The 72,089-nt window shown below is 35.3% G+C and overlaps 3 protein-coding genes and 2 non-coding genes across 7 annotated transcripts; 2 read left to right on the top strand and 3 right to left on the bottom strand.

Annotated features, from left to right (window-relative positions):
• Positions 1 to 9,884: 9,884 nt before the first annotated feature.
• LOC149691528 (uncharacterized) lies at positions 9,885 to 10,963 on the bottom strand. Its single transcript, XM_089869514.1, has 5 exons — positions 10,911 to 10,963; positions 10,664 to 10,849; positions 10,540 to 10,602; positions 10,219 to 10,482; positions 9,885 to 10,161 (listed from the first exon to the last, which is right to left on the bottom strand). The coding sequence occupies exons 1-5, from the start codon at positions 10,961 to 10,963 to the stop codon at positions 9,885 to 9,887; spliced, it is 843 nt and encodes a 280-aa protein (XP_089725640.1).
• A 25,276-nt stretch (positions 10,964 to 36,239) lies between these two features.
• Positions 36,240 to 36,312, bottom strand: TRNAV-CAC (transfer RNA valine (anticodon CAC)). The gene has a single exon. It is a non-coding gene; the product is annotated as a tRNA-Val (tRNA).
• A 65-nt stretch (positions 36,313 to 36,377) lies between these two features.
• TRNAV-CAC (transfer RNA valine (anticodon CAC)) lies at positions 36,378 to 36,450 on the bottom strand. The gene has a single exon. It is a non-coding gene; the product is annotated as a tRNA-Val (tRNA).
• An 11,302-nt stretch (positions 36,451 to 47,752) lies between these two features.
• LOC149691531 (uncharacterized) lies at positions 47,753 to 49,569 on the top strand. Of its 2 annotated transcripts, none has more exons than XM_089869524.1 (7): positions 47,753 to 48,120; positions 48,348 to 48,585; positions 48,646 to 48,819; positions 48,887 to 48,955; positions 49,022 to 49,131; positions 49,206 to 49,370; positions 49,450 to 49,569. In XM_089869524.1, exons 1-6 carry the CDS (start codon positions 48,049 to 48,051, stop codon positions 49,335 to 49,337), a joined length of 795 nt encoding a protein of 264 aa, XP_089725650.1. In that variant the 5' UTR covers positions 47,753 to 48,048; the 3' UTR covers positions 49,338 to 49,370; positions 49,450 to 49,569. The 2 variants fall into 2 exon arrangements, with proteins under 2 accessions (XP_089725650.1, XP_089725652.1); XM_089869526.1 differs by having other exon boundaries at positions 48,646 to 48,816.
• Positions 49,570 to 55,964: 6,395 nt separating this feature from the next.
• On the top strand, positions 55,965 to 57,781 carry LOC149691532 (uncharacterized). 2 transcript variants are annotated; one of them, XM_089869527.1, is made up of 7 exons: positions 55,965 to 56,332; positions 56,560 to 56,797; positions 56,858 to 57,031; positions 57,099 to 57,167; positions 57,234 to 57,343; positions 57,418 to 57,582; positions 57,662 to 57,781. In XM_089869527.1, exons 1-6 carry the CDS (start codon positions 56,261 to 56,263, stop codon positions 57,547 to 57,549), a joined length of 795 nt encoding a protein of 264 aa, XP_089725653.1. In that variant the 5' UTR covers positions 55,965 to 56,260; the 3' UTR covers positions 57,550 to 57,582; positions 57,662 to 57,781. The 2 variants fall into 2 exon arrangements, with proteins under 2 accessions (XP_089725653.1, XP_089725654.1); XM_089869528.1 differs by having other exon boundaries at positions 56,858 to 57,028.
• Positions 57,782 to 72,089: the final 14,308 nt, after the last annotated feature.

Raw genomic sequence — 72,089 nt, forward strand, 5'->3', positions numbered from 1 at the left:
AAACGTTGTTGCTCGCTGATCAAATTTCAGCTCTTTCCGTAAAATTTCAACTTTCTCCAAAAATTTTCAACTTTCTCCGAAAAATTAAACTCTCTCCGAAAAATTTCAACTCTCTCTAAAAAATTTCAACTCTCTAAAAAATTTCAACTCTCTTTAAAAAATTTCAACTCTCTTTAAAAAATTTCAACTCTCTCTAAAAAATTTCAACTCTCTCTAAAAAATTTCAACTCTCTCTAAAAAATTTCAACTCTCTCTAAAAAATTTCAACTCTCTCTAAAAAATTTCAACTCTCTCTAAAAAATTTCAACTCTCTCTAAAAAATTTCAACTCTCTCTAAAACATTTCAACTCTCTCTAAAAAAGTTCAACTCTCTCTAAAAAAGTTCAACTCTCTCTAAAAAATTTCAACTCTCTCTAAAAAATTTCAACTCTCTCTAAAAAATTTCAACTCTCTCTAAAAAATTTCAACTCTCTCTAAAAAATTCAACTCTCTCCGAAAAATTTCAACTTTCTCCGAAAAATTTCAACTTTCTCCGAAAAATTTCAACTTTCTCCGAAAAATTTCAACTCTCTCTCAGTAAATTAATTTTGTCCGGTTTGGCGCCCCATAGTTACATGTCTATAAATGTGGTCAAATTACAGTTTTAAATTGGCAGCTGGATTTTTGCTTTCCCATCACTTTTGTAGACCTGTAACATGTCTATAAATGAGGTAAAATTACAGTTTTAAATTGGCATCTGGATTTCTACTTTTCCATCACATTTGCAGGCCTGTAACATGTCTATAAATGTGGTCAAGTTGCAGTTTTAAACTAGCAGCTGGTATTTCTACTTTTTCATCACTTTTGCAAACCTGTAACATGTCAATAAATATAGTCAAATTGCAGTTGGATTTCTACTTTACCATCACTTTTGCAGATCTGTAACATGTCTATAAGCGCCTTTGAAATTTATGATCTGTGCAACTTGGGCCGAAAGCCTGTAAACTTGGTATGCCATTTTGGAATTTGTGCAACTTAGGTCAAAGACGCGCAAACTTGGTTTGCCGTTTTGGGATTGTTACAAACTAGAGACGAGTCGGACCCCCGATTTAATCGGGCTTTTTCGACCCGACCCGACCCGAACCCGTTTCGAGTCGGGTAGGGCAAAATTAATTTACAATTTTTCCGGGTCGGGTCGGGTAGGGTTTTCATGTCCTAAAATTAAAATCGGGCCGGATCGGGTCGGGTTGACTTTCTATTGGGTCGGGCTCGGGTCGGGTTTTTATTATCTTCAAAATTATAGGGCAGGGTCGGGTCGGGCTTTTTATTAGACCCGCGGTCCCACCCGACACTTGAAGGTTGGAAAAAATCCCACTCAAAAAGTCTCAAATCTCACAAGTTTTGGGCGGAACAGTGGGAGGAGGGCGCTACGCGCTAGGTGCACGGTGCTAGGCTGCCAGCTTCATAGAGCGCGTCGATAACCGAATGGAAAATTTCCGCAGTTTACCAGAGAAAGCCTAAAGCCGTAAACTCAGTGCGCGCACTTCGCCCAAGTTCGCCGTGACAGCGCCAAGGCTTGCCACTTTAATTAATATGGAAGGCACTACGGATGACAGTAACAATGCCGATAGTTCTGGTATTGACAAAAAAGGTAATTTCATTTTCAACTTTCGCCCAGTATACAGAAATTTTATTCTTTGTGTTATTGAGCTTACCGAATCGAACTTAAATTCTACTTTCAAACAAATATGTTAAGATTGTTGTTATCCTATTTACTATTACGAAGTTAACGAACCCAAAAAGTATTATCTGTCTTATATGTATATGTATTTTAAAATTTGATTTAAATCGTATTTAAATATGTTAATAACTTATAAAAATTATTTATAGAAAATTTCAGCAAAAGCGTTATAGAAGGACTAATTATCCAAAATAGTGGTAGGATAAAATTTCAAAGCAACTCGTCTTCTCGTAAAACGTCATCTATATGGAAGACGTTTGATGTGGTGTTTGTAGACGATAATGAACAACCCTTTGTTCAATGTCAGAAATGTAAAAGCATAATTTCATATCAAGCAAAAACCGGAACATCTAGTTTAAACCGCCACCAAAAAAATTATTGCTGGGCTGTCAAATCTCAGTCTCAACCAATTTCTTCGAAAACTTCTAACCAAAAGTGCCCAAACCAACCATCTGTAGCTAGTTGTTTTTCTAAAAAAGTACCACCGGGAGAAGTTCTGTCCTTAAACAATAGTATTTTAGTTGGTCTAGCGAAGGATTTGCGGCCCTTGGCGTCAGTTGAGGGTGATGGTTTCAAACACATTAGCCAAGCGCTAATTGATTTCGGAGCGAAACACGGTCATCAAAAGGTTTCAGATGTAATATACCACAGGACTACTTTAAAGAAACAGATTCTTCCATCTTTAGTATCGACAAAACAGCAAGAACTAATAGCCGATTTAAGTCTCGCACCCCAATCACCTGTATTTACTTTTACCACAGACATGTGGTCTGACAGATTTAAACAGAGAAGTTTCATTTCTCTTTCTATACATTACATCGACTCTAATTGGAAACTAGTATGTAGAATGCTTGCTGTAGACGAATTTGAGTTTGAAAAGAAAACAACAGAAAACATACGGGTGCAACTGACCAAAATTCTGCAGATCTATTTCAACCAATTGACTACCGATGTCTTGGAATCATCATGGTTGGTGACGGATGGAGGTTCAAATATGTTGAAATTATTCCAATCAAAGATTCATCTAAACTGTCAGTGCCACAAGTTAAATCTTTTTGTAACGTGGTTGTTACATAATACGGCATTGGACCCAAAGAAAATTAAAAATGTGGATGCACTGGATGGAAAACCTGGTTCCAAAAAGAAGCTTTTTGTTTTGAGGGATAAATGTCCGAAAATAGAGTCCACTCTTCAAGGAGTTAAAGCTATAGTTACCTTTTTCAAAAGATCGGGTTTAAATTCAGAACTGGAATACTCATTGAAACAAGAGGTTCCAACCCGATGGAACAGTGTTCTCATAATGTTGGAGTCATACAGAAAGTCTACCACTCAAATTAAGAAAATTCTTTTGGAAAAAAATCAACTTAACCGGTTGTCCCTAATCGATGACGAAGTATTGGAAATGTTCATTAACTTTTTAAAACCTTTTCGGGATGCAACTGAAACGTTCAGCAAAGAAAGGAAGCCAACCATTCAAGAAGTTGCTCCATGGTGGCATATAATTTATGATCATATCCAAGATAATGAACCGGACTCGTCGGAGTTAAAACTTTTGAAACAACAGGCAAGAGAATGTTATAAAGAGTACTGCTGTTTAGAGCCCTTTCACTACGTTGCCACCCTACTTAACCCTAAGTAAGGATTTCTGGATGCTGTGTTTAAGCATTGTAATCTAACTAATCTTTAGTAAATGGTAATATTTAAACAGGTATCGTAAACTCAAGTTTGTTAACAATGAACGCAAAGAGCAAGCCTACTCGGAATTGAAATCACAATTGGCTATTGAGTACCAACGCCAACGATGTAGTGATAACAGTCAGACTCAGATTCATATGTCAGCAAGGTCTTCCAGAAGTTCCACATCAAGCGTGGCTAGTTGTTACGCAAGTTCTCCCAAAAGCAAAGTTTCCAAGTTAGCCGAATTTGAAGACTCATCAGATGAAGAAGGATTTCAAACAGATACAGAAATGTCATGTGAAGAAAAGGCAGATGCTGAATTTGAGCGGTATATGAAACTGAAACTTAAATCTGATCATGGTGAGAAGTAGACTATCAAGATATACAGTTAACAAGACTAATTTATTAATGCTAAAATTCTTGTTCTTCTAGTAAATTCTTTTTCAATACTTGAGTTTTGGTCTGGCACAAACACCTTGGAGTTCCCCGGATTGAAAGCTATTGCGCAAAGAATACTAGGGATCCCTGCGTCCCAAACTAGTGACGAACGTGTATTTTCCAGCACTGGGTCAACGCTTGGACCACGTCGAACTCAACTGAATGGTTCTACTCTATCCAGCCTTACATTTGTGCATAAAAATTTTTTCACAAAATAAATCCTTAATTGAAAGAATGTTTTTGGCGTCGAGCTTTTTGGTCCGATTCCGATCCGAGCCCGTTCGGGACTTCTTTCGGGTCGGGACGGGGTTTTTAAATTCCATAAAAAATTTGGGTAGATTTGGGTTGTTATCGTTTTCAACTTTAATGAGTTCGGGCCGGACCGAGTTTGATTTTAGTTTTTTTTTCGGGTCGGGCTCATTTTTAAATTTAATAGGGTCGGGTCGGGCCGAATTCATTTTCAAATTTATAGGGTCGGGTCGGGTCGGGCTCATTTACAAATTTAATAGGGTCGGGTCGGGTCGGGCTCATTTTCAAATTTAATAGGGTCGGGCCGGGCCTGGAGTTTGATTTTAATTTTTTTTTTGCGGGTCGGGTCGGGTCGGGTTAAGTTTTTAATTTTAAAGTTGGGACTCGGGCCGGGTCGGGTCGAAAAGAAAGTCGACCCGACTCGTCTCTATTACAAACTTAGATCAAAGAGTGCAAACTTGGTATAAAATTTTGGGATATGTGCAAATTTGGTAAGACTACTACAAACTTGGCAGACCATTTTGCGATATGACCACCTTTGGTCGAAAAATCCCAAACTTGGATGAGTTCTGGTCGGATTTTTCTAACAGTGTGCCTTGCAAATACAAAACCAAATGCCACGTGAAGTTTGGGTTATTAACAAAGCGTAGCCACTGGTTGAGTGCGCGGCGTGACCCATAGCATGGATTGGCAAGCGAGTTGTTTCCAAAACCTTGTGAAATTCAACAAAACTTTGCTGGCTTGCTCCATCGCGCCACTAGGATTACAATGAGCTGGATGCTCGCGAACGCGAATTCTTTCAACGCCGCAGATCGTTCGGCCACACACCAAATCAATAACGAATCGAGAACCACTTCACTCCCAAGAATGAACAAAGGAAAAGGAGATAAAGTTAAGGCTGCTAAACAGGAATAACTAATACTCGTTTCAAGCTTAAGCATTAGTAACAGCAACGTAAAAATTAAATAAACTATATTTATCGTCTGCTAGAGTGAGACATTCCTGGATATGATGTATTTCTAAGCACAAATTTTACTTTCACAAATGTTCCAATTTTTATCTACAGAAATCTCAACGTCAAGATTCACAAAGCCACATTAATTTTGTCCCACTTCTCAAACTATAGAGTAAACGAAGAAAAAAGAGGCATTATCCTTGAAGATTTCACATCAGAAAATACACTATCTAAAAAATGATGTAATTAATTTAGACGAGAACATTAACAAAACTACATTAATTTAGTCCAGGAGTGGCCAATCTTTTCCGTTAAAAAGCCAAATTCGAACTATTTCGCGGGCCACAAGCTTCAAATTTGAAACAAGTTGGAAAACCAAAATAAACCTCTCCAAGTAGAGGCGAGGGCTATCTACCCAATTATGAAGTTTATCTTAAATAATTTAATAAATATAATTATTGTTAATTATCATCAGTTATTAACCTAAATTTTAGTCATGTCGTTTTAAGAAATGTTATTAATAAAATCATTTTAAACATAGATATTTTTAACGTTTGACTTCAAGCGAACGCCTTTTTCAGAAGGACATCGTCACTCGGAGAGTTAATAAAACTGATTCACCTGCGCTACCCGAACAAGTCAATGGAAATTGTGACAATTAAATTCTTTTTGAAAACGTTATATCGATTACGATATTTGACAGTTTTTAAAATTAGACCTAAGAGAATATTAAAAAAATATTAATAAAAAAACTAACACAAAAGGGTACCTATTTACCCTTAAAGCATTATGGATTTAAAGAATACATTTACCTCAATAGTACCAAGAATGCGTACGAGATCTTAGGTAAATCTTCAAATGTTTCTTATAGTATTGTGTATGCTCGATTTTAGGTAACGTTTCAAAAACTGACATAAAGATACGCCTAAAATATACAATAGTGAAAAAAAAAATAGGTGGTTCAAAGTGCATCGGGAAACGCATAAAAAATACTATGCGGTTAGACGAGATCTTTATAAAACTTTATTATATTAGGAATCAACGTCCTGACTGACGGACTGACTGATAATCAACGCCTGGCCCAAACCGCTTGCTCCAGAAGGCTGAAAATTTGCTGGAACGTTACTGATAAGTAGTAGGCGCGTACTAAGAATGATTTTTTCAATCCACCGCCATCTTAGTAAACGGCGCCCAGAAATGTAAAAAATCTTCTCTATGCAACAAAGTTCGCGCGTTTCAACCAATTTCACAAATATTTAGTACAATGGTTTCCTTTAACCTATTTATGGGCAGAATGGTCTTTTGGGTTCTATTTGTTGCCATCTTTTTAAATGGCGGCCAAAAACTTGAAAACTCTTTATGGAAAATGTCCGCATGAAAGTATTAAAAGATGTCCCGACGTGCTGACGGGCAACGCAAAGTGCCTTTGCTCCTAGGGTGCTACAAAAATTTAGCCGGCAGTAAAATATACCCATTTTTTATGTTTTTATGGAAGTTCTTATTCTTATATCCTGACGTGTTATGGGTTTAGAAGGGTGTACCGACCTTCGACTTCTATCAAAAGTAAATAGATATCAAAAACTTAATAGCTTTAAGTCAGTCATACCTTCCCGCCTGCATGCTATGTAAAATGAGTATCGAGTATCACGTGGCTTGCTTGTAACCAATAGGATGTTCGCATGACGTCATAGAAGCGACAAGAGATATTGGAAAGCAGTACAAATTACTGAGCATCATTGGAGTAAATTTAGGGCAATATCAATGGTAGCCGCGCTTAAGTGATGGAAAATGGCGCCGTAGTAGTGCGGGTAATTGCTGAATTATGGTAAATTATACATATTAAAATACTAAAATCTAAAACTGTAATTAGTTTCATAATGCCGCGTAAAAAACGATTTTAGTTTCGCCTTCGGTATCGACCCAGTGCAATTTTTATCTGAAACCTACGAATAATACCGCATACTCTTCCATCATGTTGCAAACAAAAGTTTTCAAACGTCCTTGGCTCTCCCAACATTGTAGTATTGTTTTACGTTCATCTTTTTGTTTCACGAATTCGTCATAATCATATTCCTTATCCATTTTCATTTTACTATTTTATCACATTCATAGGCAATCACATGTAGTCTTCACAAATTTTGTACTAGGCCTAGGCTATATTGTTACAGTCTCACAGCAGACAGCTGATTGAAATTACCTTTAGAACGCATGCGCGTCGATTAAACCTTCAACAACCCGCACTACTTTGTCTGAGCGGCGCAACACTAGATACGTTAGGTACATGTCAAGTGGTTCGCTAGGTGCTACGCCATTTGTGCGCTGCCGCGGAATAGGAGCGGGAATCTCAACTTTCATAACGCGCCCATGCCGGGGAGATATTAACTTCTTGTTTATACTCTATTTACTTCTGATTTTACCCAGAGGGTACGTTCAATAACCCTCTTTGATGACAGCGCTTACTAAGCGATGTCGGATTTTCCCTACTGTACGCTTTTTCTGCGTTTCCGGTTTTGACGTCATGATGCTCAGCGCTTACCCATCAAATAAACCATCTCCTCGAGAATGTTTTCTGATGACGTGACGCAGCGCTTGACTTTTGCAATCTTGACAGATGAAAAGTTGGCTCGGGACTTAAAAAATAAATTAATACAGTAATTGTATTAACTACTTCTACCATTCAAATGGACATAATTTTCTTAAACCATTTCATTATTCGCAAGCTCGTTAATAATCGAAAAGTGCTCTTCGTAAAGTTTTGAGGGCCAGTAAGACGTTTCCCCAACTCCTTTTTTGAAAACTGTGCTAACTTCAAAATGTCGATCCCCTTTCCGTTCAACAACTTTTACCTTTTACGTCAATGTGACGTCTTGAGCCCATCAACCAAACATCAAGAAAACGGCGATTTATATAATTGAGATTTTCGTTACTCCCCCTCTTTGCTTAGCTCAACTATAGACCTTTTAACACTTATGGCCGCGCATGAGCAGCAGTTGCAAGTTTGTTGCCTTGAGTTTTACACTTCAATGGACTTAACGTGTAAAATAAACTAGGCCGCGTCTATTTTGGCCCGGTTTCCGGGCGAAATTAGGCATAGACTATTTTGGCCCGGTTTTCCGTCCTAAATAGCTGGTATTGTTAAGATTGCTATTTTGGCCCGAAAACCGGGCCAAAATAGCTGACGATTGAGGGTCAGCTATTTAGGCCCGGTTTTCGAGCGTCAAATTTTCCAGGCCATAATAGTCGTGGTTCGAGCTACGACTATTTTGGCCCGAAAAACGGGCCTACCTTTTTCCAGGCCTAAATAGACTCGGCCGCGCTAAGGGGAGATATTTTGCTATAAAAAGACCCCGAGTTTTTGTTAGGAAAGTCTTTCGAAAGTAAATGTTTGAAACTGCACTGCTCGTTCCTGAATAAAGTACCCGTGATGCGCTGTGAGTAATACTTTTTTTATAAAAATATGGCTATGTTTCGCGATTTGAAATTACACTTAACAAAAAGCGGTGTAACGGTAACTGTTTGTCCGCGGGGAAGAGACGTAGAACCAACAGTTATAGTTGAAAGTGAAAACTTTATTTTAATACCGTATAAAATATGGCAATTATTGAACAAACATAAATCTGAATTCGCGGCCTCTATGTTGAAATCATCAATTAAATTTTATTGTTGCAAGAACATCTATATTTCTATTACGAGTTACGGTCTTGCCTTTATGTATGACGAAAGCGTTCCAGTGACAATTACACCCGAAGTATTTACGCTTATTATGCAAGACCCTGTAAACGGGTTTATTACTACCCATATTAACTTTATTATTAATCAAAGAATTTTCTTAAAAAATATGTTACTCACCTTTCGAATTCTTTTGGGTCATTATGAAAAAAAACTATTGGATGTTAAACGCGAGAGTAAAACTACCTTACACGCATTTTGCAGCACCTTAAATTTAACCGATCTGTTAAAATCATTCGAAAATAATTTACGTAATCCTCAAAACATTCAATGTGTTTTAAGCATTCAACAAATGATTTCGTACTGTTTAATTGAATTTTAAAAAATCTTTTTAATAACATGTAAAAATACAATAATAATAAAATGATAGATGTTTAGAAAAAGTTAATATTTTTTAGAAAAAAGAGTTAAACATTTAAAGGATAATCGAGATTGTCCGCCAATTCCGTATTAAAATCCTCGGGATGGCCGCGACAAGGATAATACATTTTAGCAGCGGGGATGTAAATACCCACTATCTGATTATAGCGGGGACAGGAATGACTAAAGCAATAGAAGGCCCGTGTAACAGTTCTAGTAATAGCAGACACCTCTCTTCTTTTGCAAATACAGCATGGTACGAATTTCATTGAATACGTTTCGAAGATTCTAAATACATAGCTATTTTTACTTAACTATACTTTTAATGTTAAAATTTAAATATCACTTACCCTGTAGATGCCCTTTCTATCGGTATATTTGGGGTATTTTCGAACGGTACTTGGGTTCTGTAAAAACGAAAAAAGACTCTTAAGAAACTAGAAGCTTAAAACCACCAGTAACTTTTAGCTTACACAATTTTCCACTCCTGAAACTGCGGCTGAGGATTATCTTCTTGGAGACCCATGTTTTTTAAAAGACTTTCTCGGATGAAGCGTTAAAAGAAAATGACAAAGTTTTCCCCAAGATATCTACTATTTTAAAGAATTATTATTGGGCGTTGTCAAGGTTTACTACTTTTTTAAGAAATGTTTGGCACTACGGTTGTTTAAAGAGGGGATTCTTATAGAGTGTTTAAGCTTAATATAAAAAGATAAGAGACAAGTTTCGTTATAATATATATATATATATATATATTTATTGAGAATTAATTTGAGATAATAATTTAGGTAAGCGTCTACGATCAATAAGAAAACAGAAATGAGAATTATTTAAAATATGAACAGGATAATATTTTTGATGATAGGAGAAGCAGATGAGATGTTGGTATAAAGGACAGTCTCGAATAGGACAGAAGTAGAGCTTGTGGAAAGTTGTACGTCGTTCCGGAACGCAGACAGTTTCCCTGATAGTGTAGTGGTTTGGAGTACGGCAATAACAATTAGGGCAGCGAGTAGGAATATCGTAGGTAGAACTATAAAAATAGGTTAAAATTATTTTTTATATAAAATAAGACTCATTTCCAACTTACTTTAAGTCAATTTGTAGATCTTTTTCGTACAGGGGAAGTCGGTATGCTTTATATTTAGAAAGGAAATAGGTGTCTAGGAAAATGTTAATGGGATAGAAATTAGACTGATCCCAGGTAAGGCAGATGATAGTTCGGAAAAGAGGGCAATTAGGAGTAGCGCAAAAGTATAAAATATAGCGGGATTCAATAGTACGAAAAATGACATGAGAATTAAATTCGGCGGAAAAACAACAAGAACACAATGTAGGATAGGGATATTTAAGACTGTAAAAAACATGTATTAGTTTATTAATTTTTAGAAAATAATTTATTTTGCTTTACTTTAAATCAATTTGCATGCATGGGTATTCTTGAATCATTGCGTTGTAAAGTTCTTCGCTTTCGCTGTTTTAAAAAATTTCTTGTTAGGTATCTTACAATTCCTCAAACTTATTTAAAACCTTACGTTTCTTCATCCGAGGATGATTCCGTCGATACAACATCCGGGTCGTCCGCTTCGGCGAACATATCAATACTCGCGAGTAATTCGTTTTTTTCCTCCTCCATCCCATCTGAGATATCATCCTCCTCGTGGATGATGATTGGTTCTACTTCCAATTCATCATCGATATCCCAGAGTTGGGGTAAAGCGCTATATAAAATAGATCCGGTATTAAAAAATAATTTTAACTTGCTAGCTAAAAATAACTTACAAATCCTCAGCCGGTTGAACATCGTTTGAGTCAAGAGATTTTGGTGGGCACATTGTAAAAGTTTTTTGGATTATGATGTAAAGTTTTTGCGTTATGATGTGAAACTTTGAAATCCGTTCGGTTTATATATGAAATTTTCAAGGTTAGTAGTATAACCCCCCCACTTCGTACCTCCGTAGGTGTAGAATGTAGGTGTAGAATGTAGGACAAGGTCACTAAATCAGTGTAAAAGTGTGTCAATGTGTCTATGACCGATGACGTAATGATTGACGTAATCAACGCCCCCCGCCGCCGGGGAAACCCCTCGCGGGAAACCCGCGCGCCGCCCCGCGGGAAAACCGCGAAATTTGAAAACCGCGCGCAAACTCGCGGTGAGTCTGCGCACGCGTACGACGGTCTCTTCTACAACTGTATCTGTGACGTCATTGATAAGAAACGAGGATGGATAGCTTTAAGCGTACAGTGACAAGGGTTAAATCTTCTACAACTGTATCTGTGACGTCATTCAATAAATTGTTATTTCAGTGACATATATTAATGGGTTTAGAATCAAAAGATCTGGTTTTCGGAGGTTTTTCAACGCCTTACGTTTGTATGTGCAATTATCGTGAAGAAGTTGCGTGGGATGTTGACACCATCTACTTGTCACATGACAGATTTTGGTTGTTATGAAAAAAACTGTCTCCATTGAGGAACTCTATTTAGATAATATAGGAGTTAAATGGTATATATTCGTACAAGTTATTCTGATGATGACGTAATTTAATGTAAAGATTTGTATTTTAAAATAGGGATTTTGCCCATAAACTTGCATTGGCTTTGATAAGTAATCCAAAATGTACCTTTTCATACTTTGGACCTATCAAATAACCTAATAGAAGATAAAGGTAATATATTTTCTAATTAGAACTATACTTAATAATTTTTGATCCCGGAAGCTTTGGAACAGATTTTGGCTGTTATGAAAAAACTGTCTCCATTGAGAAACTCTATTTAGATAATACAGGAGTTAAATGGTGTATATTCGTAAAAGTTATTCTTATAATGACATGATTTAATGTAAAGATTTGTATTTTAAAATAAGGATTTTGCTCATAAACATGCATTGGTTTTGATAAGTAATCCAAATGTACCTTGGACCTATCAAATAACCTAATAGAAGATAAAGGTAATATATTTACTAACGAAAAAAGAAATATCAAAGACATATAAATAACAACAATAGCTCTTCATTGTATTTCTTAATGAATTATCCCTTGTCAATTAATTGTAGAGAAAAACAGAAAATAAATGTTACCATTAAACATTGTGGTGAACTTTTTATGAGGATATTATTTCTACATTTTTCATAATAACGCTGAACTGCCTATCTGTACGAGGTTGAATTCAGGGTTCGTACAAACCCGGGAAACTGGGAAAACTAAGACAAATAAATAACTTTCAAAAATTCTTCTTGGCGGTCTAGTGTTAACACGTTTCACTGTGCTTTGGTGTGTTTTATTGTAGTTTTAGAGTGTTTTATTGTGTTTTACTGTGTCTCATTGTACTTTTAGTGTAATTTATTGTATTTTACTGTGTTTTATTGTAGGTTTATTGTACCTTAGTGTATTTTATTGTACTTTTAGTGTATTTTATTGTACTTTTAGTGTATTTTATTATGGTATAGTGTATTTTATTATGGTATAGTGTACTTTTAGTGTGTTTTATTGTACTTTTAGTTTGTTTTATTGTAATTTTAGAGTGTTTTATTGTACTTTTAGTGTGTTTTATTGTACTTTTAGTGCATTTTATTGTGTTTTACTGTATTTTATTGTAGTTTTTTTGTGTTTTACTGTAATTTATTGCACTTTTAGTGTGTTTTATTGTATTTCAGTGTGTTTTGTTATGTTAAAGTGTAGTTTTAGAGTGTTTTATTGTACTTTTAGTGTATTTTACTGTGTTTAACTGTGTTTTATTGTAGTTTTATTGTACCTTAGTGTAGATTTAGAGCGTTTTATTGTACTTTTAGTGTATTTTATTGTGTTTTACTGTGTTTTATTGTAGTTTTATTGTACCTTTAGTGTATTTTATTTTGGGATAGTGTACATTTAGTGTGTTTTATTGTACTTTTAGTGTATTTTATTGTGTTTTACTGTATTTTATTGTAGTTTTATTGTACTTTTAGTGTATTTTATTGTGTTTTACTGTGTTTTATTGTACTTTTAGAGTATTTTATTGTGTTTTACTGTATTTTATTTTGGGATAGTGTACTTTTAGTGTGTTTTATTGTACTTTTAGTGTATTTTATTGTACATTCATTGTACCTTTAGTGTAATTTATTGTGTTTTATTGTACCTTAATGTAGTTTTAGAGTGTTTTATTGTACTTTTAGTGTAGTTTTAGGTTTTCGTGACACCTTAAGCAATATGGTTTTTTGTTGGGGCATGCAAAAACATTTTCTAATTTAAAATAGTCTTTTACAACGTGATTACCGATACACCAATCGGGAATATTGTGCGGTAATTGTGAGGGGCGCGTCATAACATAATTGTACTGTAGAAATGAAAGTTTATAATGTGCTTTAACTTGAGTGTCGAAACATCTTGTGCCGAAAGATAGTTTAAAATGTTTGAATCGAGACACTCACCGGTTGTAGCGAGTGATTCTTCAAGTTCAGTAGCGATATGACTGGGTAAACAACCCGAATAAAGGGCATGCCGAGAAGCGAGTTCATACTCGTATAGTATATTAAAAGTTTCGCGCGACGCTACTTTAGCAAAGGTATACAGAGAAGGTACATTCGATAAAGATATGACTATTGTTATGGCGGGGAGAATTTAATAGTTTTTAGATCTGAATACAGTAACTTATTGCTAGTAGCGAACTTGATTATCCAGCAGATATACTTTTCGTCACGGGGGAACAACCGAATATAACCTCAAGTATCATTGGTTCGCTCGTTAACGTATCTGCCTTTAAACTCGTTGTTCTATGTATCACGAGTTCGAATCCCTTATAGAGAGTCCTTAACAAGCGAACCAAGGTTACTTTTGTAAAGGATATATTTTTATCTCTAATAATAAACAGTTGTTTTCATAAAGCGAAAACAAGGTTGGTTGACGTCAAAGATAATTTGAAATATACGTATGACGTCAAGGTTATCCTTGATAAAAATATATTTTTCTCTCTTATAACAGTTGCTTTTATAAAGCAAAGACAAGGTTGGTTACCGTCAAAGATAATTCGAAATATACGTATATAAAATATGTTTTTCTCTCTTCTAAGTAACAGTTGCTTTTATAAAGTAAAGACAAGGTTAGTTGATGTCAAATATAATTCGATGTATGACGTCAAGGTTAGCCATGATAAAAATTTATTTTGCTCCTTTCGTACTTACAGTTGTTGGTTATAGACTTCGTTCCATAAAATACTATCAAACTAGCTAGGACCCGAGGATTCGTTGTACCTGAAGGTGAATAATATAGCGCCTATACCGTGATAAAAATATATTTTGCTTCGTTATAATTAACAGGTGTTTTAATAAAGCGAAAACAAGGATGGTTGGCGTCAAAGATAATTCGAAATATACGTATGACGTCAAGGTTATAATATATTTTTCTCCGTTATAACTAACAGCTGTTTTTGTAAAACGGAAACAAGATTTTTTTTATATCTATGATAGTTCAAAATGTACTTATTTTAACGTGATACGTCGACCGTTCTAGATATAGTATATAACGCCGCAATTCGTAGCGTACAATTACTTGAGCCAATATCTCTCGACCATAAACTAAATTCTCTCGATGCCTTTAGACATGGTAAGATTTTTTTAATTTCCCACGTTGTTAAAACTGCATATCCAATTGTATCATTATTGTCTTTAGACGGCAAATCAAACGTGGGAAACTATCGAAATTAAATTTAATCAGAGTGAAAATATCGGTGTAAAATTAGTTAAATAAAATAATAAATTATATATAGATATCAGAAGATACGCTTTTAAAAAACCCCTTATATATGGAATATGTATTTCGGTAGATTTGATAGAAGAAGTTAAAAAAAATTTAAGCAAACCATGCGGTACCCTAAAGCAGACCCTATGTTTCCCGGGAATGCTGGAACTGGAAAATTTTAAAGATACGGGTTATTTATTAACAAAATATAGGGGGAAATGCGCGAAAAACAATTAAATTTAAAGTTTGATGAAGTACCGGAAGTTGTCAGTCTTATAGATAATGTTGTAAAGAAAATACCTGTAACTGAGTAAGAAATTTGAAAATGTACGCAATAAAGAATTTTTAAAACGTATTTTTAGAAAATTAATACTTTTTTATTTTAGAACTTGTAGTGTATATTATTTTAGATATTTTAGTTTGTTTCCTAGGTCTACGTCAAGAGTTTTATCTCGAGTCGAGCCTAAGATCAAATAGAAAACATGTCATCATCCGAAGAAGAGCCTTTGGATCTTTCCTATTTTAATCCTAAAAGGTTTTACGAATTATCAAAAGTTAACCAAACTGTCTCTCGAAAGTTCAACTGTTTAGCCTCTGAAAATAAAATTATTTTTAAAGACCTTCATATGATCAAATTGACAGAAGTATATGAACAATTGATAAAAATCTTTCAATCCATTACAGATACAATTTTAGAATCTTCTCAAGGTTACAATAGCGTTAGATTTAGTGTTAGGTCTGACTTACTGGAAAATGCTATAAATTTAAATTTTATGGCCCTAAATGAGTTAACGGCTGAAAGATTAATGACTGCCATTAGTCAAGTAAGTCAAAGCAGGCGAAATTTTTTTCTCGAGGGTGATATCAGACTCGACGCTATATTTTTAAACGTTAATGTACCAATATCAGGTCGTCGATCTGTTAAAAATAGATCGATGATAGCTCTCGACAAATATATTCAGAAAGGAAGGACATTTTTACCCATAATAAACGATGATGAACTATGCGTATCAAAAGCAATCGTTTGCGGGACGATGATTGCTGATTTAACATATTTAAAAAAACAAAAGCTTAGTACTTTGACTTTTGATTTTAATCGTTATAGACGTATACTACTAGGTCATAGACCTTTGCAAAAAGAAGAAGCGTTAAAGCTTCATGGCAAGGCTAATGTGCCTATTGGTCCCGTTAGTTTAGACAAAATTTCAATGTTTCAAAAAGTATTGCAACCCGAGTACCAATTAGTTATTTTCAGTGCTAATGATAATTTCAAAAAGGTTTATCAAGGTGAAATGTTTTCGGAGAAAAATTTTTTTTTATTACAAATAGATCAACACATGCACGTCATCAAAAATTTAGCCACTATGTTTGGGGCCAAGTCGTATTGCAACACGTGTTTAACAACGTTTACTAAATTTAATGACGCAAAAAACACAAAAGTTTTAATCAAAAAACCAAATGTTGGCGTTGTTACTCAGAAACCTTTCACGAAGACCCTCAGCTTGAAATATCTCGCTGTCAAAACTGTAATAGATACTTTAAAGGGCCTGAATGTTTCCAATTGCACATAGAAAATGACACTTGTTTAAAAAATAAACGGTGCTTAAAATGTTGCAAAGAAATTCACGATGACAAACATAAATGTCTTACAACTTGTTCTAGATGTAAAATTGAGCACCCTCCTAAAATGTGTTACGTTCAACCCCTTGATGATACTTTTAAAGAAACTAGATTTTGTTATTTTGACTGTGAAACTATTGATATGAACTCTAAACATACCCCAGTTCTATTAGTTTCGGCCATGCAAATTAATGATACCGAATACGATTATCAAATTTTTAGAGGTTTTGATTGTGTTGATAAGTTTATGAAATATCTGACCCAAACAGAAGATGAGACATCTTATACAAGAAACAATAAACGAATAAAAATAAGTAAACCTAAATTTGAAAATTTGACTATAGTGGCCCACAATTTTAAAGGTTTTGATTCGTATTTTATATTAAATTGGTTAATTAATAACCATGTAAAACCAGACGTCATATTCGACGGCTCTAAAATTCTAGCTCTCTTTATTAAAAGTCAAAATTTTAGGTTTATTTGTAGTTATTCCTTCGTGGCGCTTCCACTGAGAGCCTTTACAGAAACTTTTCAATTGGGTAGTTACAAAAAACAGTTTTTTCCTTATATTTTCTTAAAAGAGGACACTTTAAACTATGAAGGTCCGTTACCTGAAAAGGCCGTATTTCAACCTGAATTTATGAATGAAAAAGACCGACAAGCCTTTGATTTATGGTACAGTGAAAAAGGTAAAAAATCCACGTACAAAATAATGACCGAATTAGAGGAATACGCTGTACAAGATGTGGTAGTTTTACAAAAAGGAATTACAAAATTTAGAGAACTTTACAAAAAAGCATCGGGTCTAGATCCTCTTAATTGCGGAGCTATTACTATATCGGGGGCCTGTACTAACGTGTTTTTACACAAATATTTAGAAAAAAATACATTGGTTGTAGTACCTAGTCCAGGTTATCGTGGATCATACAACCAAAGTAGTAAAGCTATCAAGTGGTTGGCCTGGGTTAGTAAAGAAATGAAGGTAGAAATACAGACAGCCCTATCTCCTGAAGGAGAAAAAAGAATTGGACCTTATTTAGTTGATGGTTACTCAAAGGATCCTGAAATTATCCTAGAGTTCAATGGTTGCGTGTATCACGGTTGTCCGAAATGTTTAAAAGGCAGTGAATGGAACAGTTTAGTAAATGATACAAATAAAAACTGTTACGAAAAGGGTCTGGATAGAATAGAATTTATATAAAAGTTACACCCCAATGCAAAGTATATAACGATGTGGGAATGCGAGTTTGAAAATTTGTTAAAGACAAATATCGCTTGTAGTACCTTTTGCAAAACTGTAGAGGTACCTCCACCAATATTAGCCAGGTCGGCTTTGTACGGTGGAAGGACAGAAGTCTTCAAATTATATCATAAACCGGACGAAGCAAAAAACGAAAAAATTTATTATTACGACCTCATGTCACTCTATCCCGCTGTCAATAAATACGGAATCTACCCAAAAGGGCATCCCAAAATTTTAAATAGTAACTTTAACTATGAAAAAAATGCCTATTTTGGTATAATATCGTGTGAACTCTTGCCCCCGACTGATCTATACATCCCAGTTTTACCAAACAGGTTTAATGGAAAATTGTTTTTCCCCCTGTGTAAGTCATGTGCCCTTGAATCAAATAATGAAGAGTGCCGACATTCTGACAAGGAGCGAATTATTTCGGGTATTTGGCCCTCGCCTGAAATTTACAAAGCCGTAGAAATGGGTTATAAAATTATAAAAATATACGAAGTACATCATTTCGACGAGACATTTCAGTATGAAAAACATGTTAACGATGGACTATTTGGCGGTTATGTTAACAATTTTTTGAAGATAAAACAAGCTAATTCCGGCTATCCGTCTTCCGTTAAAACTGCCGAGCAAAAACAAAAATATATTGAATCGATTTATGAATCTGAAGGTATTAGCATGAAGATGGATGAAGTAGTCCATAACCCCGTGCTGAGAGCTATTTCAAAGATTTGTCTCAACAGTCTTTGGGGTCGTTTTGGTATGAATACAAACAAAACCAAAACACTAATTGTTAACGAGTGCACAGAACTTATACGTATCTTATCTGATGACACAAAGGAATTGGTAGATTTAAGACCAATTAATGAAGAAATGTGCTTATTATCGTACAAAACCAAAGATGAATTTGCACCAACATATTTCAAAGGAAATCCGTATGTGGCTTGTTTCGTTTCGTGTTACGGAAGATTAACCTTATTCGAGACCTTGCATAAATTGGGTAAAAGAGCCTTATACACGGATACAGATAGCGTTTTATTTGTGGCAGAGGAAAACGATTTTAAACCCCCACGGGTAACAATTTAGGATGTTGGGTTAACGAACTAGGGGACGCTACAATTACAGAGTTTGTTTCAAATGGGCCCAAGAGTTACGGTTACAGAACTACGGACGGTCCATCTGTCGTTAAGGTTAAAGGAATTTGCCTTAATCGTGTTAACGAGAAAATTATAAACTTTGAAGCTATAGTGGACTCTATAAAAAATAAATCCAAACGTCTAAAAGTGGACGTTCCTTTCAACGTAATTCGAAATAAAACGTCGGCCACTCTTTTAAGTCGAAAACTAGAAAAAAGCTTTGGATTTACGTTTAACAAACGTGTAATTAAAGGTTGGGACACTTTGCCTTTTGGTTTTAAAGCGGACCCATGAAAAGTATTTTAGAACTTAGTGTATATAAAAAAACTTGAATATTTTAGAACTTTATAGTGTATATTATTTTAGATATTTTAGTTTGTTTCTTAGGTAGACCGTCAATAGTTTTATTTCGAGTAGTTTCGTAAAAGGGTATACTATAAACTTGACTTCTAGCCATCAAGTTTGACTTACCAAAACAAACCACTAAAGTGACCAGTAAGAAAAACGCAATGGTAAACACGACACGAAAAACCTTTGTTTCAAATGCGACAAACTTGTTACGAATGTCGCGCCAGAAATTTTAGGAATTTAAACTGTTTTTAGTGATTTTATCTTGTGTAAATTAAAAATCAAATAATCATAAAAATTAATAATGTATAGTCTAAAATTAACAAAATAGATCAATGTAAAAAAAGAATATATGCAAATAAGATAACAGCTTAAAAAACCTCTACTGTTCTAAGATAAAAAACGGATACGTGACCTATGGGTCTCGCGTCTCTTGCTACTGGACTTTTTTAGAATCACTCTCGAAGTTACCTCCAACGCGAGAAGTTCATTTAATTTTAACCTTGCTAAAATAAACTATTTCCTGCAAATAAAGTCTCAAAGTTTATTCATTTACAAAATTACCAACAAACGTATATTAGGACTAGTTAATTTTTCAGTCGGTTACTTAGTTCTTCTAGATAATATTTGTTCTCCCAATAACCTAAACACCAACAAAGAGCTATTCCCAACAACTTTACCTGATGAGAGAAAATCATCTTTGTGTAAAAAAAAATAAAAAATAATAAAACAAAAATGTTGGTTAGTTTTTCACATATAATAACTGTACATATAATACCGTTGGAAGATCGATATAACAGCGAACTATATAATCACACGAGGTTTAAACAGCGTATTAAAGAAACTGAAAAACTTTTAAAACCAATTTTCGATAGTTTCCTAAAGTGCACGAAATAAAGAAATTTTGATTTAATTGTGTCTTAGAATTTAATAATTAAATATTACTTTAGGAAATTTTAAACAAATTATATAGTATGAAAATGAAAGCCAAAAATGAGAAATTGTACGAAAAACACCCGTCATGGAGAAATTTACCTATAGCGTGGGTCAGACCGAGAATTCGTGAAGAAGCACGTGACCCGATTGAGGAAATACCCTTCGTATTGGAAGAGCAACAACGGCAACATCTTGGATGGCTACGATTACAGCATCAAAGTCAGGGGTTGCCCTTACCACCTGAAGCGGCCTCTACATCCACAACGCACACGACTCCTAACTCTCATACTGTAGTCGAACCTCAAACCCCTAACCCTAACTCTTAGTCTTTTTTATTTTAAATTCAAACATCAGAACAAAACATATTATCCTTCTTTAGCACCATACGAAAAAATTATAAAAAGATTTGATCGGTTAAAAAAAAATAAGATTAATAATACAACATATCACCACAATGTTTAATGGTAACATTTATTTTCTGTTTTGACAAGAGATTATCATTAAGAGTTTTGTTTTTTTTTCACAGTCTTGTATTATTTTTTTCCTTTAATGTTTTGTGTCAAAAATGTCAATTTTGTGCTAAACGTTTTAAATTATTAAGTATAGTTTTAATTAATTAGAAAATATATTACCTTTATCTTCTATTAGGTTATTTGATAGGTCCAAAGTATGAAAATATACATTTGGATTACTTTTCAAAACCAATGCATGTTTAAGAGCAAAATCCCTATTTTAAAATACAAATCTTTACATTAAATCACGTCATTATAAGAATAACTTGCACGAATATACACCATTTAACTCCTATATTATCTAAATAGAGTTCTTCATTGGAGACAGTTTTTTCATAACAGCCAAAATCTGTTCCATAGCTTCTTGGGCTAATTTCATATTAGAAGCTCGGAATTTTGTAAACCAGGCATTGTGAGATAATGACGAAATTATTGGAATCAAAATCATTTTTAAAATTAAACAAGTGGTTTTTTTCTCAATGAGTAAGGAAAAATGATTCAAGTTATTCTAACCTAACCTCTTAGTGATCAAAATCTAACAGTGACAGTTCTTTGCTATCATGTGACAAGTATATGGTGTCAACATCCCACGCAACTTCTTCACGATAATCGCACATACAATCGTATTGCGTTGAAAAACCTCCACAAACCAAGTCTTTTGATTCTAAACTTTGATTGTATTGCAACATGGTTTGAAGTCGGCTGGGAGGTTCCACTTCAAATTTTCTTATTATATGACTGTTTAACGTACAACTAACTATTTTAACATAGACTGCTAAAATAACCAGTCGTAATTTACTCTAAAAAGGGAAAAACAAAATAGGTTCTAGTACCTTGGTTGGAACTTTGGTAGTAAATATAAACATATGACAGGAGGAAAATGCCTGAAAAAACTAGTTATTGCAAAAGGTATGACAAACTAACAGGTGTTGGTAAAAAAAATTAAAGTCGAGTCCTTTCAGATTTCGATGCCAATTTAGCTGAAGAAAAAAACAAATCCCTTAAATATTTATACCTTGGAAGAGATTTTGCGACAATTAAACCATTGTAAGTGCTACATCATTACCAAAATAGTCCAGTTTAGTATAGGTAATTGCTTTCAAACCATTACTAACCTATCGGTGATTGAATTTGAATCAGTGATAACTTTGTTATAACTTGGAGGTAGGTTAGGTTTAGACACGTTAGGACGGGTACGTTGGTTTGGTGTTGACCTTATACGGGGTAGCTTCTGCCTCTACCGTTGGCTTTAGTACGATACTAATAGAAAAATTAGATGTGAATTGCTTTGAATACGAATGATTTGAAAGGAGAGTATTTACGCTTACTTTTCTGTGATTGTATTTTGAAACTAAGTACTGGTATTTGATTCCTTTTGGGCTGTCAAATCTTTGTTCCTTTTGTAAGCATAACTCTACACACGTATCAGTCCTTTCCAGTAAGGCATTACCGACCCAAACCTCTACTGTATCCGCTACGTTATGAACTTGACACATTTTCATTTAAAAATGATAAAACTTTACCTCCACCCCATAATATACGTTACTTACGTGTACCTTTTAATTTCCATTAAAACAATACCATAATCAAAATAAACTCCTTGAAAAAAGGTTGAAATTCTGAGTCAAACTAAAAATTACAATGGATTGCGCAACTTCCAGCAGAGACCTATCATTAACCCTTGGCAATGTACGTTTAAAGCTATCCATTCTCGTCTCTTATCAATGACGTCACAGATACAGTTGTAGAAGAGACTGACAGGTGTTTTCCCGCCAATGACGTCACAGATACAGTTGTAGAAGAGACAGGACTGCCAGATTCCCGCGCAGTGTTTTCCCGCGAGGGGGCGCGCGGGTTTCCCAAGTGGCATAATTACGTCATAGGTCATTGACACAGTGACCTTGACATTCTACACCTACACTCTACACCTACATTCTACACCTACTGAGGTACGAAGTGTGGGTCTATACTACTACTATAGTATAGCCGAATAGTAGAAAAACTACGGATTTAGTCCAATTAAAAATAAACTTTAAAGCAGTCTGATAGCGAGCAAAAATTAAAATGGCTCTCCGCGGTCTGGTAGAATCCCATCAAAGTTATAATTCTACAGTACTTACCAAGGATGCATTTGGTTACGGTACATACACTAGAGCCGGGATCTTCAGTAATTCTAAGAACTACCTCCCAACTATACATGCTAAAATGTTTGTAAAATCTCTCACTTTGTCCTATTATCTTGCAAGAAGGTACGTTGTCATTAGGTGTGGGCTGGTCCGTTTCTCCTCCTCCCCATTGTTTGTCGATATCATCGTCAAAAATAGTCTCTTCTGAACCGTTCTCCCTCGGTAAGGTATCATTGAATAGTGTCTCCTCTGCGGGTGGTCCTTGGTCCGTTCGGTCTAAAAATGCGGCTATTTTGTCATATTGCGAGTTGTTGAAGTCGGTGATTAGTGCTTCTTCGTGAATACCACGCTCAATTTCTTCTTGTCGTTTCGCTAGGCGATCTGCGTATTCAGTTCTTATGGGACTAGGAATTAGATTCCTTAGGGTTTCCAATTCTTCTAAGGAATTACAGTCCTCTGGTCCTCGAGCAACTGTTTTCATATACTCAATTAAGTCGAGGCAAGCTTGAATGACATTTAAAGCATGGGTTTCACTTGGCGTAAATCACGACTTTTCGCTCGACGTCAACCGACAACCGAAAAAAACCTATTTACGCTGGACAGAAATTACGTTGAGTGTGGCGATATTAGCTTTCTATTTTTTTGGCCGCGTTTGACGTTAACGCTCTGCGCGAGCCAATCAGCAATAAGCTAGAGTCGTGACGTCATTCTCGCCCATGCGTGTTCGGAAGAGGTCGTCCGTGGTCCGCCATCTTCTTATTTATTTCGATCCTAATCGAGTCAGTAACTAGTACAAATCCCTGAGAATGCCGAAGTTCAATGATGAAAGGTTTATTGAAGAGGTTAGGAACAATACAAATCTGTATGATATTAGAAACAAAGATTGCAAAAAAGAAAGACAATAGATGGGCCGCACTTAGAGCAGTGTTCAGTTTATCCGTTAAGCCTTGGTTCCATTATTTGCATGAACTACGCTAGGTGAAAACGCTATAGCGCTGGGCGACAACGTAAAAAACAAATCTGACGTTTTACGTCCAGCTGCAAAGTAGTTTTTTTCGGTCAAGTGAAAACCATGCTTAAGTCACTTTGTACTACGAGTTGTGGTAGAGTCTGGGGTCCGTTCAACGGATCTGTTTGCAGATAGGCGCATAGGAAGAAATAAAACTCATATATTAAACATAATAGCCAGGGTCTATTTATAGTCAGTTCCTTCAAAGTTCAACGAAGAGTTTCAAGATCCATGTTTAGCTTTCGGTGTTTGAAGATCGACTGGGCATTTTGATCCTATCGAGAGGGTAACCACTACGTGAAGTAGGTGTACATTTGGTTTCGTTATATTTGAAGTATGAAAAAATACCGAAAAGTAATGTGAAGTATATTCGTAATATTGAAATATTGCAAAGTATGGTGTATTAAGTGTAATACATGTAATACGAAGAATATACTGAGAATATGAAGAGTATTATGATAATATTCGAAGTATTTCGCGAATCCTAACGAATATTAAGAATCTTAGTGTAATATTTTATAAAATCGAGAAATCTCACAGTATTTTATGTTTCCATCCCATATTATAACCGTGGGAAACAGAGTATCTCGGATTTTAGTCCAAATCACAGAACTTTCTCACGGTAGATACCGAGTTCATACATACAACATAGCTTTACAGAGAGTAGGAGAGTGGTAGGGCAAGGCTTCCGATTGTCTTAAGCTGTGACCTGACGTTGGAATTTTAAATACCCATTTTCGCGCACGTTTCGTTCCAGCTATCAATGCCATCTTGCAGTAAAATAGGGAGAAAATAAGTCGCGTTTCTTAAAAGTTGCCCCCTTCGAAACTACCGTGCACAGGCCTTGATTAACGTAGGCAACGGACTAAGCAATGACACAAGTTCTTGGGAGTTTTTCGGACGACTATCATAACTATAGAGCCGTGTTTGACTTTTAAATGCGCTACTTGTAAGTTGTATTTACCAAATGAAAAAGCAAATATGGTAAGTTATTTATTATTTCGGGGATGTTCTTGCTCATTGTTTATCCATTTGTGACGAGGCTAGATCACTTTATTCATTTTAATCGGTTAATAAGACTAATCAGATTTATAAATGATCAAAACTGTAGCATTGCAACCATGAGTTCATCGAGAAACTATACTCTCGTTTGCATAGATTCACATTGCACCGATTTTGTGATCAGATATTAGGCAAGCTCTAATCTAAACCTCATCAGGGTTAATATTCACGGCTAATCTAACCACAAACTCAGTCTAAACCAAAGCTATGAAATATGGAGCAGGGTAGCTTAAGGGTTGGTTTTTAAGTTAATCAGATGAATGATTTGCCTCGTATAACTCTTAATTATAATTGTTATAATTATGAGTCCTTGAGTGCCTGAGAATAAAAGCCAACATTTCTATAAAAACGTGATCGACGAACCATCAGTTTTTCTAAGACATCCAAAAACAAAGCTTTCAATTACTATTCTACAATAATATAGAAAAGGTTTACCAAGATAGTACGTACCTAAGATGGAAGTACTATTGCAACTATTAAGTGTAATTAATACATCAGTTATTTCAACTTGCAAAGTAAATTATAATAACGCATAGTTTAGAATTATCTAGAAAACTATAACGCATTCAATTAAGTTTTTTAATGTGTAGTACCTTCAGAGTAAGTGTAATATTGGAAATAATTGGTTGAAAAAATAAATAGATTCGTAGTATATAGTGTAATATTTGAAGTTGGAAAAATACTCCAAATATTGAGTAATTTCGAAGTATCCAGTAATATTTAGAAGTATATTCGTAGTATTAGGAATTTCGGTGTAATATCTGGAAGTATATTCGTAGTATGATTAATTATCGTGAAATATCTGGAAGTATATTCGTAGTACCGTGTATTATTTGTAGTACCAAGAATTTCGTAATATATTCGTAGTACCGACATTTTTAATAATTTTTTGCATTTTATCTACTTATCAACTACCAAATCGTATTATGTGAATCTAATTTTCTCGTGAAGTTTTTTAGTAATATTTGTTCATTTTAACTAATTATCGGCTACCGAATAGTGTAAAAACTGCCGTAATTTCCTTTTATGGTATTAAAATGTACTATTGTTCTAACCCAGTAACTTGATAACCAATACACAAAAGTAGTACACCCTTACCGTAGAACCGCGTCGTAGCTTAAATTTCAATAAACTACGTAAACCTTATCGCAATTAAAACTGGTTCTTTAGTATGACATAAGCATACATGGAGACCTTAAAATCATACAAAGAACAACATTACGGGAAGGGTGTGTGTAGAAAGGGTTTACTTGAACCTATAGAATTACCAATAAATCATATCCTAAATGTACACAATATCCTAAAGATACACATAATAATAACAATACAAAACATGAGTACACCTAGAACCGCGTCGTAGCTTAATTTGTAAATGTATTTTGCAATGTAAACCATATCTCAATTAAAACTTGTTCTTTAATATAAGAATAACATAAGCATACATGTAGACCTCAAAATCATACAGAGAATAGCATTACAGGATGGTGTAGAAAGGGTCTACTGAACCTATAGAATCACCAAGAAATCATCCACTAAATGTACACAATATCCTAAATATATACCAAAATAATACCACTAGATCTACGGGACTCTGACTGTCGTCACCATCGACAAGTCATGTGACGTCATACCAATACACGAAAAATAAATTCAAAATTCTCGCCAACAACATCACGTGATACGTGACGTCATCAATCCCCCAACCATATTTTCCCCCTTCAGGCACGGTACCATCTAGAGTAAAGAGATATATAGAATAGGAGGGGGACAACAAATGGGGCTACGTAAAGGCAGTCTGTCTGTCTGCTTATTCTCTCGTGCAAACACTTTTAAAACCAAAAACAATATAGTTTGAATAATCTGTCTTTGCACGTGCTCTTTAAAAAACAATTTGAGTTTAATTTTGGTAAAAAAACGACGATAAGTATTTTTTTGAAATAATTGATGTTTTATAATCATGTGTTTAAACTGAAAAATTTCGGTCATTCAATTTTCATCTCTTATCGTATACTTTTTCTGGTCTTCGTCCACTAAGACATTTTTTATTAAGCTAATTAGAGTCAAAACTACAACAAAGAAGGATCCAAAAAACTTCTGCCGGCCAACAACTCTTTTTTGCCTCGAACGAAATTCAAACGTTTTCCTCTCCAAACCAACTGCTTAGACTCTATTCCGACCGTTTTTGGGACTTGGTGTGATATAGGGGTATTCTATTAGGCAATCCTCAGTCATGATTCATTACAAGCAGGTCATGCTAGTTAAAGATCTAGGGTTTCCTAAATCTACTTTACAATTGGATTCATATCCAATCATTTTTGAAACTTGATGAACAAGTTGCTCCTTTTATTATTTGATAATATAAAAGCCATTAGTGAAACTTCAAGGCATATGTTTAGTTTTAGCCTTAGCCTCTTAATTCTAGAAATATTACAGATCTTTATATCTGCGAATTAGCTAAGACTTAAGGCAACTACTGCAGTTACAATACGACAGCCTGGTTTAATGGGCTCTAGGGGTATCTGAGTATGAAAATTTCGGCAAATTGAAGCCGAAAACAGATAAGACCATTGCTTAGGATATTGGGCCGCAGGCTTTGTACTGGAAAAATCTATCTTAGTACTTAAGAGTATGGAAAACTCTTTCTTAGTACTTAAGAGTATGGAAAACTCTATCTTAGTACTTAAGAGTATGGAAAACTCTATCTTAGTACTTAAGAGTATGGAAAACTCTATCTTAGTACTTAAGAGTATAAGGTCTATGCAAATTTTCAGCCTTCTGGGTAAAGTGGTTTGGGCTGCGCGTTGATCATTAATTACTGACAGTTAGTCAGTCAGGCTTTAAACTTAAATAGACAGGCTATAACTTAAAATCAATATTCAAGTAAAGTTTTGTATCATGAAGCACAAAATCAAATCGAAGGAAATTAAATGGGTGATTATATTAGGCTTGCAGAAGAAATTATAAGTTTTGTAATAATTTTAACTCGCCGCAAGCTAGACGATTGAAACATCGTCGGTACGACACCACCAAGTCTTTTTAGAATCTTGAACCAATTAACTTCTTCAATGTTAGGATGATCTGTACTGACGAAAAAAAGTATCCAGTTAGCAGAATCAAGAACGGCAAGACTAGCATGTCCATCTTCATCGCAGTTTCCCCATCCTCGAAGGCTTTAGGTGGTTCAACAAAAGCGTTTCTTGCCCCGTAACGAATTTTGTCTAAACTTTTATAAAACATTCCGGAACTGAAGAGTACGTTTGTTCTACAATTGTAAAAATTTTCATATTTAAGTTTAACATTTTGGTCTTATAATTTTACTAATTCGAAACCATAAGCCTATCATTCTTTCTGTAAGTCTGGGTCAAAAGAATTTTACCACACTTTATAAAACGGCAGAGCGGGGTATTTCTTGTATATTGCTATACTGGTGGCGGATATTTCATAAACAGAACAATACTATGGTTAAAAATAAAATAAGTCGTTTAAAGGGACGGAGGCTAAACTGGATAATCGGTCCTTGTCTGTAGAATATGATGGACGCTCGCAAGCTCAAGAATAGACCAGGGCTTTGTGCTTTTTCCAATTTTTATGCAAGGATACTGTGACTCTAGATCTCTTTTTGAAACCCGAATAGCATTAGGTCAGATGAGATTCCCAAAGTAGTACAACCGTAACGGCTCAGAGCGTGTTGGCCCGCATGCATCGTTGCTTCACCTCTCTGATATTATATTAAAAAGACTTGGTTTGCACAAGCCTAAAAATCGAAACGATAAGAGTTTTTCCAGTTGACTGTAGCGCGGATATTATTTTTCTAATGAAATTTAAACACAATCCGTATTTTACTACTCTTTAGAATTTAATTCAATCGCCTGATTTTCCTGGTAATGCATTTATTTCCTAGAATTAGTTACTTTTTCTAACGCGAGCTAGCCTCGCTCTGTAACCGTTTTCTATAAAGACATGTAAACCTTTAGCTCATTATATTCGTTTCTGTTAACTCTACCCCTCGTTGCTTTCGTTGATAATTTTAATGAGGAAAAGTGACTTGAATTATGATACTAAGTCATGAGGGATGCTGAATGAGGGATCTTGCGCGTGCTCAATAATAGACCAGGGTCCTATCTATAATTTTCATAGATCTTGAATCGAAGATTTTATTATCGATCGAACACGTTAAGGATGCGAGAGTTAAGTTTAATTTAGTGTCTGGAGGTATTGTGCCATTAAAGTCTAAACTAAAAAGTCAATATGAAAATCAATATTTAATTGAAATTTGGCTAATACCTTATTATTTTTACAACCATAACCCACCTTAAAACCTACATTTTGTTGTCCATATTTTTAATCCCATAAATCAAAAGGTTTAAATGTTTCTCTAAGTTGCAGCCTTAGGAGATGGAAATTCCCTTTAGCTACGTTTCGCGCCTCCGTTTAAAAATATTGAGGCTTGTTTAAACCCAAAATCCTTAAAGCCATTCTAGTCAAGCTACTGAGTTTCAACTTCACCTCTTTCGCAGTCAATATGGAAGTCGCCATGGTTTGAATACTTACATATGTTTTAATATCTTCCGCGCTTCGGGATGTAGATATTTACGAAATGGAACGTGTGCCGTGATGGATCCATACGGGTTTTTCGAAACATATATGTATTTTCTTGTTTTTTAAGATAGCTCTAATAGATAAACATATATCTGGACCATCGTTTTGTAATGAAGATAGCATACTGGCAGCTTTTCCAGGTTATCTTCTAAGCAAGACAAACTATCAACTTGGTTTTCCAATTTATATAATTCGTGAACATTTTTCTTCCTTGGCAACACTTCTGACTTAATTTGAACAAACTAAAGTTAAAAAATAATGTAACGTTAGTTAAATGCAGAATATTAGCAAGATGAGAATACAGTTTCGAATCTTGTAAAAAAGGTCATGTGTCATAATTTTTCACATTTAACTTTTAGTTATGCATGGAGGACTTTTTAATTACAAATTGTTTATGCTTCTCTTCAGGCAAATGTTTTAAAAGAATAATTAAACTTACCCATTCTTCTTCTGGAACTCTACCATCATATAGTTCAAGATTGGGAACTTTGAGAATGTCTAAGATATCTTCAACGTACGATACGCGATCCGGTACTGTTATTTTAGATAGCAGCAGATCAGTAAAGGACATGGATATGTTAAAAATTGCAAGTATCCAAAAAGCCCAGAATAGCCGAAGAGTGTTGTTTCGAAAAATTGAAACATCATCTAAATTCCAATAAAAATTGAAGATTTTGTATTCACGTATTAATTCTTGGCGTAACTTACTTCCCACATTAATTGTGTCCTTCAAAATACATTTCAAGTATTTGAAGTATAATGATTTAAATGACCGTGACTGTTTTAAATATAATGCTAACGACGCAGCAAGCACAAATGGTGTTATTAATAGCGCTAAAAATATTGATATCCAAACCTGAAAAACAAAGGATTGCTGCGGCTTCAGTCGAAGAGTCATTGCCGCGAAAAAAAACGTTGCTTCAGTCAAATAGGACAACTTAGCAATTCAAAGATTATTAGATAAATTATTGGACTGAGGGTAAAAAATTACTATTTGAATAAGGTTAATTTTTTCGTGAAATGTTGTCCTAAACGTTCTCTATATTATTCGACATGATTTAAAATCTTACTCCCCTGCTGAAAGACCGAAATATGTCGAAATATCGCTTTTCCTTCGATATAGGTGATCCCGTAAAAAGATGTGTTGACTCGACACCCATGGCATTCGAAAACTCAATGACGTTGAAATATGACGGAATTGGCATACAAAATATCATTCCAATATCGGAAACCTTTGAATTAAGTATATTTAAACAAATATTGTAGCTAAACATAAAACTGAAACTTTTGAGGTTGAAATGGTCATTTCTGTTATAAGAACCCTTCAATTTGACACACACTATTGCAAGAATTGCTTTAAACCTAAAACTATTTTATTATCTCTAGCGCCTCTATTTGGTTGAGAACGAGTAGGGTTTAATTCGAGGAAAAGTCACTAGAATTAACAGTCCAAAGAAGGGGGTCAAACGGATGGCTATGTAGTGTGGTTTCGAAAAACGTTTGTACGCTTAACGGTTATTGATCAACTAGCTTTTACTCGCGGAGTCGCTCGCGTGCAATAAGAACTTCCATCAAAATGATATAAAGTATGGGTAGGCTTTACTGATGACTAATATTTTTGTAGCACCCTAGGAGCGAAGGCACTCGGCGTTGCCCGTCAGCCCGTCTGAATCGGTAGAAAAGCGCGGACTTTGTTGCATGGAGAAGACTTTTTACATTTCTGGTCACCATTTATTTAGATGTCGGATTGGAAAATTTTTTTTAGTACGCGCCTACTACTTATGAGTAACGTTCTTGCAAAAGTTTAGCCTTCTAGGTTAAGCGGTTTGGGCTGGCCCTTGAATATCAGTCAGTCAGGACTTTAATTTATATGGATATAGATAATGCCCACTTCACAAGCCTACGATGCTTCTGTCTCTCTGGCGGGAGCTACATAAATTATGCTTACGTTATTGGCTAAACGTCCAAGCATAGTTTCCACCTTTGTAACTTCTGAAGCGTTAAACTGAATCTTCCATCTAAAAAAAGATGATGATACTTCATATCTTTAAAAGTTCACTCGCGAACTCGCAATTAATTATTATTTAAAGAAATATTTAAAAAAACCATGTTTTTACCCAAGTCTGTTTTTAATCATGTCTGTAAAAATTCTTACTATGCCCATAAGTAATCCAGAGACTTCTTGGGTATCTTCATTTAGTTCTATTAAGCTGGGAAACTAATATAATTTAAAATACATTTTAATAGTATAATAAAAAATAATAGGATAGAATATTAATATAAATAAAATGATATATATTAATATAAATAAAATGATATATATTAATATAAATAAAATGATATATATTAATATAAATAAAATGATATATATTAATATAAATAAAATTATATATATTAGTACAAAATAAAATTATATATTAATATAAATAAAATGATATATATTAGTATAAATAAAATGATATATATAAATTTAAATAAAATGATATATATAAATTTAAAGAAAATGATATATATTAATTTAAATAAAATGATATATATTAATTTAAATAAAATGATATATATTAATTTAAATATTAATATAATATAATATAATATAGATTAGAATCAAAGTTTATGTTCACAAAAAAGCGTATGAGAACTTAGGAGAATTTGCACAGGCGAACATAGAGGATCATATAGTTGCGGAGTAGACACTTGAATTCGAGAATATCTCGCTTAAATTTAAGCTGGTCATTTCCTCTTTTATGCCACTGCCTGCCTGCCTTCTGTACAAGACATATACTTAATTGGTGGAAGAATGTTGTCTGTTTAATAAATATCTTCAAAGTTTTTTTAATGCTTTCATAATTCATTAATTGTAGCTTCTTTAATCGCTTATTAATAAAGAGCAATAATTGCAAATCTAGGTAAATAAGTTTTAAGTATAGCTCTCCTCTCGACTCGGAGGAGTAATATTTTGATTTTCCCAACTGGGATTGCATCTGTAGGAGGGAGTCTTTAAATATGAGAGTCAGGTAAGATTATTGCAGGGGTTGCTTGCTTGTTGGTAGTGTTCTCTGCTAGCCGCGGAAACTGTTTTTAGGTCCAGCATACTTTGTTTTTCGTTAATTTTAATGGCTCGCTTCATGGTACTGTTAATCCAATTTTGTAAAGTCCTCTCAAAACACGTCGATTTTGGGAAAGCATTCGTTTTATATATGGGTTATGTTTCCATGAAATGCCTAAAATTAGTATCAATAGTGGCTGCAAACTTTATCAAATCCCAATATAATTGGCCTTGCTCAGTTAGAAAGTTCAATGTATTGCGCTTTTACTTTATTTTTCTTATGTAAGCATAACTGGAATACGAGGAGAGGATAGTGATCAGACTCTTCGTAGTCACTTACAACGCTAATAACAACTGCCAGGGTCGAATCACAGTCATAGAACAGCGTCTCCAAGCTAGTAAATACAGCCTGGTGTCTGGGGTAGACAAAGATCAAAGATGGTGGTGTTTTGAAGCCAGTAAAGAAAGACTGGTGTGTTTGTCGGATAGACAAAGACCGTAAGGTGTTGTTGTTAAACAGATTGGTGATGACAGATAATGGAACAGTGGCCAGTGTAACTGCGCTATGGAACTTAAATGGAATGCAATTTTTACAGATTTCTGTGAACTGTGAATTTAGTCCGGAAATTGAGAACATGTTTGCCCTGATTTACAAAATGCGAACGCGATCCCCTGGGGTGTATCAACAGTCAGATACACAGACCGTCAAGTCGAGAACAGAGCCTCTCCGTGACGTACGTTACTCGATGACGTAAAAAGGCTCTTTTTTGCACATAAATACCTCAGTTAAGAAATCCAAAATAATATAAACTTATTTACCTATATATGGAATTATTTCTCTCTTTTTTTGGATAAAACATAGAGGGTTTTATAAAATAGGAGGAGCTTATGGAGAAAATGTTGCCCTCAACGTCATTTACTAAGTAATCTCGCCAGAGCGAATGAAAGACTACGATTTCTTTAATGCATAGTCTAATCGATCACGTTGGCTGCTCGAGTATCAAGCATGGGCGAGTGGACTATTCTCATTTCCGGTTCAGAACCGATGCTAGAAGATTCTCTGCTTTTCGTGATCGTGCGACGGTACAAAACCGTGAAGCCTTGTCAAGCAAAGTTTATACACATTCATTTTAAAATTAAAATAAGATAATTAATGTAAATCAGTGCTCAATTTAATATTAAAATTAATTTATAAAAGACTAGATTTTTTGCTTGCTGTGGCACACTCCAAAGCTTGGACTGATCTAAGCTACTGGCCCCTAAATATTTTTTGGAAACGGAAATTCTACCCTACAATACATCTAGGTCACCTGACTCCTTGTGTCCCATTCGACCGAACGCGTTTCCCATTCAACCGAAAACAGCCCAAATGCGCGGTTTTGGGAAAATATATATCAAAATTTAAAAAGCTAACGTTGTCACTTTTTTTAAGGAATTTTTTTTACCCTACAGTTTTCGTTGTATATATATATATTGACGTTTAAAATGCAAAATTTAATTTTAAGAGTGATTGATAGTGGAGGGAATTGCATTGTTCTGGAAAAGGTGGCAGCTCATTAGTAGGAGAATGTTTAGGAAAAGGTGGCAACTAATTATTGGAACCATTGTTATGGAAAAGGTGGCAGCTTACTATTAGGAGAATATTTTGGAAAAGGTAGCAGCTAATTAGTAGGAGAATGTTTTGGAAAAGGTGGCAGCTAATTAATAGGATAATAACCTAACCGAACCTAACCAAACCTAACCAATCTTACAATTTCCTTCCCTGGGTTTGAACCCGAGCCTCTAAATTAAAAGCCTGATATTCTACCATGCTGCTGCGGTGATTCGAAATCCTCACAGACATTTAATTAACTAATTCTTTCAAATAAATTCCCATTCAGCAGAAACCCGCCATTGGGCTAGAAATTTAAATATATTCTCCATAAAAAACCAAAAAGCGGTTTCGGTCCAATGGGACTATACCACCTGACTTAGAGACATTCCAACAACATGGCCTAGACCACAAGTGTTATTTTTTATAACCAACTATTGCAGAAGTTAAAATTTATGAATTATTAAAGCAGTATTCGAATCTTCTCGACTAAACAGACGACATTTTACATCCAATGTGGATAAGTCTTGTACACATGGAAATCAGTCAATAGGGAAAAACATGAAATGAAAACCATAAATTTTTGGAAAGATATTACCTTTATGTGTTTGTAAAGGCCCAATTGTTCGCGCCTCAACTGTATACTCTCTATGATCCAAACTACCCCCCCTTTTCCGTATAAAAACTTTCCTTTCGTTTCATTTCAACGATATTCTTAGTTCACCATCATGACTGTTAACGTTCTATAACGCCAAATTTGGTTTGTGCTGACGTTCTTAAAGTGAATGCGCACCATAATGTAATGAATGAAAACACCGAGGCTATAACCCAATTACGATCAAACGTTTCACTGATCTCATTGCCACCATGACGCTTCCTTTTATTTTAAATCTAAACTTGAACCGTTAATGTGTCTTCATTACAGTCACGAAAACAAATTCATATTTTTATTTCACTTAGGGCCTCAATTGTTTACTTTTTGGTTCACCAGGCCTATTAACATTTAAAACATGGTTTGAACGACTGAATCTAAGCCTTGGCGACTTTGTAATCTCTAAAGCATGGTTTATACTATATACAGATTATATAAAAACGTCTTGGTTTGGACCAAGGCCAAAAAAACAAACGATATGTGTGAGGTTTATAAATTGACTGAAGTTCCAGATATTGAAATTTTTTTCTAGTTATTTTTATCCACTCAATCCTTAATCAATATTTAATTCAATCAACTGATTTTACTGTTAATCGATCTAGTCCCTCTAAATTAATTGAAAAAATTACATATCTACGCTTTTTCAAGAACAATTACATTTTCCGAAAACATTTTTTCATGAAATTAATTGTTCTTGAAAAAGCGTAGATATGTAATTTTTTCAATTAATTTAGAGGGACTAGATCGATTAACAGTAAAATCAGTTGATTGAATTAAATATTGATTAAGGATTGAGTGGATAAAAATAACTAGAAAAAAGTTCAATATCTGAAACTTCAGTCAATTGATAAAACTCACACATATCGTTTGTTTTTTTGGCCTTGGTCCAAACCAAGACGTTTTTATATAATATCTGCACTTCAGTCTTACTGTAATTAAATTTTGAATAATTATGTTTGCTTTACCGTCATACATTTGCACTCTAAAATATAATGGTGCATTCAAACACCATATATGCTGTTTTTTCCAGTGCCAAAAAAGACATCATTTAGGGTGTACTTTACCCCATTTCTATGATCAATTCACGCCATTTACTAATATTATTTGGAAGTATTAAGGAAATATTAATCATTTAAGCACCATTCACAGTGGCTTTTAACATCTTTTTTTTACAATCTGTTGAACTTCTAATATTACTTAGTTTAATGGTTTTAAAAGTAAGGAAAAAGTATGCTACCTATGTCACATTATTAAACCAAGTGAAGTGAAATAATTGTTAAATATTTATTATAACCACTACACCACAGACACGTGGTAAGTCTAAGTTTTCCAAGAGATCTAACTAATTATTATGTCCAATCACGATGGTTAAAACATGTATCTACCTGGGCTCGAACCTGGGACTTTCCGTGTGTGAAGCGGACGTGATAACCACTACACCAAAGATACGTGGTAATACTGAGTTTTCCAAGAGATCTAGCTAATTCAAGCGCCCAATCACGATGGTCAAAACATGTATCTACCAGGGCTTGAACCTGGGACCTTCCGCGTGTGAAGCGGACGTGATAACCACTGCACCATAGATACGTGGTAGCACTGAGTTTTCCAAGAGATCTAACTAATTCTTATGTCCAATCACGATGGTCAATACATGTATCTACCAGGGCTCGAACCTGGGACCTTCCGCGTGTGAAGCGGACGTGATAACCACCACACTACAGATACGTAATACCACTGAGTTTTCCAAGAGATCTAGCTAATTATTATGTCCAATCACGATGGTCAAAGCCGTACTTCTGTAATTAACTAAAATTAACATACTTAGACTTAATTGTTTTGATCAAGCTGGCCGATAGCACACCCTGAATACTTAATTGTTAATTTAAGATAATTCCGAAAAGTATCTTCGCTGTAGTTTTTAAGTTATCGGTGGGGAAAAAATCAAGAAAAACCCATGTTAATCTCCATAGGAAATTAGCAAAAGCGGGTGAATATTACTTTAACGTTACAAAACGGTATCAAGTCATATCTACAAGGGCCTACCGGCCCTGTAGAATAGATATATAGCTTAAGTAATATATAAGAAGCCAGTTCAAATAATGATATAAAAAGTTCTTGGAATATTAGAATGAAACAGAGGTTTATAACTACTAAAGGCATCGAAATTACGTAAAATATTTTCATATATTCATTTTATATTATGAAAAATAATAAGGTTTTGTAGGATGTATTTACATATGCTTCTGTACTATTGATCCGAATCCCTATCAACCGAACTCAGTCCCATTCAACCGAAAACTCTCACTTTGGCGGATTTACGATTCTGTCCAATGGGACAATCCCATTGCACCGAAAAACCCGCACTTTTTCCTAATGGACTTTAAATAAATTAATTTAACTTAAAACAATTTAAGGCCTACATAAAATGAAGACTAGATCCAAACATTTTCTGAATTATAAGATCGAAATAATAATATATCAGTAAAATATGACATAATAAAACCAATTGCAAATATTGATTAATTTTTTATGCTAAATTCATTATGAAATTTTTTTAAGCCAGCCCTTTTACTGTACTTGAAGTGAATAACCGCTCCAAAGAGGAACAGACGTCCTCATAACAAACCATTAAACCTAACCTAGCCAGTCGTCAAATAATGGCGTTTCCAAGGCAGTAAAAATGTATTTAAAACACTTTCACTGAAAAACTACATTAATAGAAATTAAACTACATAGTATTTTCGGGTTGGCTAAATTCGACAAATAGCGTTGTTTCAATTGTAAATACCAAACCCGCGGTTGGGCTAAATTCATTAAAACATTGGCGGGATTCGATCTAATTGAATCCAGCGCAATAAGAATATACCTTTACGCATCACCAGGCGAACTCCTATCGGACGCACACACACAGTCAAGCACAGACTGCTTTTTAACTCTTTTTGTATTAATTTTGAGATGAGAAACAAAATTATCTTAATAAATATAATTAGTATTATTTATTTTCTTTAATATGATTTATACGCCACTCGCAGAGGATAAAAGGCTCTATCTAGTACATGAAAGAATAAAACTATGATATAGCAGCAGTTAAAACTATAACAAGAAAAAAATTAAGATTGTTAGATTGGCCGCTATGAGAAATAGGTGTATATACTGCAAAGGTGCTATGTACTAAAATACGACTAATTACGTAACGTATTCAATAGCCTCTCCCCACCCCATGTATAATTTAGAAACACATACTTAAACCCCTCTCCCCGGGATCCGCGTTACGTAATTTGTGAACAGACCCTCTAAATGCTTAAAATTCTCCTTTAAAGCTTCGAAAGCAACCATTACTTTTAAGAATTCTACTCAATCAAAAATTGAACCAAATTCTCGATATCGCCAGCCAACATATTATTGACCAATAAATGGTTCTGATTTTATTCCCAAAAACTTATCAATAATGATGAAATCCAACCTGATAAATTACAACGTTGAGAGTATCGTTGCTCATATTTCACAGAATTGAAATTGTGGTGCTTAGTAAGGCAAGTGTTGAATGAATTGTTTAATTTTATTTGCAAAATACGAAAAATCGATGTAGCTCGTTTTTCGCTTATTGAACTTCCAATGTCTACAAACGTTTCGGCAGCTGGACTGTTGTTAATTTACCTTTAAGAAACAGACGATTTAGTTTATATTTTTAACTTTATTTCTATTTTTAACTTTATTTATGTATTTGTTATTTTCCATGGTCTCTCGAAGATCATTCAAAATAAATTTTAAAATTCAAAAAAGGTATAAAATAATATATTTGAGAAATGGCTGTTCCTTGAATCAGCATTTCCCAGTAAAGCACTTCCCGAAATAGCAACCGCGATTGCAATAAAGCGGCGTTCTTCAGAACTGCTATTTTAGAAATAGCTACTGGAGTTTTGGGAAATAGCAGTTTAACTTGAGTCTTGTTCAATTCTTAACCGTTAAGTTTACCTTAAAACTCTATCATCATACGCTAACCTAACCTAACCTGACCTAATATTATTGGAGTTCAAGCAAAAAACCCTATTATAATTTATATACTATTGGGGTTCAAATAACAATAGCTAAGCTGACGATTAGTATTGGGGTTCAAACAACAAAAAATAAGCAGACCTAATACTACTGGGGATCAAATAACCAAACCTAACCTAATACGACTATTACTCCTGGGGCTCTAACTAAAAAACCTAACCGGACCTCATACTATTGAGGTTTAAATAACAAAACCTTAAACAACTTAGGTATAAAAATGGAACTTTTTCCTAACTTAATTAACCTCACCTGACCTAGTACTATTTGAGTTAAAATAACACAGCCTACAACATTAAACGACTACCCCTTTATACAACGCGTTTGTACAAGTTTCTGTATATTTTCATTTCGCTGCCATTTTTTCCTATTAGAACTAGAGTAACAAAATAGGACTCACTAGATAGTATGACTTCACAAAACTATTCTAAAATTAAAAAGGACACGATTTCGCTTACCATAACGGAAATAGAAAATGCCCCCGGTATTGAGATCACAAAATATAACCTCAAATAGGTCGACAATGCTCTCATTACACGCATCTTGTTACGCAGAATCGAAAACCATTTTCAAATTGTAAATCGTTTCAGAAAATAAAAAGTTATGAAAAAACGATGACGTTCAAAACATTGGCAAATAAGCCGAACGATTATTTTACTTTTATCTATATTAACTAAGCTCCGTAGTAAACTTCACGAACAGAAAAACAATATGTTCACACCAGAGAAACTTTAGTTTCACGCTGAAATATGGGAAATGAGAACTGGCGAATTATAGTCAGATAAGTGAAATACTATATTTAAATATTCTCATAATTCAAAACATAACCCTCAGAGAGTTATGAGAATTGGCATTCGCATCGTTCTTCAAGAATTGGTTGTTGATACAGAATTCTCTAATGCATGTCATGGTGAATTTTCATTCCTGATACACTGCTACACTTATATGGTAGACAGATTACCAACTATGCAAAGTGGAAATCAGCCAGGATATTTAATCTGTAAGCACTCAAAACATTAACTAACGAAAAGACACCCGAACATTTATTAACGAAAAGTAACCCAACCAAGAACTGCCGATACGCCACCAAAACATTAACTACCAAAAAGACAGCCAAAAACCCCACAAACATTTATTACCGGAAAGCCACAGAAGAATTCGACCAAAACGCAACCTTCGTGCTTTATATAGAATATTTTCAAAACCTTTAATTGCTAAAATTCTCCAACTTTAGTAATCACGAATTTACTGCCTAAACACTATCCAGTACACAAATTCAACATCTCTGCTTTCCAAAGCGCCATCCAAAATATTTCCTCCTAAGTTGGTATCCAATCGTCCTTTCGAAATCGAGCTTACTGACAATTAGCTTTAAAATCGCCCCATTACTGAACGTAATTCTCGAAATTTCAGATTCAAACTATGCTATGATTTGAACATCATGTTTTACTGATCGTTATGTTTTACTACGGAGCTAAGTTGATATGGATAAAAAGAGATAATAGTTTGGCTTATTTCCCAATGCTTTGAACGTCATATTTTGTGTCATATATTTTGATTTTCTGAACCGATGGACAATTTTCAAACCGTTTTGGATTATGCGTGACATGACGCGTGTAATGGTAGCTTTGTCGACCTATTCGAGGTATTATTTCGGGACGTCATTTCGGCGGTCTTTACTATTTCTGGTAGGGCTAACGCCCTATCAGTGTCACCGTGTCCGAGTATGACCATTTCCACAACATTTTCGAGAATCTTAGCCCAATTCCGCACAATTTTTACGGCGCATTTGCGCACAGTTTTTAGTTCAAAGTTTTAGTTCACAAGTTTTTACCATAACCCATTTCCTTAAAGATTAAGGGTTCGGTTTGGTTTTGGTTCCGTTAGGGTTAGGGTTAGGAAAGGCTATACTCCGAAAGAAGCTTGCTATTTAACTTTTGATTGTACCATTGCATTATCACTATCGATATAGAAAAATGCATTGATAGACTTAAGCATTAAAAAAACAAGTGTCTTTATGTTAAAAAAATAAAAGTAAAATATTAATTTTTCAATTCCGATTGTAGAAGCTGCGTTATAAATATATGTTTCTTTTAACACCATCTAAAATTTTATTATCAACAATAAAATGAAAATGTTTTATTTGCAAATTGTGCGGAGAGGTGATATAGATTTTTTAAGATCTGTAAAATAAAACTGTGCGGAAACGGGATATAGGTTTTTAAGATCTGTAAAATAAAACTGTGCGGAAACGGGCAACCACCGTATCTTATCTAATTTTAAAATGATTTTTTATGTCAACCTATATAGGAAGTCCTATTTTGTTACGCTAGCTAACATAGAATGAATATCCTGTTAATATGTAAATATATTTCGAGATCTATGATAAAATTCGAAGTCGATGAGAAAACCACGAGACATTTATTTATCTACGGATTTTTGATTAAGTCGCGAAATGGAAAAATCTCTCCGAAATGTCGGACCGATTGAGTTGGTTGCCAAGAGTAAATGTTTTGAAGAAGGCTTTGATCTGTTTTCCAACGTTTGCTCCAAGGTTATTTTGCAAAATTCATGCCGTGCCAAAAAAATAATATTATTCAGCTATAAGAATATAAGAGACATGAAGGTGAAGTTGATTAAAGGAATAGTATACCCATAAATTTATTTTTACCAGAAAAGGTCAACAGTCCTTTGGTAAAGTTAATGTTATGACTGAAATTAAATTCTTTATAATATTTTTAATATTTTTAAAAATATATTTCATCTGCCTCTAAACTTCACTGCCAAGATATATTCTTATACATCAATGATAATTTACAGAATTTAATTAAATAAAATCAAAATTAATTCTCTGAAAATGCATTCCAAAAGAATGTAAATTGTTACATCTAGTGGGGAATATGGTTTTATACCCGATAAGAACGCTAGCCTCTGTTGGCCTTGGCTATCAATGTTTAGGAAAAAAGGCCCTCAATGGAAAAAGTTCTACCGATTAATATAAAAACTTTGAAAAAGGTTTTAATTTAAACTTGAAAGCTTGGTTTTGGGTTAACAGGAGGGATTATAGCATAAAAATTTGGGGATCCATTCCTTTAAAAATACATTTATAAGGCCCCGACTTGAAATTATAGAGGGTGAAAACATTCGCCACAGTCCAGTCTCTTACCAGATTTTCTAAAATTGGTAATTATCGCAATAAGTTTATAATAAGTTGTCATAACTATAATGTATGTATACTATCAAAACATAATGTCTTATGGTTAAAGAATTTATTTCAAAGGTTTCTCCCTTTTCACGTAAAAACATAACGAACTGATATATCCATTCTGACAAAAGGAATATTGTCATAAAAACTTCTTATTTGACCAATCTGCACGGTTGATATCATGGAAACTGGGATAAAATGGTTAAATTGAATTCATCAAGATTGGATCGGCAAACTCCAAGAAATTAAGTCTCATAAGAACGTCGTATTCCGGACCCGTAACATTTTGGATTCACGATTATACCATAAAAAGCAAAGTTTTATTGAATTTGCAGGGTAGATAATTAAAAACCACTATCTTGAAGAAATTTCATAGAGGTGGGCTTAAAAATATTTTTGTTTAGTGTCTCTATAGGCAAGAAAATCTTCCCAGTTGAACTTTCCGGTTACTTTCAACATCCGGGCAACATTGGCTCTTAAGTATTATAGTCCGTGAGCCAGGCGCCAAAAAATTACTTTTGAGTATCAACTCGGGGTACCAGAAATATTTATGTTTTCTAGATAGGGTGTCACGTGGGGATGGTGAAAACGCGTGATAGCAATCTAGGTTGCCGAGCTATACAAATGGTGGCCGATCCAAGATGGCGTCGCGCGTCTTTCTTTAAACGGCTATTACGTCTGACCTATTGATCCGATTACAATGACACCACTTTTATTCGATAGATTATATATATGGCTAAATATTTTGTCTTGTGAGTTATTTTTGTAAAACCAGCGGTTTGCCGTCAAATTTAAAAAAAAACATTTTACATCATTATTTTAATCCATTTCTGCAACGCGACGTGCTTAATATTCACTATTAATTTGTCTGGAGTACGGTGCAATACAATGGTCTTCTAGCTTTCACATGATCTAAATTTTGAACGATTATGAAATATACATTACAATTTATAAGCTCTTTTTACCTCTCCGTGTGACGTAGTCCAGGAGAGGTTCTGTAACGGCCGTGTCTGTGTGTGTGTCTGTCTGTGTGTGTGTCTGTGTGTGTGTCTGTGTGTCTGTCTGTCTGTCTGTCTGTCTGTCCGTTGTTACACCCACGTGACCGCGTTCGCAGTTTGCGTATCGGAGCAAACGTGTTCGCCATTTCCGAACTGCTTTCACAGTCACGGAAATGGCTCCTCTACTTGAGTTCTCACACCACCATCTTCTGGTCTTTGTCCATCCCACACGGACACCAGTCTGTTCTTACTGGCTTCTAATCACCACCATCTTCTGTTCTTTGTCAATCCCACATTGACACCAGTCTGCACTTACACTGGCTTCTAACACCACCATCCACTGGTCTTCCGTCTATTCCACATAGACACCAATCTGTATCATTGGCTTCTACTCCGTTATCATCGTTTGGTTTTAGGATATACGCGGCGATCAGCTAGGGTTACGAGAAACGTCTAGCCTCCCTAAGGTGGGATCGCCACCAAAGGTTTTCGCAATTGCGCTTTTTCCTTACTATTATAATGGAAACGAATCGTATATATACCCCAAATTTGAAAAAAGCGGGCAAGAGGGGTACCCTTCACTTTAAACGTCAATATTAGCAAAGTTTGAGAAGATAATAGGTATAACTTTATTTTAAACGATTTAACTATTATTAATGTTAATTATTGAAGATTAAAATAATTAAAAATAATTATATTTATTTAAATATTAAAGATAAACCTCTCGTGCAAAGAGAGAGATTATCATTGCCTCCTATATCTACCAAGGCCCGTGCATGCGATATATTTCCTTCATTGCCTCCTATATCTATCAAGGCCCGTGCATTGTGATATATTTCATTCATTGCCTCCTATATCTATCAAGGCCCGTGCATTGCGATATATTTTTCAAAACAACAACAAAAATGGGAAACCCCAACTCAGAAACATAATAACGTTTTCATTGGATACTTAAGTTTATATAATCTTCTTGACACGGAGAGGTAATATTTTGGTTTTCCCAACTTGTTTGAAGTTAAAAGGGAAGTGCCGTCACTCGTGTTATTGCAGCTTTTTCAAGTTTGTCTTAGTTCAATGTTTTACTTTGAATTTAGCTTTGGTTTAGAGTATCTTATATATACGATAAAGTTTTATCCAATAGCTTGTGGGCTAAAGTTCTCAATACGCAGGGGTTATCATGGTTCCGAGTAGAGATGTGAGTCGGTAATTTACCGTCCGTAAATTACCGATCATTTACCAAATACCGCGTAAATTACCGATTTATATCTTACTGTAATTTTAAAATGGTAATTTACCGGTAAATTACCACGGTAATAAGGCAGTGAAAGTATAAAATACCATAAATTACGGTAATTTTTGTTATTCCAAAATTTTAATCGGTAATTTACCGGTAACTTTTCGGTAATTTACCCGGTAAATTACCATTTTTGAAAATTACGGTAATTTCACATCTCAAGTTCCGAGTAATAAAAGTAATAAAATTGACCCCCTCATCGTCCATTTACGGGTTGGTGTTAAATTCTATAGGGAGGTTTCGAAACTTAAAGGGAGTATAAAGACCAAAATTTAGGGTAGATCACCAGATTACCACATTTTAACAACAGGTTTATTAAATAGGGTAAATTGGCGCTAGTTACGTTTTTGGCCCCAAAATTTGAATTGCCTTATATACTCCCTTTAACAATATCACATCACTCTCTTGGAGTCAAACCAAGAAGAAGGCGACACAAGATTAATTTCTCTTGCAAAACACGCATAGAAGAACTACCCGACCATTGTAATAGCATCAGACGACACTGACGTCCTCATTTTATGCCTAGCGTTCAGTTCCAAAATTTCAAGTAACATTTATGTTAGGAGAGGCACGAAGGATAAAGTAAGAATCGTTGACGTAGGAAAAGTTGCTGCAACTTTAGGATCAGATACGTGCGACGCACTTCTTAGCTGGACTGGTTGTGACAAATTGAGCGCCCTCTCAGGTCAAGGAAAGCTCAAAGCGTTCAAGTGCATATCTCAAGATGCAAGTATCAGGCAAGCCGTATCGGATCTAGGTTTAAAGTGGGAGCTTACTGAAATGCACATGGCCTCACTTGAAGCGTTAACTTACCTAATTTACTGCTCAAAAACCAAGTTCGTTCATGTTAACGCTTTACGATATCAAATGTTCCGCGCCAAAAATGGAAACATTGAATCAGGACAAATACCTCCTTGCAAAGACACCCTTCACCAGCACACGTTACGCGCTAATTATCAAGTTGCAATTTGGCAGTGAAGTTTAATTGGCTCTCCCGATATACCAGACCCGGCTGCAGGCCATGGATGGAAACTTAACGACAAGGGACAACTAGAAATAAATTGTATGGTTATCCTCCAAGCTCCGGAAGCTGTATTAAATTTAATGGCTTGCAACTGAACTAGAAATTGTTGTCCTCTAGACTGCGCTAGCATTTTAAACAAGCTGAAATGCACAGCCGCATGCAAACTTCAAGAATGCTCTAATATGGAGATAAAAGAACCTTTGTACACTCTACCTAATGAAGACTCTGATGAAAGCGATGACGATTAATTTTTATTTTGCACATATGTATAGAGAATAAAGTGACTTAAAAGTTTTTAATTTATCTGCACCAGAAGTGAGATGAGACTCGAAGTGAAGGGCTCTAGCATTGGTAATAGATCCTGGCACTAGTGAACAAATTTGAGGATTTTCTTCCGCTTCCATCGCGCCTACACTACAGAGAAAAAAAATTGGTCGAGTTCCAAAAACATTTCCTACCCCCTTCCCCTCAAACTAAAGTGGCCGAACACGGACGCGGCTCCTTGAATCTAGTTCGGCCGTCTACCACCGCGAGCGTCTCACGTTTTGGAGGGGAAACTCAGAAACCGCTACTAGAGGGCCAACCGTTGGTGTGTTATCAAGAACATTCACTCTTGCCGAGAGAAGAATTTATTTAGCTCAGTACTTCTGGTCTGATCTCACTTCTGTCTGCACGTATATGGACCTAATCAGTAGGAAATAGAATTCCATTTCAATGCAACAACTGATTACTAATTGAAGTATGTTTGAGACCTCCCATGTTGAATTATAGGTTATTTTGTTGATTTCTGAAGAATTTGTGGAAAAAACAATTTACTTCTATATTAAATTGCAGATAAATTGTTACGTATCTTTAATAACCGTTCAAAATTTAGATCATATGAAAGCTAGAAAACCATTTTAACACACCGTACTCCAAAATAAAATTAATAGTGAAGATCATATGAAAGCTAGAAAACCATTTTAACACACCGTACTCTAGAAAAAAATTAATAGTGAATATTAAGGACGCCGCGTTGCAGAAATCGATTAAAATAATAATGTAAAATGTGGTTTTTTTAAATTTGATGGCAAACCGCTGGTTTTACAAAAATAACTCACAAGACAAAATATTTAGCAATATATATAATCTATCGAATAAAATTAGTTTCATTGTAATCGGATCAAAAGGTCAAACGTAATAGCCGTTTAAAGAAAGGCGCGCGACGCCATCTTGGATCGGCCGCCATCTTGTATAGCTGGGCGACCGAGATTGCTATCACGCGTTTTCACCATCCCCACGTGACCCCCTAACTAAAAATCATAAACATTTCTGGTCCCCTGATTGATACTCGAATTTCCTCTGTCTCATGGACTATTAGATGTTTAACTTTTAAAGCTGACAATATTGTCTGAAGCAAGCTCAGAGCAACGAATTCCTCGCTGTATATATTGTTCAAAGTATTCTTATTGTCTTTGTTTTAAATGAACTTATTTCTCCGCCTTTTATTAATACCTTATACTTTCATTTAATTACTTTGAGTTTTAAATGAACTTATTTCTCCGCCTTTTATTAATACCTTTTACTTTCATTTAATTACTTTTGTATGACCCAGTATAATGACGCATGGGTGCACGCAAAATACTTGGATGTGGATCGATTATCCTTTCCAAGCTTCATTTTAATAAAGCTGCCTTTAGGTTAAATTTTGCCAATATTGATCGTTATTTTTACATGTACAGGTCACGTATGTCACGAAGAGGATCTGTCACGGTCGTTTATGTGCTTGTGTCTGTTGTTAGATCTCTGGGTTTTCCGATCGATTTTTTGGAAAAGTACGATTAACTACAAATAATCAAAAGCTATTCAGTAGTTTTTTCGTTTAAACAAAACAGCAATTTTAGATGATATTTTTTTAGATTCAATGATCTAAGATTTTAACCCACAAATGTGTTCAATCGACCAAATTTCCGAAAACTTTATGTAGAAAGAACTTTTGTACTCTATGTTCAGTAAATTTACTTTACATAGTGTATCATGTTACTAATAGCAAAATTATGCATGTTATAGAGTGTATGAACTTAATGCCTTTGATTACCGGGCTTGAAAACTACTTTTTATTTGTGGAATTGTCAATAAACGTATATATGTGAAAGCTTTAATAATCCTTATTTTACATTCTTATATTTTAATAATAAGTGTTACCAACTATTCATTCCACAAATTTCCATGCAATCCATTCACCACATATTTAAGCACAACATTTCAGAGATGGTTTCAGGATTTAGGCTACCTCACTACCAACGAGCTATACAAGGCCCAAGCACGCTCAGTTCGAAGGGGGAGTCACTCACCCATATAGATTTGACTTGCGTGGTTGATAGATGGCGCTTCTTAGTCTCTTTAATACACTTACTAATTAGGCTTAATTCACATGAAATCCCGCCGTTTTCTCCCTTGCTCGAGGTTACGAGCACAATGATGGACCAACACTCCAGAACTGTGACGGTGTTCAGTATAAGAAATTACTTATAAATGGTTTCACTTTAACAAGTAAATCTGGTGACAACAGTTGTAAATTGAAGTGTGGAAAAGTGATTCAAATTCACAACATAGTGAAAGCCAATGAAGCTATCTATCTCATTGGAAAATATTACAAAGAAGTTAATGATGCTTATACGTATCCCTGTGCTTCTTCAAATTTTGGCATTGAGAAAGTATCAAAACTGTCAAATCTAAAAGCCTGGTCAGCAAATCTATTTAACAATAAATGCTACTTTATGTCAGAATCAAATACTTCTGGCGTATCAGTTCCACTACTGCACAAAAACTGACTGTGCAGGTCAGTAAAACCTCTATAATCTATTTTGCATCTGAGTTTAAGATTAGCGTTGTGGAGCTTAAGTATAGAACGTTTGAATATGTCTACAACAAGTAGTGTTAACTTATTACAACTGTTTGCATGACAGACGTTTGCGAGTGTGTTTTTAATTGCCTGTTTAATTGAGAATTCCCATGCTTCTAATTGTGTTCAAAATATCAAACTTACTATAATATTCTATATTTCAGGGTAAGAGTCACTCATTCGACTTAATAATGTTTATGGTTGTTGAGTTTTCCGAGCAAACATCCAATGGAGAAACAGAATGTGCGGTTATTAATAAAGTTTGGATGGATGGGGCAAGAAAAAACTGTTTTTGGCCCCCATATCGCTCTAACGACAGGATAATCAAAGCTATTGTAAACTCGGATAAGCCAACCACATCGTGGAAGAAGTATGGAGTTAGTAGAGTATTCTACACAACAGGTATGTTTACAGAGATTGCTGAAGTGAAGTCACGTTTTATATTTTGTTTTCTTTTATTAGACAACTATAAATTAGCGGAGAAAAAGGCACAGGAAAGTGAATTTATATCGGATGTGGCCACTGATGTTACTGATAGTGAAATAAGAGATGGAGTCTTAAACAGGAAACGCAAAAGAGGAGTTAATCGAGGTCTGAAAGATAAAATAATCAACGATGACGATAGCAGCGAAGGTGGTATGATTTAAAAAATTAAGCCATATTGTTGATTAATATTCTAAATGCGTTGCTGTACTAATTCTAGAATCAACAATTTCAAACCCTAAAGGCCCAGTCCATCTTCCTAAAGCTCCACAATTCCCATCAGAAACTTGTAATGCCCTGGTTAAATTTTGAACAATTCTAATTAACATCAAATTAATCAAAGCGTTCTTCACAGTTACGGAAAATCTGCCTAAAAGCAATTGCCCTGTTTCTCGTAGCTTGAACGAAAGAAAAGAATTGGATGAGAATTGTTTGATAGCCCTGAATCCTCATTGCATGCAACTCGTATGTATACTATCCCATTAATGGCCAGTTTCATTTTGAATTAGAAAAAAATGACCTATTTCAAATTATATTAGGAACAGATGATCCAGCTAACGCAGCAAAGACTTCATCGTCACCGTCACTCTTTAGTCAGGAAGATAGAGTATCCTTTCCTTCGTCTGAAAACCGACATTCTACGCAAATATCTAACGATAGAAATGACGTAATAATATCTAGTCCTAACTTTAGTAGAAAAAATGGTATGGAATTTCGAGTTTTTGAATAGAATTGAATTCTATTTTTATTCATCAATAATTTAAAACTAAGTGTTTAACCTAGGATCTCCAGGCTCATCGACATCTAGTCTAAACTCTGATAATAGAAATAATTTTTCTAAGACTGCTAATGCTTATTCTAATAGTGGACTAACCTCATCCCAAAACAAAAACCAGAGTAAATTTAATTATATGTGATCTTTAATAATAGTAACCAGGCGGAAATTTCACTAATTTTATTTTTTCAGTGACAGATAAAGTAATTGAAAAAATATTCAGAGAACTTGAGTTGATTAAACACCAACTAAATAGCAACGGAAGAATGATTAACAAGCTTCTGGTTGAAAAGGAACCAAAGAGCTCTAAATTAGACGTTGATAATCTAAACCTACCGTGCAAATCCATTGAATCATTGGAAAACTTGGAGATATTTATTAAAGATAAAGATAATCAGCTCAAATTGGTAAAGAATTAAAATGAACAATTTTGCCATGAACGAGACTTATAATTAGTGTACCGACTACCTAAGTTCTTAAGTCCCACTAGGCTTACTCTTGACACACACTTTAACTAACAGAAATTCATCATTTATGATTTGTTTAAATTTCTAGATCTCGTATCTTGGAGGTTTGGGCGGACGAGACGTCGGTGATGCTACTCGTAGAGTTTTAGGAAAACTCATGCATGATTGTTTAGCTGAACAATTTAATTGGAAGGGTAAAGATAAAAAACCCTTCCATGTACTAAATGCCAAAGATGCGGTTATATGTAAGTTCTTATGGTCATGATTTTAAAGTCGCATTCTAATATAATTTCAATCAATTAGGCGCTGTAAGAGCCAATAATAACTTCAAAAAGGTTGAAGAGGCAGAGGTCGAAAATATAATAAAGGAATGGCTAAAACAAGCAAAGAAAAGAATGTCGAAGAGCAAGGGAGTGGGTTTGACTGACCCGTGAAGTCTTACCTGACGCGCTACCTACAAATACAAACCATTTTTATCTAAATAAACCATTTTCACTGAGAAAAAATAAACTTAAAAATTTAACAAAAACAATAGTTTTATCTATAATTATTCCACATTGTTTGAATAAGCCTACATTAAACATGTCTAGAATATACTGATGCATTTTGGGGGGGGGGTTAGGGGGTACTAAATAATTGACCCCAATATATCACGTTATTTAAACGTGTAAATGTTGTTACTTTGAATGGAAAAACCACGATTAAGCACGTGTCTAAAATGTAAACAACACTATTATTTAACGTGACATACACGTGTTACGATTGGGTCTAGTCACGTTGAAACCACGTGAAATCTACGTGTTAAAACACGTGAATAACGGTGACATAGTCACCTTAATAAACACGTGTTCACACACGTGTTTCTATCTGCGAAAAAAAACGTGTTTTACACGTGGTTTTGCTGCCTGGGGATGGTGGCCGATCCAAGATGGCGTCGCGCGTCTTTCTTTAAACGGCTATTACGTCTGACCTATTGATCCGATTACAATGACACCACTTTTATTCGATAGATTATATATATGGCTAAATATTTTGTCTTGTGAGTTATTTTTGTAAAACCAGCGGTTTGCCGTCAAATTTAAAAAAAAACATTTTACATCATTATTTTAATCCATTTCTGCAACGCGACGTGCTTAATATTCACTATTAATTTGTCTGGAGTACGGTGCAATACAATGGTCTTCTAGCTTTCACATGATCTAAATTTTGAACGATTATGAAATATACATTACAATTTATAAGCTCTTTTTACCTCTCCGTGTGACGTAGTCCAGGAGAGGTTCTGTAACGGCCGTGTCTGTGTGTGTGTCTGTCTGTGTGTGTGTCTGTGTGTGTGTCTGTGTGTCTGTCTGTCTGTCTGTCTGTCTGTCCGTTGTTACACCCACGTGACCGCGTTCGCAGTTTGCGTATCGGAGCAAACGTGTTCGCCATTTCCGAACTGCTTTCACAGTCACGGAAATGGCTCCTCTACTTGAGTTCTCACACCACCATCTTCTGGTCTTTGTCCATCCCACACGGACACCAGTCTGTTCTTACTGGCTTCTAATCACCACCATCTTCTGTTCTTTGTCAATCCCACATTGACACCAGTCTGCACTTACACTGGCTTCTAACACCACCATCCACTGGTCTTCCGTCTATTCCACATAGACACCAATCTGTATCATTGGCTTCTACTCCGTTATCATCGTTTGGTTTTAGGATATACGCGGCGATCAGCTAGGGTTACGAGAAACGTCTAGCCTCCCTAAGGTGGGATCGCCACCAAAGGTTTTCGCAATTGCGCTTTTTCCTTACTATTATAATGGAAACGAATCGTATATATACCCCAAATTTGAAAAAAGCGGGCAAGAGGGGTACCCTTCACTTTAAACGTCAATATTAGCAAAGTTTGAGAAGATAATAGGTATAACTTTATTTTAAACGATTTAACTATTATTAATGTTAATTATTGAAGATTAAAATAATTAAAAATAATTATATTTATTTAAATATTAAAGATAAACCTCTCGTGCAAAGAGAGAGATTATCATTGCCTCCTATATCTACCAAGGCCCGTGCATGCGATATATTTCCTTCATTGCCTCCTATATCTATCAAGGCCCGTGCATTGTGATATATTTCATTCATTGCCTCCTATATCTATCAAGGCCCGTGCATTGCGATATATTTTTCAAAACAACAACAAAAATGGGAAACCCCAACTCAGAAACATAATAACGTTTTCATTGGATACTTAAGTTTATATAATCTTCTTGACACGGAGAGGTAATATTTTGGTTTTCCCAACTTGTTTGAAGTTAAAAGGGAAGTGCCGTCACTCGTGTTATTGCAGCTTTTTCAAGTTTGTCTTAGTTCAATGTTTTACTTTGAATTTAGCTTTGGTTTAGAGTATCTTATATATACGATAAAGTTTTATCCAATAGCTTGTGGGCTAAAGTTCTCAATACGCAGGGGTTATCATGGTTCCGAGTAGAGATGTGAGTCGGTAATTTACCGTCCGTAAATTACCGATCATTTACCAAATACCGCGTAAATTACCGATTTATATCTTACTGTAATTTTAAAATGGTAATTTACCGGTAAATTACCACGGTAATAAGGCAGTGAAAGTATAAAATACCATAAATTACGGTAATTTTTGTTATTCCAAAATTTTAATCGGTAATTTACCGGTAACTTTTCGGTAATTTACCCGGTAAATTACCATTTTTGAAAATTACGGTAATTTCACATCTCAAGTTCCGAGTAATAAAAGTAATAAAATTGACCCCCTCATCGTCCATTTACGGGTTGGTGTTAAATTCTATAGGGAGGTTTCGAAACTTAAAGGGAGTATAAAGACCAAAATTTAGGGTAGATCACCAGATTACCACATTTTAACAACAGGTTTATTAAATAGGGTAAATTGGCGCTAGTTACGTTTTTGGCCCCAAAATTTGAATTGCCTTATATACTCCCTTTAACAATATCACATCACTCTCTTGGAGTCAAACCAAGAAGAAGGCGACACAAGATTAATTTCTCTTGCAAAACACGCATAGAAGAACTACCCGACCATTGTAATAGCATCAGACGACACTGACGTCCTCATTTTATGCCTAGCGTTCAGTTCCAAAATTTCAAGTAACATTTATGTTAGGAGAGGCACGAAGGATAAAGTAAGAATCGTTGACGTAGGAAAAGTTGCTGCAACTTTAGGATCAGATACGTGCGACGCACTTCTTAGCTGGACTGGTTGTGACAAATTGAGCGCCCTCTCAGGTCAAGGAAAGCTCAAAGCGTTCAAGTGCATATCTCAAGATGCAAGTATCAGGCAAGCCGTATCGGATCTAGGTTTAAAGTGGGAGCTTACTGAAATGCACATGGCCTCACTTGAAGCGTTAACTTACCTAATTTACTGCTCAAAAACCAAGTTCGTTCATGTTAACGCTTTACGATATCAAATGTTCCGCGCCAAAAATGGAAACATTGAATCAGGACAAATACCTCCTTGCAAAGACACCCTTCACCAGCACACGTTACGCGCTAATTATCAAGTTGCAATTTGGCAGTGAAGTTTAATTGGCTCTCCCGATATACCAGACCCGGCTGCAGGCCATGGATGGAAACTTAACGACAAGGGACAACTAGAAATAAATTGTATGGTTATCCTCCAAGCTCCGGAAGCTGTATTAAATTTAATGGCTTGCAACTGAACTAGAAATTGTTGTCCTCTAGACTGCGCTAGCATTTTAAACAAGCTGAAATGCACAGCCGCATGCAAACTTCAAGAATGCTCTAATATGGAGATAAAAGAACCTTTGTACACTCTACCTAATGAAGACTCTGATGAAAGCGATGACGATTAATTTTTATTTTGCACATATGTATAGAGAATAAAGTGACTTAAAAGTTTTTAATTTATCTGCACCAGAAGTGAGATGAGACTCGAAGTGAAGGGCTCTAGCATTGGTAATAGATCCTGGCACTAGTGAACAAATTTGAGGATTTTCTTCCGCTTCCATCGCGCCTACACTACAGAGAAAAAAAATTGGTCGAGTTCCAAAAACATTTCCTACCCCCTTCCCCTCAAACTAAAGTGGCCGAACACGGACGCGGCTCCTTGAATCTAGTTCGGCCGTCTACCACCGCGAGCGTCTCACGTTTTGGAGGGGAAACTCAGAAACCGCTACTAGAGGGCCAACCGTTGGTGTGTTATCAAGAACATTCACTCTTGCCGAGAGAAGAATTTATTTAGCTCAGTACTTCTGGTCTGATCTCACTTCTGTCTGCACGTATATGGACCTAATCAGTAGGAAATAGAATTCCATTTCAATGCAACAACTGATTACTAATTGAAGTATGTTTGAGACCTCCCATGTTGAATTATAGGTTATTTTGTTGATTTCTGAAGAATTTGTGGAAAAAACAATTTACTTCTATATTAAATTGCAGATAAATTGTTACGTATCTTTAATAACCGTTCAAAATTTAGATCATATGAAAGCTAGAAAACCATTTTAACACACCGTACTCCAAAATAAAATTAATAGTGAAGATCATATGAAAGCTAGAAAACCATTTTAACACACCGTACTCTAGAAAAAAATTAATAGTGAATATTAAGGACGCCGCGTTGCAGAAATCGATTAAAATAATAATGTAAAATGTGGTTTTTTTAAATTTGATGGCAAACCGCTGGTTTTACAAAAATAACTCACAAGACAAAATATTTAGCAATATATATAATCTATCGAATAAAATTAGTTTCATTGTAATCGGATCAAAAGGTCAAACGTAATAGCCGTTTAAAGAAAGGCGCGCGACGCCATCTTGGATCGGCCGCCATCTTGTATAGCTGGGCGACCGAGATTGCTATCACGCGTTTTCACCATCCCCACGTGACCCCCTAACTAAAAATCATAAACATTTCTGGTCCCCTGATTGATACTCGAATTTCCTCTGTCTCATGGACTATTAGATGTTTAACTTTTAAAGCTGACAATATTGTCTGAAGCAAGCTCAGAGCAACGAATTCCTCGCTGTATATATTGTTCAAAGTATTCTTATTGTCTTTGTTTTAAATGAACTTATTTCTCCGCCTTTTATTAATACCTTATACTTTCATTTAATTACTTTGAGTTTTAAATGAACTTATTTCTCCGCCTTTTATTAATACCTTTTACTTTCATTTAATTACTTTTGTATGACCCAGTATAATGACGCATGGGTGCACGCAAAATACTTGGATGTGGATCGATTATCCTTTCCAAGCTTCATTTTAATAAAGCTGCCTTTAGGTTAAATTTTGCCAATATTGATCGTTATTTTTACATGTACAGGTCACGTATGTCACGAAGAGGATCTGTCACGGTCGTTTATGTGCTTGTGTCTGTTGTTAGATCTCTGGGTTTTCCGATCGATTTTTTGGAAAAGTACGATTAACTACAAATAATCAAAAGCTATTCAGTAGTTTTTTCGTTTAAACAAAACAGCAATTTTAGATGATATTTTTTTAGATTCAATGATCTAAGATTTTAACCCACAAATGTGTTCAATCGACCAAATTTCCGAAAACTTTATGTAGAAAGAACTTTTGTACTCTATGTTCAGTAAATTTACTTTACATAGTGTATCATGTTACTAATAGCAAAATTATGCATGTTATAGAGTGTATGAACTTAATGCCTTTGATTACCGGGCTTGAAAACTACTTTTTATTTGTGGAATTGTCAATAAACGTATATATGTGAAAGCTTTAATAATCCTTATTTTACATTCTTATATTTTAATAATAAGTGTTACCAACTATTCATTCCACAAATTTCCATGCAATCCATTCACCACATATTTAAGCACAACATTTCAGAGATGGTTTCAGGATTTAGGCTACCTCACTACCAACGAGCTATACAAGGCCCAAGCACGCTCAGTTCGAAGGGGGAGTCACTCACCCATATAGATTTGACTTGCGTGGTTGATAGATGGCGCTTCTTAGTCTCTTTAATACACTTACTAATTAGGCTTAATTCACATGAAATCCCGCCGTTTTCTCCCTTGCTCGAGGTTACGAGCACAATGATGGACCAACACTCCAGAACTGTGACGGTGTTCAGTATAAGAAATTACTTATAAATGGTTTCACTTTAACAAGTAAATCTGGTGACAACAGTTGTAAATTGAAGTGTGGAAAAGTGATTCAAATTCACAACATAGTGAAAGCCAATGAAGCTATCTATCTCATTGGAAAATATTACAAAGAAGTTAATGATGCTTATACGTATCCCTGTGCTTCTTCAAATTTTGGCATTGAGAAAGTATCAAAACTGTCAAATCTAAAAGCCTGGTCAGCAAATCTATTTAACAATAAATGCTACTTTATGTCAGAATCAAATACTTCTGGCGTATCAGTTCCACTACTGCACAAAAACTGACTGTGCAGGTCAGTAAAACCTCTATAATCTATTTTGCATCTGAGTTTAAGATTAGCGTTGTGGAGCTTAAGTATAGAACGTTTGAATATGTCTACAACAAGTAGTGTTAACTTATTACAACTGTTTGCATGACAGACGTTTGCGAGTGTGTTTTTAATTGCCTGTTTAATTGAGAATTCCCATGCTTCTAATTGTGTTCAAAATATCAAACTTACTATAATATTCTATATTTCAGGGTAAGAGTCACTCATTCGACTTAATAATGTTTATGGTTGTTGAGTTTTCCGAGCAAACATCCAATGGAGAAACAGAATGTGCGGTTATTAATAAAGTTTGGATGGATGGGGCAAGAAAAAACTGTTTTTGGCCCCCATATCGCTCTAACGACAGGATAATCAAAGCTATTGTAAACTCGGATAAGCCAACCACATCGTGGAAGAAGTATGGAGTTAGTAGAGTATTCTACACAACAGGTATGTTTACAGAGATTGCTGAAGTGAAGTCACGTTTTATATTTTGTTTTCTTTTATTAGACAACTATAAATTAGCGGAGAAAAAGGCACAGGAAAGTGAATTTATATCGGATGTGGCCACTGATGTTACTGATAGTGAAATAAGAGATGGAGTCTTAAACAGGAAACGCAAAAGAGGAGTTAATCGAGGTCTGAAAGATAAAATAATCAACGATGACGATAGCAGCGAAGGTGGTATGATTTAAAAAATTAAGCCATATTGTTGATTAATATTCTAAATGCGTTGCTGTACTAATTCTAGAATCAACAATTTCAAACCCTAAAGGCCCAGTCCATCTTCCTAAAGCTCCACAATTCCCATCAGAAACTTGTAATGCCCTGGTTAAATTTTGAACAATTCTAATTAACATCAAATTAATCAAAGCGTTCTTCACAGTTACGGAAAATCTGCCTAAAAGCAATTGCCCTGTTTCTCGTAGCTTGAACGAAAGAAAAGAATTGGATGAGAATTGTTTGATAGCCCTGAATCCTCATTGCATGCAACTCGTATGTATACTATCCCATTAATGGCCAGTTTCATTTTGAATTAGAAAAAAATGACCTATTTCAAATTATATTAGGAACAGATGATCCAGCTAACGCAGCAAAGACTTCATCGTCACCGTCACTCTTTAGTCAGGAAGATAGAGTATCCTTTCCTTCGTCTGAAAACCGACATTCTACGCAAATATCTAACGATAGAAATGACGTAATAATATCTAGTCCTAACTTTAGTAGAAAAAATGGTATGGAATTTCGAGTTTTTGAATAGAATTGAATTCTATTTTTATTCATCAATAATTTAAAACTAAGTGTTTAACCTAGGATCTCCAGGCTCATCGACATCTAGTCTAAACTCTGATAATAGAAATAATTTTTCTAAGACTGCTAATGCTTATTCTAATAGTGGACTAACCTCATCCCAAAACAAAAACCAGAGTAAATTTAATTATATGTGATCTTTAATAATAGTAACCAGGCGGAAATTTCACTAATTTTATTTTTTCAGTGACAGATAAAGTAATTGAAAAAATATTCAGAGAACTTGAGTTGATTAAACACCAACTAAATAGCAACGGAAGAATGATTAACAAGCTTCTGGTTGAAAAGGAACCAAAGAGCTCTAAATTAGACGTTGATAATCTAAACCTACCGTGCAAATCCATTGAATCATTGGAAAACTTGGAGATATTTATTAAAGATAAAGATAATCAGCTCAAATTGGTAAAGAATTAAAATGAACAATTTTGCCATGAACGAGACTTATAATTAGTGTACCGACTACCTAAGTTCTTAAGTCCCACTAGGCTTACTCTTGACACACACTTTAACTAACAGAAATTCATCATTTATGATTTGTTTAAATTTCTAGATCTCGTATCTTGGAGGTTTGGGCGGACGAGACGTCGGTGATGCTACTCGTAGAGTTTTAGGAAAACTCATGCATGATTGTTTAGCTGAACAATTTAATTGGAAGGGTAAAGATAAAAAACCCTTCCATGTACTAAATGCCAAAGATGCGGTTATATGTAAGTTCTTATGGTCATGATTTTAAAGTCGCATTCTAATATAATTTCAATCAATTAGGCGCTGTAAGAGCCAATAATAACTTCAAAAAGGTTGAAGAGGCAGAGGTCGAAAATATAATAAAGGAATGGCTAAAACAAGCAAAGAAAAGAATGTCGAAGAGCAAGGGAGTGGGTTTGACTGACCCGTGAAGTCTTACCTGACGCGTTACCTACAAATACAAACCATTTTTATCTAAATAAACCATTTTCACTGAGAAAAAATAAACTTAAAAATTTAACAAAAACAATAGTTTTATCTATAATTATTCCACATTGTTTGAATAAGCCTACATTAAACATGTCTAGAATATACTGATGCATTTTGGGGGGGGGGGTTAGGGGGTACTAAATAATTGACCCCAATATATCACGTTATTTAAACGTGTAAATGTTGTTACTTTGAATGGAAAAACCACGATTAAGCACGTGTCTAAAATGTAAACAACACTATTATTTAACGTGACATACACGTGTTACGATTGGGTCTAGTCACGTTGAAACCACGTGAAATCTACGTGTTAAAACACGTGAATAACGGTGACATAGTCACCTTAATAAACACGTGTTCACACACGTGTTTCTATCTGCGAAAAAAAACGTGTTTTACACGTGGTTTTGCTGCCTGGGGATGGTGGCCGATCCAAGATGGCGTCGCGCGTCTTTCTTTAAACGGCTATTACGTCTGACCTATTGATCCGATTACAATGACACCACTTTTATTCGATAGATTATATATATGGCTAAATATTTTGTCTTGTGAGTTATTTTTGTAAAACCAGCGGTTTGCCGTCAAATTTAAAAAAAAACATTTTACATCATTATTTTAATCCATTTCTGCAACGCGACGTGCTTAATATTCACTATTAATTTGTCTGGAGTACGGTGCAATACAATGGTCTTCTAGCTTTCACATGATCTAAATTTTGAACGATTATGAAATATACATTACAATTTATAAGCTCTTTTTACCTCTCCGTGTGACGTAGTCCAGGAGAGGTTCTGTAACGGCCGTGTCTGTGTGTGTGTCTGTCTGTGTGTGTGTCTGTGTGTGTGTCTGTGTGTCTGTCTGTCTGTCTGTCTGTCTGTCCGTTGTTACACCCACGTGACCGCGTTCGCAGTTTGCGTATCGGAGCAAACGTGTTCGCCATTTCCGAACTGCTTTCACAGTCACGGAAATGGCTCCTCTACTTGAGTTCTCACACCACCATCTTCTGGTCTTTGTCCATCCCACACGGACACCAGTCTGTTCTTACTGGCTTCTAATCACCACCATCTTCTGTTCTTTGTCAATCCCACATTGACACCAGTCTGCACTTACACTGGCTTCTAACACCACCATCCACTGGTCTTCCGTCTATTCCACATAGACACCAATCTGTATCATTGGCTTCTACTCCGTTATCATCGTTTGGTTTTAGGATATACGCGGCGATCAGCTAGGGTTACGAGAAACGTCTAGCCTCCCTAAGGTGGGATCGCCACCAAAGGTTTTCGCAATTGCGCTTTTTCCTTACTATTATAATGGAAACGAATCGTATATATACCCCAAATTTGAAAAAAGCGGGCAAGAGGGGTACCCTTCACTTTAAACGTCAATATTAGCAAAGTTTGAGAAGATAATAGGTATAACTTTATTTTAAACGATTTAACTATTATTAATGTTAATTATTGAAGATTAAAATAATTAAAAATAATTATATTTATTTAAATATTAAAGATAAACCTCTCGTGCAAAGAGAGAGATTATCATTGCCTCCTATATCTACCAAGGCCCGTGCATGCGATATATTTCCTTCATTGCCTCCTATATCTATCAAGGCCCGTGCATTGTGATATATTTCATTCATTGCCTCCTATATCTATCAAGGCCCGTGCATTGCGATATATTTTTCAAAACAACAACAAAAATGGGAAACCCCAACTCAGAAACATAATAACGTTTTCATTGGATACTTAAGTTTATATAATCTTCTTGACACGGAGAGGTAATATTTTGGTTTTCCCAACTTGTTTGAAGTTAAAAGGGAAGTGCCGTCACTCGTGTTATTGCAGCTTTTTCAAGTTTGTCTTAGTTCAATGTTTTACTTTGAATTTAGCTTTGGTTTAGAGTATCTTATATATACGATAAAGTTTTATCCAATAGCTTGTGGGCTAAAGTTCTCAATACGCAGGGGTTATCATGGTTCCGAGTAGAGATGTGAGTCGGTAATTTACCGTCCGTAAATTACCGATCATTTACCAAATACCGCGTAAATTACCGATTTATATCTTACTGTAATTTTAAAATGGTAATTTACCGGTAAATTACCACGGTAATAAGGCAGTGAAAGTATAAAATACCATAAATTACGGTAATTTTTGTTATTCCAAAATTTTAATCGGTAATTTACCGGTAACTTTTCGGTAATTTACCCGGTAAATTACCATTTTTGAAAATTACGGTAATTTCACATCTCAAGTTCCGAGTAATAAAAGTAATAAAATTGACCCCCTCATCGTCCATTTACGGGTTGGTGTTAAATTCTATAGGGAGGTTTCGAAACTTAAAGGGAGTATAAAGACCAAAATTTAGGGTAGATCACCAGATTACCACATTTTAACAACAGGTTTATTAAATAGGGTAAATTGGCGCTAGTTACGTTTTTGGCCCCAAAATTTGAATTGCCTTATATACTCCCTTTAACAATATCACATCACTCTCTTGGAGTCAAACCAAGAAGAAGGCGACACAAGATTAATTTCTCTTGCAAAACACGCATAGAAGAACTACCCGACCATTGTAATAGCATCAGACGACACTGACGTCCTCATTTTATGCCTAGCGTTCAGTTCCAAAATTTCAAGTAACATTTATGTTAGGAGAGGCACGAAGGATAAAGTAAGAATCGTTGACGTAGGAAAAGTTGCTGCAACTTTAGGATCAGATACGTGCGACGCACTTCTTAGCTGGACTGGTTGTGACAAATTGAGCGCCCTCTCAGGTCAAGGAAAGCTCAAAGCGTTCAAGTGCATATCTCAAGATGCAAGTATCAGGCAAGCCGTATCGGATCTAGGTTTAAAGTGGGAGCTTACTGAAATGCACATGGCCTCACTTGAAGCGTTAACTTACCTAATTTACTGCTCAAAAACCAAGTTCGTTCATGTTAACGCTTTACGATATCAAATGTTCCGCGCCAAAAATGGAAACATTGAATCAGGACAAATACCTCCTTGCAAAGACACCCTTCACCAGCACACGTTACGCGCTAATTATCAAGTTGCAATTTGGCAGTGAAGTTTAATTGGCTCTCCCGATATACCAGACCCGGCTGCAGGCCATGGATGGAAACTTAACGACAAGGGACAACTAGAAATAAATTGTATGGTTATCCTCCAAGCTCCGGAAGCTGTATTAAATTTAATGGCTTGCAACTGAACTAGAAATTGTTGTCCTCTAGACTGCGCTAGCATTTTAAACAAGCTGAAATGCACAGCCGCATGCAAACTTCAAGAATGCTCTAATATGGAGATAAAAGAACCTTTGTACACTCTACCTAATGAAGACTCTGATGAAAGCGATGACGATTAATTTTTATTTTGCACATATGTATAGAGAATAAAGTGACTTAAAAGTTTTTAATTTATCTGCACCAGAAGTGAGATGAGACTCGAAGTGAAGGGCTCTAGCATTGGTAATAGATCCTGGCACTAGTGAACAAATTTGAGGATTTTCTTCCGCTTCCATCGCGCCTACACTACAGAGAAAAAAAATTGGTCGAGTTCCAAAAACATTTCCTACCCCCTTCCCCTCAAACTAAAGTGGCCGAACACGGACGCGGCTCCTTGAATCTAGTTCGGCCGTCTACCACCGCGAGCGTCTCACGTTTTGGAGGGGAAACTCAGAAACCGCTACTAGAGGGCCAACCGTTGGTGTGTTATCAAGAACATTCACTCTTGCCGAGAGAAGAATTTATTTAGCTCAGTACTTCTGGTCTGATCTCACTTCTGTCTGCACGTATATGGACCTAATCAGTAGGAAATAGAATTCCATTTCAATGCAACAACTGATTACTAATTGAAGTATGTTTGAGACCTCCCATGTTGAATTATAGGTTATTTTGTTGATTTCTGAAGAATTTGTGGAAAAAACAATTTACTTCTATATTAAATTGCAGATAAATTGTTACGTATCTTTAATAACCGTTCAAAATTTAGATCATATGAAAGCTAGAAAACCATTTTAACACACCGTACTCCAAAATAAAATTAATAGTGAAGATCATATGAAAGCTAGAAAACCATTTTAACACACCGTACTCTAGAAAAAAATTAATAGTGAATATTAAGGACGCCGCGTTGCAGAAATCGATTAAAATAATAATGTAAAATGTGGTTTTTTTAAATTTGATGGCAAACCGCTGGTTTTACAAAAATAACTCACAAGACAAAATATTTAGCAATATATATAATCTATCGAATAAAATTAGTTTCATTGTAATCGGATCAAAAGGTCAAACGTAATAGCCGTTTAAAGAAAGGCGCGCGACGCCATCTTGGATCGGCCGCCATCTTGTATAGCTGGGCGACCGAGATTGCTATCACGCGTTTTCACCATCCCCACGTGACCCCCTAACTAAAAATCATAAACATTTCTGGTCCCCTGATTGATACTCGAATTTCCTCTGTCTCATGGACTATTAGATGTTTAACTTTTAAAGCTGACAATATTGTCTGAAGCAAGCTCAGAGCAACGAATTCCTCGCTGTATATATTGTTCAAAGTATTCTTATTGTCTTTGTTTTAAATGAACTTATTTCTCCGCCTTTTATTAATACCTTATACTTTCATTTAATTACTTTGAGTTTTAAATGAACTTATTTCTCCGCCTTTTATTAATACCTTTTACTTTCATTTAATTACTTTTGTATGACCCAGTATAATGACGCATGGGTGCACGCAAAATACTTGGATGTGGATCGATTATCCTTTCCAAGCTTCATTTTAATAAAGCTGCCTTTAGGTTAAATTTTGCCAATATTGATCGTTATTTTTACATGTACAGGTCACGTATGTCACGAAGAGGATCTGTCACGGTCGTTTATGTGCTTGTGTCTGTTGTTAGATCTCTGGGTTTTCCGATCGATTTTTTGGAAAAGTACGATTAACTACAAATAATCAAAAGCTATTCAGTAGTTTTTTCGTTTAAACAAAACAGCAATTTTAGATGATATTTTTTTAGATTCAATGATCTAAGATTTTAACCCACAAATGTGTTCAATCGACCAAATTTCCGAAAACTTTATGTAGAAAGAACTTTTGTACTCTATGTTCAGTAAATTTACTTTACATAGTGTATCATGTTACTAATAGCAAAATTATGCATGTTATAGAGTGTATGAACTTAATGCCTTTGATTACCGGGCTTGAAAACTACTTTTTATTTGTGGAATTGTCAATAAACGTATATATGTGAAAGCTTTAATAATCCTTATTTTACATTCTTATATTTTAATAATAAGTGTTACCAACTATTCATTCCACAAATTTCCATGCAATCCATTCACCACATATTTAAGCACAACATTTCAGAGATGGTTTCAGGATTTAGGCTACCTCACTACCAACGAGCTATACAAGGCCCAAGCACGCTCAGTTCGAAGGGGGAGTCACTCACCCATATAGATTTGACTTGCGTGGTTGATAGATGGCGCTTCTTAGTCTCTTTAATACACTTACTAATTAGGCTTAATTCACATGAAATCCCGCCGTTTTCTCCCTTGCTCGAGGTTCGAAACATAGAGCAGGCAGCTGGTCACGTGAGGTTTACGTAGTTTTTTTAGACTAAAACATGCCTCTAGCGGAGAATCGTGGCGATTTAAAAGGTCCGGAAAAAAATAAAAAAATTGGCGGCCGCATGGGCCTTGTATATCTCGTTGGTAGTGGCTACCTATTTACTTGTGATATGTTTCGAATCTTTAGAAAAAACCTTTTTCATAAGGAACCGAAGTTTCTGGTATTAATCTATGAAATTAAATCAGTTTTCATAAGGAACCAAAGTTTCTGGTATTAATCTATGAAATTAAATCATTGAAAGAGAATTGTATTAAAAAGCTGATAATGTTATGAACTATCAGAATAATAGAATACTTATCTCTTCGAGAGAAGTGTACCACAAAGGGTAATAACATGAGAACATTAGAATCAAGGTTACCAAGCCGAATCCTATACGCAATAAATAGTTCACTCACACTACTCTATTAGCGCTTGACTGTTTCCCAAGGCGTGCTTGTGGATTGTGTCTTAGGTCAGGACGATTTTTTGCTGGTTGATTGCTAAGGATTTTTTACCAATAGGTCTGGAATTTACCCCACGGTACTATGCCCAGTTGAAGTTTGATTAGCATGAAAGTAAACATTAAATGTGATCCTTTGAAAAATCATGTTACATAACTAAAGTATTAAGAGAATACAGTGTCATCCTTCATCTATTCTCCCCGTTTTATTTTTGTTGCTTTTATCGAAATTTTTTACGATATGGTTATAACAAAGGTGGATGAAGGGGAAAGTATGGCACAAGGAAAAATTCTAGATGCATCAGACTTTCGTCGTAGTTGGCCGTTGAGCTCGCGTAGAGTTACAGCCCAGAAGCCTTTTTACTACATAAAAAATAAGTCGTTTGTGTTAACGCGAAGTATCGCGGTTGGTTCGTCTGCTATTTGTTCTGTTCATTGCTAGCCTAAGTGCTTGATTGCTAGACCATCAAAACAACGTCCTCGCTAAGGTAGAATATTTGAAATTTTATTTAGTTGCAAGTTGGAAAAAATGTATAATGGATTTAAATCAAGTTTGAACATAATTTTTGATAAAATAAAAGCAAAACAGCTTTATTTTTGGGACAGAAGCTCAAGCTAAGATTCACGAAGATGTTCTAAAGAGGACTGAAAGCCTTAAAGGTGTTATTTATAGACTGTGTGGTAGCTTTTTCAGCATTTTTGATAACAATTTGAAGAGCAACAGTACTAATAAGAAAACAACTAACGTAGAATAAACACCAGAACATTAATTGAGTGGTGTTTACACATATTGCTAGATTTTTCTAAACTAGAGTTTTGTGGCAAAGGAAATGATATTGAAAAGATTGTCTTCACTGTAATGAATGACCATCTTCCACATCGTCAAAGTAAAAGCATAAGTAATGTTCAAAAGTCTACCCAGTCCCTACCTTTAGACAAATACGAGGGGTCCTTATTGACATTTGGAGTAGGGTGCATGTTGGAGATATGGAAAGTGGCAAAGCAAAGAATCACTAGAAACAATTCTATTCTATTTCTGCCAAAACCTGAATTCCATGGATATTTAAAAGCTCTTAACAAGCCTGCACCCATATTGAGGAAAATCAAAACGCTTCCGAAAACTTAATTTTTTTATGAGTGGCAAAGAAAAATGATGCATGCATGCACAAACGAAACAATCACAGCATGGGACGCTAAAAGATCTGAAAATAACAAGTCGTCTATGAAAGGAAGTGCAAGCTCACGGGATAGTGACAGTGGGGTGGCGTAGCGGTTAGCGCTTTCGCCTCGCAGCAAGAGGATCCCGGGTTCGATCCCGGACTGTGGCACCGGGTGAAAATCTGGGAACAAATCCTTCTGCGTAGAGTTTGCAAGTTCCTCCCCGCTTGTTAATGGAGTTTTCCCGGTTTCTCCTTTCCATCAAAACTTGCAGAGGTTAACGGTAATAGTTAGTATATGGTGCTGTAGGTTAGCTGTGGCATAGGGGCTGGCCACCATCACTCTGGGATCCACCTGTGAATAAGCCACAGGCTTAGTGTGGAAATCCCTTCATAGACAAACCCTAGATTTTTATTATTATTATTATAAATTGTTCGTGCTAACTTCAATAGGAAACTTTTCAAGCGCTGGGACGGAAAAAGAGGGACAAAAAAAAGAAACACTTCAAGAAAAATACTAGTCAAGTTAAACATAGCGAAGTTAAACAAAAATTTAATGATGAATCTGAAAAATTTGAAGTTCTAGCTGAAACTAGTCAAAAAGTTAAACAAAAATTTGAAGATGAATCGGAAAAACTTCAAGTTCAAGCTAAAACTAGTCAAGATGTTACACAAACTTTTGAAGATGAATCGAAAATTAATCGAATTCAAACTGAAACTACTCGAAGTATTACGCAAACTAGTCAAGATAAGTCCAAAACCACTCTACTTCAGAGTGCAGCCAATCGAGTCAAGATAAGAGGAAAACAACCGTAGAGGAAACGAAAACTGAACAAAAGAGAACGAAAACAAAACTAGAACATAAAGATAGCCAGCTGATGGAAAAAGCTAAAGAAAATGAGTCAGTAAACATGGGTGGAGCAACAACATGTGACGAATTTGGAAATAGGAAACGTTCATCCCAAAGACTATCTACGGGGCCAAAATATTTAAATGATTATAGATTTTTAATAAAAATGATCTAGATTGCTTTCAACTTCTTTGTTTTAATAAAATATTTAAAACTTCACAGATTGTTTTCAAAACTTTGTTTGACATACAATGGAGTATTTCGGTATCCTTTTCCAGAGTTGTGGTTTCGATGAACGTCTTTCTTAATCAAGAGAGCTTTGCGGGAATAGGCAAAATTTAACCTTGTGATTTTTCCCTTGGCATTGAATTTATATTGGGAAAAGAGAGTCCCTATAAGAGAGATTAATCGTTTTTACGTCGATTTTTAATCGTTTTTACGTCGATTTTTAATCGCTTTTACGTCGATTTTTAATCGTTTTTACGTCGATTTTTAGTCGCTTTTACGTCGATTTTTAATCGCTTTTACGTCGATTTTTAATCGCTTTTACGTCGATTTTTAATCGCTTTTACGTCGATATTTAATCGCTTTTACGTCGATTTTTAATCGCTTTTACGTCGATTTTTAATCGCTTTTACGTCGATTTTTAATCGCTTTTACGTCGATTTTTTTATCGCTTTTACGTCGATTTTTTAATCGCTTTTACGTCGATTTTTTAATCGCTTTTACGTCGATTTTTTAATCGCTTTTACGTCGATTTTTTAATCGCTTTTACGTCGATTTTTTAATCGCTTTTACGTCGATTTTTTAATCGCTTTTACGTCGATTTTTTAATCGCTTTTACGTCGATTTTTTAATCGCTTTTACGTCGATTTTTTAATCGCTTTTACGTCGATTTTTGAATCGCTTTTACGTCGATTTTTTAATCGCTTTTACGTCGATTTTTTAATCGCTTTTACGTCGATTTTTTAATCGCTTTGACGTCGATTTTTTAATCGCTTTTTCGCTCATTTAGCCTCCAGTTGATGAATCTGCGCATAACGCAGCAACTTCATCCAAATTTGCTCCGTCAAGATTATCGGAAAGTAAACCTATCAATAAAAGTTTCACCCGGGACAATGTTGACAACACGTCTGTACAATTGTCTGAACATATTAATGAGGTATTACACTTTTTACGTCGATTTTTAATCGTTTTTACGTCGATTTTTAATCGCTTTTACGTCGATTTTTAACCGCTTTTACGTCGATTTTTAATCGCTTTTACGTCGATTTTTAATCGCTTTTACGTCGATTTTTAATCGCTTTTACGTCGATTTTTAACCGCTTTTACGTCGATTTTTTAATCGCTTTTACGTCGATTTTTTAATCGCTTTTACGTCGATTTTTTAATCGCTTTTACGTCGATTTTTAATCGCTTTTACGTCGATTTTTAATCGCTTTTACGTCGATTTTTTAATCGCTTTTACGTCGATTTTTTAATCGCTTTTACGTCGATTTTTTAATCGCTTTTACGTCGAATTTTAATCGCTTTTTCGCTCACTTAGCCTCCAGTTGATGAATCTGCGTGTAACCCAACAAATTCATCCGAATGTGCTCCATCAACATTAGCGGAAAGTCAACCTTGCAATAAAAGTTTCACCCGGGAAAATGTTGAAAACGCGTCTGTACAATTGCCTCAACATATTAATGAGGTATTACACGTTTCACGTCGGTTTTAATCGCTTTTACGTCGGTTTTAATCGCTTCGGTTTAAAAGTAAAATTATTTAAAAGTAATTGATGGAGATAAAGACGTACGTTTTAATTTAATTTTTTTCTCAGTGCAATGATGCGTCATCCTCGTCATCCTCGTCAAATGAGGTCATTTCTAGGCTGACAAACGAACTAAAAGATGCCTTGAGAGATAATGACACATTACGGAAATGGAACTCTTCTGTATTTCAATAGTATCAAAGAGCTAAAGCCCAATTGCAAGAACAAGTTAATGAAATGGATAAAATTCCCTCGGGAAAAGTAGTTATTTTAATTTCTAAATCATTTAATGGTTTTTTAAACCCAAACTTAAATATTATAGGATGATTCGGTTAAGGTAACTACGGAACCAAAAAAAAAGTCGCCTATCAATTGTCGAAACGGAGGTGGCTGGCCTGAAATTTGAGATTTAAACATTGACACAACAATTGAAGGACAGTCAAAGAAAGCTTCCTGAATAATATCGTTTCAATTTCTTCTCGCACTTTGGAAGCACGTAATCGCACGTGCTGAGCTATACGCGTATTGAAATGCACTTTCTGTTTTAACGTTCGACGTTGTTGAATCTTCAAGGTAGCTTCTGAAGCGTGCGACTTCTCCGGACGAAATTTAGGGCCGGAGTGTTTGGGAAAACTAGTGGTGGACTGCAGTCTCTCTCTCGATTCGCAAAGTCTCTTTGGAGCTTCGAGTCTCCCGCTATAAGAGCCAACCAGCTAGCTATGTTCTAGAGAAAGAGTGAGGCTAATGAGGAACGTGGAATTGCTTGGAACTTGGAACAGCGCAAAATTTTTTTTTTCTCTTTCTCAAAGTCCCTTTTTATTCTTCTCCTCGCTTTTTAACTATTTTTGTTTTGTTTTTATATTTTCGTATTTCTTTTTTCTACTGCCGCGTGATGTAGTTTTCTTTTAAAGGATGGGTGGAAGGTGTTAACATTTATTCGTAGATAAACTTATTAGAGATTATATAGAAGTTATTCGGAGCTTTCGGCATGCAGTGTGGTAATTAAGGTTAACTGAAGAAGGTGGTCAAACACCGGACACTATTTTACCCCCAGAGTTTTGGAAAGCGGTCTATTACTTCGTGTCAACCGACCTTTAAATAGGGGTTTTCCTCTGTTATATCGTAACAGTTACTCTTAGATGTTAAGGCTTGAAGATGGGTGAGACTAGAGAGTTAAATGTCTTTTGGCGTGCTAACATATACACCCTTAGTTTCGACACGCAGTGCCAAGCGTTCCTTTAAACGCTCCATCTCCCCTACCTCGACATCCTCTTTGCTCTTGGGCTTCTTCATCTCTATCTCCAGAGCAGAGACGCGAAATTACATAAAGGAGACCCGGAGCTATATGCTGATAAGAAGCGACACCGATGCTTGTCAAAAAATTTGCAAACCGCTATTTACACTCGGTTCGTGTCTTCACTACGAAAAGATGATGTCCGGATAACTTTTAAGAATTGCCAAGATATATTATATCATCATCATTCTCAAGAGGGATGCGCCGACGAGACAATATTAAGTGTTTTGATTCGGATCAAAATTTAATTTCCTAACGTCTCGCATTCGCCTGGCCCCCCATTTCTTTCCAACCTTATCTTCGAAACAGTTTCGCCAAGTTATTTAGTTTAATTTTAATAATAATTTAATTTTTGTTAAGAAATTATATTGATAATTAAAATTTTAGGTTATTATTTATTACTATTTTCGTGTAAACAATAAACATTGTCAAATTTGAATAATCATTGTATAACAAACCATATTTTTATTAAAACATTATTTAAGACGTAGCTGATTGAAACGCGTCAACATTGAATGTTTATGTTTAAAAAAATTTAAAAATAAATTCCTGCTTCGTATCTTATCTATTATAGACGGTTGTTTTTAATGTATATGTTAATTAATCGTTAAGTGCGCCTCGAGAAAAACTATATACACTCCTCGCGCCAAGATCTTGTTTATGTTTTCTTATTTTCCACGGAAAAATCTCATCGACGCCTAACATCATTAACAACAATACACAAACTCGAGAGCTCCCTATACCTTCATTAATGGGCGAAGTATAAATAAATATATGAGATGGCTGCGACAGAAATCTTCAACGACTGGACTTGCCGCAAGCATAAATTGATAAGATATGTTACATAAGTAAGACACTACCCATACTTCGTAGTGCTAGAGACTTGCAGCTCGAGATGACTAGTTCGAGAACGACAAGCGAGAATTGAAGTCCTGCACTCGGTTAATTAATTTTGCAGGACTTCCATCTTCCTATTTAGTCTGCATTAAGCCTTTGACAGCAGCGCCTCACCAGGCGTCGCTTTACCTCGAATCTATGACCTACCTCCCTCACTTCATGACAAGCTCCAGTTTGTAACCAGTGACAAATTTATGGAACTTATCTTATGAACTTATGCCGCAAGTCTTACCAGATTCCGGCTTCTCTCAGGGTCCTCACCATTCTCGTCTATTAAATCCCTGACAAAAGGTTTAGCCCGTGTTGTATTTACTCATCTGGCCTTAAGAGGAATTGAGGGGAGGGTAGGTCGTTTTAATTTGTAGCTAACTCATATAAGCGGGTTTTACACATAAATCTAGCTTGCATCGTATTACGTTATCAGTCCGCCTTTTAAAGGCAATTATAAGTAAAGTCATGATCCCTCTTCAAAGTGGTTCATACTCAGCTACTCTTTCCTTTTGTTTTCTTGTGTTTTTTTCTTTCCCGCTGTAATGTGGACGTAAGGAACAAGCACTGTTTTCTTTAAGAGATCTTTAATTTTCTACTTTGTACAATATCTCTCTAAGCCTAACACTGTTCTTGAAACTTTACTTTTTTAAAAAACACAAAACCAAAAAAAAGCGACCATACTCAACGGTCAAAACTCTACTCTCTAACTTCTCGTGACCTCGCGCATATATCTATCACCTCTCTCACGTGTCCTCACTAATACAGCCTAAATTTTATTACATATTGTTACACATCTCCCCTTTCAGTTGAAAGACATGTCCTCATGTCTCAATTAAATAAAAATAATTTTAAAGTATATACGGCCTAAAAGTAATCATATCCAGATTTAGTAATTGACATAATCATTAAGATGACGAGGTAATTGTCGTTGACGGCCAGATCGCCTCGGAAAGACACGCACGGACGCATCTTCGAATTCTTCTGAGAAATGTATGATATTGGGATGTTTTTGATCAAGCTTCAGAACGTTATCTGCCGAACTAGTATAATTTTGGGGTTGAACATGCAGCTCCGGTTGAGCGCGGTTAACCGAAGGGAAATATTTTTTCAGTCGATTGTGGTGAATCACCGTTGTTTTTTATCTTCCTCTCTAACCAGTTTGTAATTGACGGGGCCAACCCTTTCAACCACGGTGTATGGTCCAGTCCATCTTTCAATAAACTTCGTACTTTTTCCTTTGGGACAAGATGGGTCGCAGACCAAGACGCGATCGTTTACTTCGAATGGTGTATATCTGACCCGTTTATCGTATTGCTTCTTAACCTGTTTTTGTTTTATTTCAATTCGCTGATGAACTTCTCGAAATTTTTGAGCCATGTCTCTAGTTGTCTTATCAAGGTACTCTTCGTGGGTCATTTGACCTTCTTCGGTTTCGAGGATAGTGTCTGTGGGGACCCTTGCCTCTCTTCCTG

This window comes from Phalangium opilio, unplaced genomic scaffold (assembly GCF_054372755.1).
Source record: "Phalangium opilio isolate 3A_F unplaced genomic scaffold, DU_Popi_V2 ptg000026l_1, whole genome shotgun sequence".
NCBI lineage: Eukaryota > Metazoa > Arthropoda > Arachnida > Opiliones > Phalangiidae > Phalangium > Phalangium opilio.

Excerpts from the sequence above, each read along its gene's own strand:
- LOC149691531 (XM_089869524.1), top strand. The coding sequence starts at position 48,049 with ATGCTACTTTATGTCAGAATCAAATACTTCTGGCGTATCAGTTCCACT. Across the intron at positions 48,586-48,645 it reads TAGAGTATTCTACACAACAG|ACAACTATAAATTAGCGGAG; the intron begins GTATGTTTACAG and ends TTCTTTTATTAG. Across the intron at positions 48,956-49,021 it reads ACAATTCCCATCAGAAACTT|TTACGGAAAATCTGCCTAAA; the intron begins GTAATGCCCTGG and ends CGTTCTTCACAG.
- LOC149691528 (XM_089869514.1), bottom strand. The coding sequence starts at position 10,963 with ATGTGCCCACCAAAATCTCTTGACTCAAACGATGTTCAACCGGCTGAG. Across the intron at positions 10,850-10,910 it reads GTTCAACCGGCTGAGGATTT|CGCTTTACCCCAACTCTGGG; the intron begins GTAAGTTATTTT and ends TATTTTATATAG. Across the intron at positions 10,603-10,663 it reads TCATCCTCGGATGAAGAAAC|CGAAAGCGAAGAACTTTACA; the intron begins GTAAGGTTTTAA and ends TTTTTAAAACAG.
- LOC149691532 (XM_089869527.1), top strand. The coding sequence starts at position 56,261 with ATGCTACTTTATGTCAGAATCAAATACTTCTGGCGTATCAGTTCCACT. Across the intron at positions 56,333-56,559 it reads CACAAAAACTGACTGTGCAG|GGTAAGAGTCACTCATTCGA; the intron begins GTCAGTAAAACC and ends TCTATATTTCAG. Across the intron at positions 56,798-56,857 it reads TAGAGTATTCTACACAACAG|ACAACTATAAATTAGCGGAG; the intron begins GTATGTTTACAG and ends TTCTTTTATTAG.